At 32.0% G+C, this 72,089-nt stretch overlaps 1 protein-coding gene across 1 annotated transcript; it reads left to right on the plus strand.

Moving 5' to 3' along the window:
- Positions 1-614: 614 nt before the first annotated feature.
- LOC143042170 (solute carrier family 49 member 4-like) lies at positions 615-16,788 on the plus strand. Its single transcript, XM_076214440.1, has 11 exons — positions 615-937; positions 1,866-1,956; positions 5,284-5,447; positions 8,810-8,855; positions 9,313-9,425; positions 9,783-9,912; positions 10,772-10,880; positions 12,504-12,571; positions 14,646-14,764; positions 16,025-16,207; positions 16,541-16,788. Exons 1-11 carry the CDS (start codon positions 676-678, stop codon positions 16,681-16,683), a joined length of 1,428 nt encoding a protein of 475 aa, XP_076070555.1. The 5' UTR covers positions 615-675; the 3' UTR covers positions 16,684-16,788.
- The last annotated feature ends 55,301 nt before the right edge of the window (positions 16,789-72,089 follow it).

Raw genomic sequence — 72,089 nt, forward strand, 5'->3', positions numbered from 1 at the left:
ATAAAAACATAATAATTTCTGATTTTATGTGTCTAGTTTATGTTTATAAATACAGGAGAGTTTTATAGATAACAAGCAAACACAGAAAAAAAAATCAAATGTAAAGACAATAACACCTCTTACTATAAGGAATTGTCTTACGATTTGGGCCATATTGACATACATGTAAATTGTGTTATGCTGCTCATTTTCGCTATTCAAGTTTCTATCTATGTACACAAATATATTCTGGATTTCAAGATAAATGAATCGAAAAAAAAACAGTAAGAAAAATGTAAAGCCAGGCATTAAAGAGTAATAACTCCAATAAGGAGTAGACTAATTCTTTTCGCAATTATACTTATTTTTCAGATTACATCTTACTAATCATTATTTTTATTTAAAGATTTTATCATATGATCATAGTTTTCAAAGAGCAAAATTAAAGTCAATTTTTCATAAACGGGCAAGATCTCATGTAAGAATCAACTGATTAAGTTTAATTTCATATACAAAACTGTTTAAAACTTAAGTATTGTCTATTCTCGACTGCATAAAACTGTAGTTTAGTTACAACGGAATTGAAACATATCTATTAAGATAATAAACACATCATATAGATAATAACGAATAACTTTGAATCAGCAAATAAACTCTGACTTCTTTAGTAATCAGTAGTATCACCTTCCGTTCCAAATGGAAAATGGACATATAATAATTTCTGATCAGAAGACGAACGTCAAGCTTAAAGTGTACAAAAGACGATGGTACGTGTTGCTTTTGTTTTCATTGTTTGCCTTCACACAAGGTGGTTTATGGAATACTTGGGGTCCCATTGCAGACTCGAGTGAAGATGCATTTTCACTTAAAGATGCCGATATTGCACTTTTTGCCAACTGGGGACCGATTTCGTACATTGTCGGCGCTATTGCGGCGGCCTGGATGGTGGACAATAAAGGTAATGTACTCAAAGCTATATTCCTATTAACAATGTATATATTTGTTTTATAATACGTCGGTTGGAATACGGACGTTAAGTCCGACCAAAGATTTGTATAGTAAGAAGGATTGGAATCTCTTACGATACAAATTCTTGGTCCGACGCCTCTTGATATGAGAATGCTAACTCAACATCAGAAACCCTTGAAATTTTTTATGAGGAGTACAATTAAACTATTGCAAGGTTAATACTTCTTCCCAAGCTACCATCTTCAAATGTGACGATCCATTGTTTATGGTTGGTAAACATGGAACAAACTTACTCACTTAATAATAATAATAATAATAATAATAATACTTTATTCAGAAGCAATACAGCTTATAGAATATACAATTTTACAATATTTTTTTTTAATGCATCAGTGAAATATAAATACAATAATTACACAAAAATTACACAATACATATATGGCGGAGAATGAAAATAAATTCATATGATAAATAATTAATACAACTACATATTACGATTTTTTTCAATATTAAACAAAAATTTACCTAAATTATTAAGTTCTTTCACATTGTGAACTGATAACTGTATAAGTTTAAAAGTGGATGGATATTGCCAATAATATTTCTTAATGTATAGTTTTCTTGCATCACTATATCTATTAAATTCTAGAATAACATGGTATTCATCTTTTACAATATAATATGTGTCTTTTTTGTTGTAAGGGAGGAATAAATACCCTGTCACATTTTGTTTTGGTAGATGTCCTGATTTGTATCGATCTGATGAGTAGAGCCCTTTTCAACAGATATAACATATATGTAGGTTTATAGGAAAAAAATATTCAGAGATAAGTGCCTGTGTGCAGGTGATTTCTAAATCACATTAATACACATGCTGTACCTTACAAAACTAGTAAAGATACCCCTTTTTATTTCAGGTCTACGATTTAGCTGTCTGCTCTGTTCATTTCTGATTGTTATAGGAACTGGAATACGATGTATTACAAGTGAAATCAAATATGTCAAATGGTAAGAAATGATAAATAAATAATAGGAAGTCGTTAGATTGATTGATTGATTGTTGGTTGCTTAACGTCCAGTGGCAAATATTTCATGCATATTCAGGACGAGAACAAGTTCACAATAAATACAATAGGTACGTTTTGTCATAATAGAGGCCATTAGGGATGATGGTTGGGGAAATTTTGATCGATACTGTAAAAAGAGGGTATAATGGATAGGGACAGAAATTTTGCCTTGCAACAGGAATAAGTCGATAGATAAAATGTAAAAAATCAAAAGATATAAAATTATATTAACATGATTAAAGAAAAAATTATAGAAAATCTACAAATTGAATGTGAAACATAAAAAATTAAGGGAATACGATACAGTCTTTGTCGAGACTGCAACTTTTGTTGCAGAAAGCTCGACATAGGGATAGTGATCTGGCGTCGGCGGCGGTGTTAGCTAACTTCTTAAAAGCTTTATATTTTAGAAGGTGGAAGACCTGGATGCTTCATACTTTGTATATAGATGCCTCATGTTACGAAGTTTCCGTCAGTCACATGTCCAATGTCCTTGACCTCATTTTCATGGTTCAGTGACCACTTGAAAAAAAAGTTCAAATTTTTTGTAATGTTGAATTCTTTCTTATTGTAAGTAATAGGATAACTATATTTCATATGTGCGTACCTTGCAAGGTCCTCATGTCTGTCAGACAGTTTTCACTTGACCTCGACCTCATTTCATGGATCAGTGAACAAGGTTAAGTTTAGGTGGTCAAGTCCATATCTCAGATACTATAAGCAATAGGGCTAGTATATTCAGTGTATGGAAGGACTGTAAGGTGTACATGTCCAACTGGCAGGTGTCATCTGACCTTGACCTCATTTTCATGGTTCAATGGTTATAGTTAAATTTTTGTGTTTTGGTCTGTTTTTCTCATACTATATGCAATAGGTCTACTATATTTGTTGTATGGAATGATTGTAAGGTGTACATGTCTAGCGGGCAGATGTCATGTGACCTTGACCTCATTTTCATGGTTCAGTGGTCAATGTTAAGTTTTTGAGTTTTGGTCTTTTTATCTAATACTCTATGCTATAGTTCAACTATATTTGGTGTATGGAAATATTTTATGATCTTTATGTCAGTCGCGCATGTTTTATTTGACCGTGACCTCATTTTCACGGTTCATTGCACAGTGTTAAGTTTTTGTGTTTTGGTCTATTTTTCTTAAACTATTAGTAATAGGTCAACTATATATGTTGTATAGAAGCATTGTTAGCTGTACATGTCTGCCTGGCATGGTTCATCTGACCTTGACCTCATTTTCAAGGTTCATTGGTCTTTGTTTAGTTATCTTGGTTAATGTTAAGTTTATGTGACAGTTGTTATAAAGCTTAACTTTATACTTAGGACTATCAACATAATATCAATGATTAATATAGAAGGCGAGACATTTCAGCGTGTGCACTCTTGTGATCCTGTATTTACAAGTTGATGAAAATTTGCATATAGGCTATTTTTTATCTGATTAAATCAAATATGTAATACAAAATATACCTTCATGTGCTACTTTTTGAGTTAAATAAGGTCGAAATTTTGTATATTTGCTCAAAAATCGGATTTGTGGCGTTATTTTCCCTTTCGAATACAGTTTTGATCCTGTATTTACAAGTTGATGAAAATTTGCATATAGGCTATTTTTTTACCTGATTAAATCAAATATGTAATACAAGATATACCTTCATGTGCTACTTTTTGAGTTAAATAAGGTCGAAATTTTGTATATTTACTCAAAAATCTGATTTGGCCGTATTTTCCCTTTCGAAAGAAAGCCATAACTTTTTTTGTTTTAAAAGATAAACACAAATTGTTTTTTGTTAAATAATTTGTAATTTCTGTATTTTATAAGTATCTCATTTTTTATTTAAGAATTGAATGCTTCTTTTTGTAAATTTATTGGGGTGTAAAAGCGTTAACCGAAGTACATTTTGTATGAAGCGCGGAAGCGCTTCATTCTAAAAATGTACGCACGGTCAACGCTTTTACAACCCAATAAAGTTACAAAAAGAAGCATTCAATACTTATAATTACATTTTTTTAGCTATGATCATGAAAACACGAATTTTATATATTTTATTATTTAATTCACCTGTGCACTTAATTGTTGGAGCACATGCTATCATTAATGAAAAGTTGTATTGAGCAATGCAACTGCTTACGGAATAACACGTGCTGTGCAGTTAGCCAATCAGAATAAAATATTATATTGAAACATACATCTAATGTAATTATTCAGAAATAACAAATATTTATTTTAAAAATGGTCATGAATTGAGAAAAAACGTAATTTTTTGCTGTTTATTTATTCGAATTAAAAAAATGCACTATTTACAGTTTTTGTAAAATTTGATCCACATAATCTCCATGCAAAATGAACCAAAATGTCATGTTAAAAAATAGGGGTCCATGCACTCGTTTTCAAATTAAATCAGTTTGAATGATAAAAATCAGTCGAAAAATGAATCTTTTCCCGATATGTCACAGTTTGACGTTACGAAAATAACATTTTACGTTAGCAACGTCATTACCTCCCCTGTAACTGTATCGTATGCCCTTAAAAAAGACATAACTATAAGTAAAACCCTTCATGGGCGATTAGTTTAAAAAAAAAGAGGGAAAATAAGATGAAAATCTATAAAAGTTTAATCATGTTGGTTTTTTTAATTAAAAAAGACGAGAACAGATGTATGTTGCACTACCGTTTCCTTGAAAATATATGATCGTTCCATACGTGATTCATGCAATGTGAAGCCATAATGTTTTTCAGACGAGATAACTTTTTCTGCTTCATTACGAAGAAGTGTTTACATGAAAATCAGACCTTAATGCACTAAAAAATTATAGTGTATATCAACAAAAAATGTTGTTTTATACACGTGGTATTATATATTTATTTTTATGTGGAAAAGTAAAACACGTTATTAAATAAGGCATAATTGTACTTTTGATCTTTAAGGATGTGCTAAAAATACGAACTTGAATTGATTTGACATGTGTAATACTGCTTAGCTAGTTTTAGAAAAACGCAGATAAATTTATTGTTTTATTCTAAATCAATACACAATTTCTTTTTATTGTAAGTGCATAAAACCCCATTCTAAATCGATATCGACTCTTTCAAGTATATTGCTTTTTTTTAATAATTGAATACCAACACTAGAAATAACCGAATGTATTTTGACCTGAGTGTATTTGGTTTTTTTTGTCTCGGTCATATTGACTGCCTTTCCACATTTAATTTTATTCATACCTACCCACATTAATGTAAAATAATTTATTTTCAAGGACTATCAATATAGGCCAATGTTTAAATGGACTGGCTGGACCGATTGCTATGGGTGGGCCACCTCTTGTTTCTGCAACCTGGTTTCCACTGCACGAGAGGACTACGGCTACCAGTCTCGGATTCTGTATGAACCTCATAGGAGTTGCAGTATCATTCCTGTTAGGTATTGTGACACTAACTTGTAAATTCTATCTGCCTATCAAATTTGCTAATCTTAAGTGTCACAAATTGATTTAGTTTATGTTATGTCTTCTAACGATTTAGGTTTTCATTTGATTTAAAACAAAAGATATTAACATTTAATTTACTTCAAAAAGTTACAATGCTATAATATATTTTTATAATTAAGTATGAGAGGATGTGGTATGATTGCAAATGAGACAAGAGACCAAATGACCACAGGCACTTGTCTCAGAATTTGTTTTCCTATATACATTACTATCGTAAATAACATTTCCCTACGAAATGTGTTATCAAAAGGTCCGAAATATCGTGAGCCTAAATCCATCAATTGGAAATACAACTTTAAAATTTTGATGGATTCAGTCGAGGATTATGCCAGGCAATGGGCTTAGCGCGAGAAGGAAGACGTAGACACTCTTTTAGAATGGATTAAGGCAGTGAGGTCGTTGATAGAAATCAGAATTAAGAAACTGAATGGGTCTATCAATGTCCATGCTACGTCAATCTTTAAAGACCCAAATGTTGCAAAACACTTATCCTACCTCCATGACAAATATGTTGTTGTCCCCGCAGATAAAGCCCCAAACAACATCGTTTTTTGTGTAACAATCATTACATTAACTGCTTGATAAACGAATTAGGTATTGATAATTCACGTGGAATCTCAACATATACCCTAATGACACTTACCAAAGAGGAAATCCTGGATAATCATAGGTGTGTTCTATGTTCCTTTAGAATTTCCACCAAAGATGAAGATTTGGATCTTCCATCACTGTATTGGATACCTAAACTACATAAGTGTTCTAACAAACAACGGTATATTGCTGGGTCTTCCAAGTGCTCCACGAAACCTCTTTTTAAATTATTAGCATCTATTTTATCAGCAATCAAAGACGGACTTTAAAGTCATTGTGAAATTGACTATTCTAGAGGTGGCGTGAATCAGCACTTCTGTGTTGACTTGAGTTATCATTGATATGTTCATAATTATAAGTTAACTGTTAACAAAACTTTTAATTTTTGAAAAAACTTAGGCTTTTCTACCTCAGAAATAGATTACCTTAGCTGTATTTGGCAAAACTTTTAGGAATTTTTGGTCCTCAATTCCCTTCAACTTTGTACTTTATTTGGCTTTTTAAACATTTTTTAATTCAGGCGCTAGCGTCACTGATGAGTCTTTTTTTTTAGACGAAACGAGCGTCTGGCGTAAATATAAAATTTTGATCCTGGTATCTATGATGAGTTTATCAGATGTGGATACTTAAAAATTCCACAGATCTTTGAGAGTACAATCTAACTCTCTTTCATCTTATAATAGTATTAAAACATTTGACTGTTTTACACTTTATATAAAAAAGAAGATGTGGTATGATTGCCAATTAGACAACTGTCCACAAGAGACCAAAATGACAGACATTAACAACTATAGGTTACCTTCAACAATGAGCAAAGCCAATACCGCCTAGGGCTGTTTACACAAGTATTCCACATTCCAAACTAAAAGACAAATTGAAAGAGTTGGTATTGTTTTGTTTTATAAAAAAGAATGGCGAACGCAGAAACAAGGATCACTCTGAACCAAACAAAAAATTCTCTGAAATTGACATTATCAAGATTCTTGATTTCTTGATTGATCACATATTTGTTACGTTCGGAGAACATGTTTTCCAACAGACCGTCACTATAACAATATGATCAAATTGTGCCACTCTTCTTGCCGACTTGTTTCTTTATTATTATGAGGCTGACTTCATACAGGAACTTCGTAGGAAGAAAGATAAGAAGTTAGCAATATCTTTTAACTCTACTCTCCGCTATATAGATGATGTTCTTTCACTAAATAATTCTAAATTTGGTGACTCTGTTGAACGCATCTATCCCATCGAACTAAAGATAAAATATATTACAGATACAGTTAAGTCGGCCTCATATCTTGACTTACATCTAGAAATTGACAATGAGGGGCTGTTGAAAACAAAGCTTTACGACAAAAGATATGATTTCAGCTTTCCAATAGTAAACTTTCCATTTCTAAGTAGCAACATTCCAGCAGCACCTGCATATGGGGTGGGGTATATATCTCGCAATTACTACGATATTCCCGTTCTTGCATTTCCTATAATGATTTCTTGATAGAAGGTTGCTGCTCACAAAGAAACTATTAAAACAAGAGTTCCAATTAATGAAGATGAAATCATCCCTTCGTAAATTTTACGGACGCCATCACGAGTTGGTTGACTGTTATGGAATAACCGTTTCACAAATGATATCGGATATGTTCCTTACGTCGTAACTACAATCCCATCCCTTCATGAATTTGACCTACCAAATAAGACTATTTACCGGATTTTTTTTATCAAATAAGCAACACGACGGGTGCCACATGTGGAACAGGATCTGCTTACCCTTTCGAAACACCTACGATCACCCGTAGTTTCTGATGGAGTTCGTGTTGTTTATGCTTTAGTTTTCCATGTTGTATCAAGTGTACTATTGTATGCCTGTTTGTCTTTTCATTTTTAGCCATGACGTTGTCAGTTTATTTTCGATTTATGAGTTTGTCTGTCCCTAGGGTATATTTCGTCCCTCTTTTAAAGTATATAGAAAATTTATTTCTGAGACAAGTGCATGTCAAAATGACACAGAAATTAACAGCTATAGATGATCGTACGGCCTTTTAATTTGTTTTACATGTAATATATCTGTTAATCACTAAAAGTTGTCGAATTGCGCCTTGTACACTCCTATATTAAATGATGAAAAATGAAATATCATCAAATTGTGAGCAGGTTCCGTAAAATAAGCTATAATATAAGAAATGTGGTATGATTGGCAATGGGACAACTATCAAACAGTTTCAAATGACGCTGATTTAAACATTTTAAGCAAATTAAAGGTGACCGTTTTGTTTTAACAATGAACAAAACATAAACCTTAAAATCAGCGACAAAAGGCCCCGAAGTGACAAAATTTGAATTTAGTAAAAAGAAGAATCAAACGGTCAGATTTATAACAAAATTATAATCGATGTTATTTAGAATATTGATATTCATTGAATAATGTTATCCTCTATGCCTATTCAAATTTGATACTTGGGAAATCAATGAAATCTTATTATGAATATTTGAAAAATTCATGATGCTTAATTTCAAAATGTATTTTGAAATCACTTATTTGCGATAAGTGTATTGTAAACATAAATCTTTAACCCAATATACAAAATCGTAAATAAAGTTTTGATTTAAAAATATATTTGTGTCCATGAAAATGCTTTTCCACTTATGTGTAAGTAATCAATTTTACAGCACTAATAAGATTGTTAATAAATATCTATTTTAGGTCCATATATTGTTTCAAACACGTCTTTTAAGGAGACAGCAAACAGGTATCATTTTTTGATGCTTACAACAAAATAGCTATATTTAATTTAAGTATCGGGACAAGAAATAGAACGAAAACATTGTAATACCTTATTGTTGTAATTTTTCATATAATAAATACTGTTTAAACTAAGAAATAGACATGGTATTGTATTAATTGTTATAGTTAATGATTTGTCGATCTATCCGTTTTTACGTGGTTACAAATTTACTTCCAACGATGAAAGTCTATGCAATTTTAAAGGAAATATATTTGAAAGAATGTTCCGCATACTGTAGTCATAGACTTAGTATAGTATTACCGGTAATTGTTATGTTATCATTAAAGTAGATCATATACAGTTTTTCTAGCAATTAATTTTTTTTGCAACTTCCCTTTTTTGTTCACCCCTTCTTTTCCCGATAAAGGCGTTGTATATTTCTTTTTATTGTATGTAAGTAATCTGTTCGATATTTGTCTAGGAATTTAACAGACAATACGACAGAACTTATGAATATGACCATGCATAATTCTGATGTAATAGAAGAAAATAGAAAGACGGAACGAGGACAAATAATGCTCTTGATGTACATTGGTAAGCGGTAAATAGTACTGACGACCATTCTCATCAAATCAGACTCGTTGTTCGTGTGCTTCATGTTAAAGATTTTATATTAAAAATAGTACCTTAAAATTTTGGATATGCATGACTTTTTAGCTATATTGTAAGCATTGCTGTATATTTGTGTGTGTGTTTTTTTTTTAAATTGGTCTCGACTGCAACTGATCATTGATTTTTTTCTTTCTAGAAAACTTGAATTGTTTGAAATTTGTTTAATACGCTTAAATACTACATTTACCCTACACCTATTTCCATGAATACAATATCCAATCTTGATTAGATTTGTTTGGAATTAATATAAATGTGTGTAACGTTTATTATTCATTGCAGAATGTGGTTGGGCTGTGTTTTTATTTTTGCTGATGTTATTATATTTTCCTGCAAAACCGACATCACCCCCATCTAAGACTGCTGGTATAAAACGAATTGCCTTCAAAACAGGCATACAAGCCATTTTTAGGTAATATTTTGCATAATGAAATACTTGAGTCTTTTTTTGTCAGGTCAGTGTCTTCCCAATAAACATATAAACTGTGAATTTCTCATAGTTTAAAATCAACGTTTAGCATTACACCAAACCCACTTGAATTTAAATGGTCAACTCGACTATCTTAGCTTTCACGTCTAGATTATAAGTAAATAGTTCCCCTCAAAATACTGTTCGCGAGGGCAGAAATGCAATTTAATGCGAAATAAATCCGATCATTTGTTTAACATGTTTAATGTTTCTGTTGTTTTTAAGGGCGTTGATAAATATGAATCTTCATTTTCCAAAATAATTGCACCTACCAAAATCAGTACTGTTATTGAATGTGAATAATTATTTAACATTTATATTAGACCTATTAAAACAAGATGAGTATAATTGCCAATGTCGCAACAATCTAGTACATACAAAATGAATTAAAAGTTAACTATAGGTCACCGTACGACTTCAGCAATCAGCAAACCCAATATATTTGAGTCAGCTAGAAATGGCCCCGAAATGACGAATTAAAACAAAATCAAACGTAAAAACTAATGACTTGATTTATGTACAACCCCATGAATGAAAAACAAATATGATACATCACTAAATTACAGGCTAAAAACTTGGGAAAGACACATACAGAATGTGACGGGGTTAAACATGTTTGCGGGTGTCATGTACTTAGTATTTTGTACCATCTATTGGGGTCAGTTCCAATTCTACTGTTGAATTTCAACCGTCGATATGCCTGTTTGCGTTCACTTTGTTTTCTTCTTTTTGTCGATGTATCCCTACATTTGCTTCTTAGTTTTGTAAACACATTCTCAGTTTAACATATTTTATATTTCAGATCAAAACCGTTTTGGTTGATATCGTTGATCTATAGTATCTCTTTAGGCGTGTTCAATGTTTGGCAAGGCGTCCTTGATGTCAACTTAAAAGCACACGGGTTCAGTCAGGTAAGAACATATTATAGCATGTAGATCGTGAATTTCTAACATCCATTCCATAGAACGTAGATTATAAACTGCTTTCTACCCTGACATAACATATGTTTAAGTATTTTAGAAAAGTCGTATGTTTATCTGTAATTGTTCTGTCTATGTTGTTGTCCTGTTTTAGAATTCCCTCATGGCGTTATATCACTTCTTTAACCTGTCATTACCGTCCTGAACATGTATAACATATTTGCCACTGGGCATTAAGCTAACAAAAAACCAACCTAGTTATGAAACTAGTCGGTTTGTTTGCAGGATGTTTACACACACAACCACGTCCGCGAGGAATTTTCAGATATATAAGACAATCACTCTTATTTGACGATAATGTTGTTTTCATTAATCCTACTAAAAATGAATTCTTGGTCAACATCTTATAACGAGTGAAGGTATACTTTACAAAACTTTGAATTTTGGAAATACTAAGGCTTTTCTACCTCAGGAATAGATAGCCTTAGCTATATTTGGCAAAACTTTTAGGAATGTTTGGTCCTCAATGCTCTTGCTGGCTGGTGATACCCTTGGGGAAATAAATCTCCACTAGCAGTGGCATCGACCCAGTGGTTGCAAAAAAACTCATCATAGATACCAGGAATAAAATTTTACGCTTACGTCAGATGCGCGTTTCGTCTACAAAAGACTCATCAGTGACGCTCGAATAAAAAAATGTTTAAAAGACCAAATAAAGTACGAAGTTGAAGAGCATTGAGGACCAAAAATTCCTAAAAGTTTTGCCAAATATAGTTAAGGTAATCTATTCCTGAGGTAGAAAAGCCTTAGTATTTCAAAAATTAACAGTTAATTTATTCTTATGAACATATCAATGATAACTCAAGTCAACTACTGGGCTGGTGATACTTTCGGGGAACTTTCTCTCTCTCTCTTGGCGTGTTTACTCAAACATATGTTGCTGCGTACTTTTACATCCAAAACAGTCAAACAGATGCACTCATCAGAATGGGTTCAACTGTCGAGCAGGAGAGGTCAAGCCAACCGTGAAGCGTATTGATTTTTACTATTTTTGCAATTGAGTAGAGTATGTTTCTATTACATAATGGAACATTTTCTTTTTACATTAGATATATACATTTGATTTTATCACTTGGCATTTAGTATATGTGAAACCTTTTTTTGTCAAAATGTTTTGGGTGTGAACAGTAAAATATTGGCTAATTGTCGAAGAATTTGTTCAAACTCCGAGGTGGAATAAAAACTCAACTTTTATTACTGTACAAATAGTTCTTTTTTATATTATAAAATTACAGAGGATGAGCATATTTTCTCCAAAAAAGTGTGTGCCATATAAACCCTTGTGGATTGAATACACAAACATTTTGATATTATTATGTCGAACAGAATTTGAACGAAAGGCTTTTCGTTTCTTTTTATTTAAAGCTGACGAAAAATAAATCTTTCACATTTAGAACCATCAACCCTGATACCCGACTATCTACTTATAATGTAAGATAAAATAAGAACATTACAGTTGTAATCCAGATTGATACCTGCAAAACAATGTTTTGAATAGTAATGGCAAATAAAGTGAATAACTTTAACTTTTGTATATGTACATTGTATTTGCAGGAAGAAGCTGGGTGGTTGGGATTTTCATCTATAATAGCTGGATGTTTCTCCAGTGTTATAATATCGAGGTAAATAAAGCAATGAATTTTCGTTTTCAAATTTGTGTAGAAGAACTATTAAATCAGTATTTATTTGATATATATGTATATAGGTCCACAAACGATCTTCAAAGAATTTGTCGAAAATTCAACTTTCTTCTAAAATGTAAGGTTTAAAATTAGAAATGGGGAATGTGTCAATGAGACGACAACCTGGCCAAAGGGCAGAAAACAGTTAAGGGCATCCGATACAGTTTCAAGGGAGTTACTCTTGGCACGACGTTAAGCGTTTGAATTCCCGCAAAACGTCACTTTTTGCGGGACGTAATGCGTGTAATTTTCCGTAATAAGAAACGTAATGTGGAATTTCTATGCTCCAATTTCTGTTTCTCCCGCATGCTAACTTCTACGCCATTAATAATAGTGCATTTGATTCTAACAGGATAACAGTCTAATAACATCATAAGAAATAAAACAAATTACTGTTTCTTTGAGATCTTCAATGACATAATGTAAAGTGGGCAATTTCAAGACGACTGACCCTTTTGGTGTTACTAATATCATGCATGTCAATTCTCATTTTTATTATCATTCATCATCCATGACATTTTATTGCAGCACAGGAAATGATATTTTAAAACTAAAACCGAAAATGTAGGTACACACCGCTAATATAAAAGAATAAAGTTCTTATTTCCTCAACGTTGCACTTACTTAATCTAACAAAAGGCAATAGCTAAAATATGTTTATACACCCGTATATATTTTTACGGGACGTATTATGGTACACTAATGTCCGTCGTAAACATGGAACAGCATATAACCAAATTTCATTAAACTGAACATGGTTGTTTTTTCAGTCATGATGGTCAAACAATCTGTTTAATTTTTGGTGAACTTTTTGAGGAACAAGACTTTGTAACTATAACAGATTTTTTTCCACAGTTCGCGCTGTAACTCAAAAACGATTTATGACTATTGCTTAAAATTTTCACACGTCTTAGTTATATTAATCTGAAGATCTGTATATACTTTTTGAGGATGATTCAAAATTTGATTTTAAAGTTATTGAGTTCATGACAAAAAGTGGGGTTTTTACATGTCGCGCAGTATCTCAGAAACTATTTATAATTATAGCATAAAACTTCACATACTTTTTAGTTAAATTATTCTTAAGATCTGTATACTCTTTAATTCATTTTTGAGTTCTTGAATTTTATTGAGCTTCAATTTGGGGATCATATAAAACATGTTGTGATAAACAAACTTACTATTGAGCAAGAATAATGAATGAGTCAAGATATACTTAGCATGACTTCCTGTACAACCCCCGTGTTATTTTAAAAACATGTATAATGTTTTTTTCATTACACGACGGGCGTATCATGCGCTCGTAGCGCAGCTGTTTATTTTGTTCTTTATATTTTTGTAAATATATTAGAGAAATGACGGAATGGCAGCAAATACAATGCAATTTCCAATATAATCAATGTTTCCAAATGGCATAACTCTTTTAAAGAATATTTGATATGCACTGATTTTCGAACGTATCCATACGATATCAGTTTTATAAAAAGTTGGCAAGAATTGTTCACTTGAAAAATGTAATTAACCCGAAGGACCGGAAGGACAGACAGAGGAATTGACGTGCGATATTTTATGTACGCGCTGTGGTGAAAAAAAATATATTGTTATTTACCAATAAAATTACGCTATGAGAGATTTTGTTACGTTCTCATTGTCATGATTTATTTAGTTGCTAAACTTTCAGTGGCAATATTGTATTTATGTTCAAGAGAACTTATTAACAATGCATACAATAGGTAGGTCCTGTAATACAGGCAGTCCGGAATAAAATCTTGGAAATTTGGATTGCCACTGGCAAATCAAAATATTTCAGTTGGAACACTTTCTCTCTTAACCGGTTCAATGAAGTCGATTAGCGCAAAATTAATTAACTAGGATAACATTCAAACTTTCATGAAAGGTGAAGCCATAAGGACGTTTAAAACATTTAAAATTTCACAGATGAATATCAAATGAAAGACGAAAATCATTTATATATGTGTATTTCTGTAGTTCTAAATTTCAATTCATTTTATAGATTCGCTGATATTTTCAACAAACATTTGCGCATGTTCCTCATCTGTATTTATATTGGAAGTTTTATCGGATTTTTATGGTTCACACTTCTAGTCAACGACATCCTTCCGAATTCGACAGGTAAAAATCAAATTAATTGCATGTTTTCAACATGCTTCTTCCTTTTTAGTCAATTAAACAATTACTATATTCATCAAAAAGCCTTTCTTTTAAGTTAATACATTGGATACTTCATCGATATGCTGATGTAATGTCCGGATAACCAGAAGAATATAACAGCAATCAGATTATGTTAGGTCTAATCGATATGCGAATATTTGTGATCGAATACCTTTATCATGAATATGGCAATGAGCAGGTTTTTTTTCCCATTGTCACAAGTATTGAATTTGTTCAGAAATTACAAGAAAACCAAAAAGCCTGTTTCAGAAAGGAAAACAATTATCTAATAATAATAAATTAAAACGAATGTTTTACAAATCCCTACACACACTTGCCACAACAAAAGCTAAGTTACAGCGCTTAATTGCTCTCTTCATCTTAAAGCTACACATAGTCTTCAAAACGGAACACAAGTTGAAAATCGTACTTTACCCGTAATTACACTTGTCATTTGGTCTATCGATCATATTATAAAGATAACTAGAATGCGATTCCCCCGAGTCTATTTTATTTGGGGATGATTTTTGAAGAAAATTGATATCTGTTGATAAAAAGCATAGCGTATTGTCTATCGGTTAAGAAAGACACGACTTGATAAAATGAGAATCAATTTAAAAGTAAACTCCAACGTCCTGATTGATGACAAAACAATAAACGGATAAACAAATAAATTCAGTTTACTGATATGAATAATACATTTTAAAAGAGGTGATTTCTGTTTATATTTAAAGACGTTTGATACTATAAAAATAACAAGCTTTATATATACTGTATTGAATTGATAGCATATCAATGAAGGAACTAACATGCAGAAAAAAGGAAGGGTCCGTGTCAGTTTTTTCGAGATAAACCATTGGAAATATAACAAGAAATAATTCTCTCTAGACTTTTCTTACATTTAACATTGATACCTTTTTTCTTTAAATAAGAATTTAAAAAAAAACAACGATTGTATATCATTTTCAAATATGTTTTTTTAAACTATATGTCCTAAAATTATGAAAAGTAGGAATAAGTAGGGAAAATATTTTCATGGCACTACATGGGTAAACCAGAGGATTATGAATTTCTGCCAAAAAATTAAAAAAAACAAGAAGAACGAACATCCCTAAGACAAAATGAAAGGTCGATTTCGATCGTGGTTATGTTTATATAAAGTTGAAACTCTGATTGGAAATGTCCTTTTTCTAACAGTTTACTACCTTCTATATTTTTCAGTATCCCTGTATGTTGCCATAATTCTTGGAACAATATGCCTACAAGCAGCGTCACCATTATATTTTGAAATGGCATGTGAAGTTTGTTATCCAGTGTCAGAAGGTCTAACTAACGTGCTTCTAACAACCATGTGTAATGTTGGTAGTTTTATATTTTTGCTATTGCAGATGATTCCAAGTATAGGTAAATAATTTAAATATAATCCTTCTTTACACAGTCTTACCACGGAGACATAAACATTTAATATCTATATTTTGCTAAACGTACGTAGTTGAGTATCTATTCATCCTGCATAGCTAAACGGATAGTATCTGACTAGAGAAGTCATAGTGACTATATTTCAAAACAGTAGTTAAACCTTGTTCATATGATTGTCGACCTTTTTCTACTAGAAAACAAACAAACATATAGAAAATATCTGTAAAAGTATCCTAAAAATCGTTAATGTGAAAAATTATTCTGATACAGTTACTGTTGATTACTTTGAACTTTGATTTCTCAATTTTGTTTTTTCAGGAACAGATTGGGAGAATTGGTGCCTTTTAAGTGTAATATGTGTCTGCATACCTCTTATGTTCATGTTCAAGGATAGCTATAATCGATCAATTATTGACGAAAAACCAGAAGAAGGCATAATTACAGAAAGAAAGAAATATTAGAAATACATTCTTAAACACATCATACAGTTGTTGGAATTTTTTTAAAAAGTTCTATTATTATATATGTAAGACTCAGATCGACGTCCGGCCTCTAATCGACGTCCATTCCTCAAATCGACGTCCGTTCCTTAAATCGACGTCCAAATCTGACGTCACATTCTCAAATCAACGTCCAATATTTTTATACTGTAATCAGACGTAATGTATTGCCAAAACGTCGTCCGATTGATTGTCTTTAATTCATGTTCAATATCAATAAATAATAAATTACTGGACTTGATTTACACTTATACGTATACATGTTTTGTAGGGTTCTTATGACAACTAAGTTTTCAAACATTTATACATACTTTCCATATACATTTCTTCAAACTGTTACCTGAGAACATACATGCTCCCTTGATGAAGGCGTAACATTGAACCATAATGGTTTACTTTTATAAATTGTTATTTGGATGGAGAGTTGTCTCATTGTCACTGATACCTCATCTTCCTATATCTACATTAATGTTTATCTTGAAAAAAAAAGTTAATGCAATTGATTCACATTATAGTGTGTGATTCCTATTCATAATAATAAATTACATGCATGTGAATGTATGGCAATAAGTAAGCAACCCAACGACAAAGAAAACCAAACGAAATCTAGAATCTTTATTCAGTCTTCAACAATAGACAAGAAATTGTTAAGATGCACAGCCAATTGTTTTGAGAATATTATAATTCGGATTCTGTAAGGTTTTTTTTCAAACAGATTTCTTGAAATTTACACGGGGAATGAAACGTTAACGCAAGAAATTGGCATTATGTTTTGCTGTTACACCACTGTGTTAGATTAAATGCGGTGCTCACTCACATGTTTAACCCCGACATATTCTGTACGGGCCTGCAGTGCATTGGTTTTTGATGGTTTATGTCTGTCATACAGCCCGTAACAGAGTAGTGATCGAATTCGCGTTTCTTTACCGTCAGAATAAGTTACTGTACGTTATCGACAAACTTATTTCAAAAGTAACATAATTTAATTTTCTTCATCGACAAAATATTTCATGTCCAACGTGTAAGTTTTCATTGTTTAAGTCGAAGTTTTTTTAACACAGTCAAACATTTTTTATAATCAACCTCTGTCATTGGCATTTTCATTTTAACGGTAAAGGATCAAATACGGGATCTCCGAAATTTCTATCATTTGTTACGAGGAAATCATTATTCAATCGAACATATGTCTTTGTTCATGACACATATTATGAAATACAAAGGAGTTGAAATGATCAAATACTTTCGAACTGACGGAAACAAAAATACATAATCTAGAATGTGTGTTCTGTCATAAACAATGGCTTCGTCGTGCGAATCGACGAAATCATGTTACATGTAACTGATCTTAGCTGTAGAAACAGTTGGTGCGACCTCGATAAAATCTTTATCAATTTCATATAAGCGATAAATATTCATGACTACAATGATTATGAATTTATTGGAGTCACATCCACTGTTTCTACTGTAAGCATGAACTCGTCGGTTAGTGCAATGCAGACACTTTTAAAGATTGAGATTATTGGTTTATTCTTTACACCTTCGAGGTATTAAAATTATTTCAGTGTTTATTTAAAGTTAAATTCATTTTCAAATCTCTTCTGTTTAAAATTGTCGAAACTTCCGTTTACGATTTCTGTGGTAAACTATCTATTCTATAGTTGACCATTTGATAATAAATACCCTTTTGTACAAGAATACTTTCTTTATAGAAGTATAGATCTGCTGGTTATAGATTTTTTTTTATAACTTTCATTATGGTGACGACGCGCTATGAAATTCAGATTAATTTATAAATGAAGTTGTATATAAATTTTTGGTCATAAACACAAATCTTTTAAACAGTTCGACGAGTGCTTCAATGTTACAGTAGTCTGTTTACTGTACGTTACTAAGCTTGGCCCGATTCATCTGTCATTTATGGAAACTAATTCACCACTTTCTGAGACATTCATTTTTATTTCACCATCAGACATGGAGCTACATTTGTAACTAAAGGAAAACTCTCAAATTAAAGAAATTTGACATGATATACTGAAAATTTCTTATAATTAATGAAACGACTGCTTTTCTTAGATATGTGATTTTTCATGGTCAAACTTTTTCATTGTTAACGGAAATTTTGAGATTTTTTATTGTAAAAAAATGGTGTTTTTTAAAGAAATCAACATTCAAAATTTAGAACTTCATGAACATGTACAGGAAGCTGAATTATTGCACATCTATGTACTACTTAAAATTGTACTTCGATCTGTTGCGTCCTTAAAATGTTCTGACCGTCCTAAGATTTAATGTACGGAAATGTTTCGGTAAATTAAATTCAAATCCGAATTGAATGTTTATGACACACAAAAAGAGAAACCAGAATCTCTTGATGACCAAACGTATGTACACGTTGGGTTGATTTAGAGCTTTTCAGAAGGAGTGAGATTCCACCCTTGTTGAAAGCCTTGTGAAGACCTCTAGATTTTTAAATTCCCTCCGTTTTTGTCATGGATGGAGTGTGGTCTCTCTGTAAATTACCCCATATCTTTTCATTTCCTATTTACCGAAGGTTCCATGTGAAAATTTCCATTGGACCATATCTGTAAAACTAAATGTACAAAACAGGCTCAAGAAAAGGCGAAATTTCTTTTTCAAACCCGAACTAAAAATCCATTGTTTTTTTCTAATAGAGCACTTTTCATTATCGTCAATGAGTTCAGGCATGTGAACAATTATATAATCATACACAAGAAAGAAACCCTGAACAGGCTTTCAGCAATAATTTTTACCTATTTAATATTGAGTAAATATTAACATGTACATGTATTTGATAAAGTACAGATTTAACAAAGAAACTGCCCGGTATCCGACGTAAGAGTACACTTTTTACTGCACGCGTAGTCGGGTGCGTTCTCTACGAGTACACTTGTACCCAGCTACGCGTGAAGTATGAGTACATAATCGTCCCATACAGGACATTTTCTATGTTATCATAGTATATTATCCGACAGTTAAGAATAGAATCTGGTCAAATTTTGAAGTTGAACATGTGGGAATTTTTGATTTTTGCCACGGACCATTTAATTTTCATGGAGGAAGGGGCCTGGTAGTTTTTAGAGAACAATATTCTGACCATGATTTTGACTTAAAAAATCTGCTACCTCAATATTTTGTCATATGAAAAAAAAATTCTCAACAGAATTTTCCCGTTTAAACTGTACTAGAAAAAAGTTTGGCATGTGAAACGGACGAAGACATATTCTAACAGAAGCACAAATACCAGTCCTCCCTTTTGTGTATACATATGAGAAAACATTTCAAAGTTATTGATTGAATTCAAATCCATCACACATACGGTACACATTGTAGTCCGAAAAAATAAAGGACTTCATTCCTATCAAACACCTTTTTAATTGTTTACCAGTATATTTCTTTTAGTTTTGGGTAAAATTGTAAAGGAAATAATACTATCAAGACGTCCTTCCATAAATCTTTTTTCGTTTTGTTCTGACTTTGAAGAAATGACTACTTTTCGCCCAATCGAAATGGTGCATGAACATATTTTGTTTCATATTATTTTCAATATTATCGGTATTAAACTTGATTATCGACACATGAAAGTTTGTCAGCATTGTCAATCTTTTTAACGTTAAAGTACCAATAGTTCGGTCACTACTCAATTAAGTTTGTCGATAACGTAGCTAATTTGGACGGTAAAGAAACATCAATTCGATCAGTTCTCTGTTACGGGCTGTATTTGTTTTTCGGATTTTTTGATATATAAAAGACCGTTAATTTTCTATTTTGAATTGTTTACATTATTTATGTCGTGGCCTTTAATAGCTTTTGTTGTATGGGTTTTTATCATTGTTGAAATCCATATGGTTAATAATTGCTCACTTTCATTGTGTATAGTTTCGAAATTCTCTCTGCAAATCATACCAATCTCTAAAATTTATATAAAAATTGATATCACAACCTTTTTACATCCTTAGTCTAGTATGTATTAATTTGGAAGAAAAAAAACAACACACATTTATTTTTAAATAGATTTCATTTGTCTCACATAATTAATATGTTTAAAGGTTTGAATGTTTCAACTGCCATCGGTTCACTTCTGTTTTTAAGTTTGTGTCCAAAACGGACGTTGATTAGAGAAGCTCAAGATCGGACGTCGATTAGAGAATGCCAAAAAAAAAAAGGACGTCGATTAGATAGACATAAAATTGGCCGTAGATTTGGAATGTTATTTCATTGTGACGTCAGATTTGGACGTCGATTTGAGGAACGGACGTCGATTAGAGACCGGACGTCGATCTGAGTCTTACATATATTTCGATGCAATATTTAAAGATATATATTAATTTCACACTTATTTCCATTTTCAAGTAAACATGCCCATATACTAAATTTTTTTATATAGATAGAGAAGTCCAAGTTAAATTGAAAAATTTGAAAGTCCATAAAGTCCATAGCATCAAGTAAATCAACTATAACAACCAACGGATTGAAATAAAAACAACTGTCATAATTCTGTTAAGGCACATAATGGTGGACAAACCCAGTTTTTTGTAGCTAGCTGAGCCTCCCACTTGTATATTTTTTGTTTATAATTTTAGTTAATTGCTATAATTGCTTAATGAAAGGAAAAAAACCCAACCCAAAACAACACTATGTAAGTAAAAATCATACTCTATTTACATTACCCCTTATAACTCTAGTTATATTATCGAAACATGTGTCATTAATAGTGACAAAGCACTGTTGAAATAAAGTGAAATATATTGGACATCAATGAAATGATTGATTGCATGGTGTTTAATGCCACATTGATCACTATTATGCTATTTCGAGGCGGTGAGTTTTAAATGGTCGAGAAAGCCGAAAAGAACCACCGATCTTCGGTATGAGAATAGATAATCCTGCTGCGGGATTCGAACTCACAACCTTAAAGTTGACATGTTAGTGATACAGTAGTTCGATCACTCGGCGTCGTATTTGTCGTTTTCATTTTTAGCCATGGCGTAGTCAGTTTATTTTCGATCTATGAGTTTGACTGTCCCTCTGGTATCTTTTGCCCCTTCAATTTAACATTTCCATGACTTTGCTTCACATTGTTGTGTTCTAGTCGATCATAGTTTTATAATTAGTATTGTTACACCAATTTCCTATTTTCTAGTTAAATTGATGATGTAATTGATTATTTGACAAGTAAACGATCCATTTAATGTTTCTACAAATCCAATGCTATAGTGTCTATACATGACAATATATGTAATTTCATTTGCAATTAGCTATTACAACGTGCCATACGTAAGATTCTCTACAGAAGGGAAAGGAGTAAATAGATCATCCGCATTGATTTCGAAAGATAGATGTATAGGAATATTATTTGGGACGTCAACATCTGGATAATTTTGATACCGGCATTCCAAGATATCACTAGCAAATCAAGTTTTCAATAGGATACGTGCATCTAGAAAAATGCGAAAGTTTACCACTTGTAGGTGTTTCAGCATTAATTCACATTTAAGTAGATGTCATGATGCATTGAAAAAATCAGCAGTCGAGACGAATTTTAATTTTATTAACAGATATTAACATTGAAACAACGTTAAGGCTTTACAAAAAGCCAAAGTAAAAATTGAATATTGAATGAAGTAGGTAAAAAATGAAAAAATATATTCAAAAAAAAATCCGATCCAGTTAGCATTTAACACAACAAAACTATTATTTCTATATTATTTCGGGGAGGTCATTTGAATACTTATTCGTGAGAATTTAATATTTGTGTTGAAAATCAATTAATCCTTATGTTACTACAGCATTTTTCAATAATCTAAACCGTTATTACATAATCACAATAAAATTATCAGCTACTGAAAATAAAAGATATGATACAGGAAGGAAACACTTCCTATATCGACTTGTATGATAAAAGTAAATGTTACGTTTTAATCGTACCTAGAACATTGTGTTATGTTGTCATCAGTGAATAAAATTAATAAAAATCATTCTTCACTACTTCAGTTCTGACGAAATTCAGGCTATGCATTGCTACCGTGTTTTCTTTAGAAATATCGCTTTATCAGCTTTTGTTAACCATTTGTTCGATACGTTTTAGCTTTCGATTATGCCATTTTATTAGGGCTTTTCGTTTTGAATTTTCTCAGAGTTCAGTATTTTTTGTGATTTTACTTTTTAACTACGAAAAGTCATTAATGTAAAACACCACTTTAATTGACAGATTCGATTCCTCATCGATGTTCGTATTTCAGTTAAATCGAATTCATCCAAAAACAAATTCACGGATTGTGATGGCAACAATCTATACGTATGAGATCGGTTGCTATGTCACTTAAACCTCACGTCTGTTTTAATTGATATTTTAAAAAATGAATTATAACATTATTAATGAAAGCTGTTTATTTGCATTTCCTTCAAAATTCAATTCAAAAAAAGTAATTGATATGCAGATTATAATGAGTATATGTTTGATAGGAAATACTGTTAAAAAGAAACCGAGTGTAATGTACTCAAACTAGGTACATCATGTACATGCATCATCAATTAAAAAGAGTGTTGATAAAGAGACATTATCCAGTTCCGAGGATACTATTAAGCGATTATTATTATTAGGCATTTCTATTGCTATTTCTTAAAAAAAAATGTAAAACAAAATAGAAATTGGAGTAATCATTTTATTTTTTATCAGTTGCTTCTTTATATTGAGTGTGGGCGTTTCAAAAACTTTGCATACATATATACATATATATATATTTGCGGGACGGCTGCAGTGCAGGCGATTTGGTGTCACGATATCACAGTAGCATGGGTTCGAATCCCGGCGAGGGAAGAACCACAAATTTGCGAAAGCAAGTTTACAGATCTAACATTGTTGGGTTGATGTTTAGACGAGTTATATATATATATATATATATATGATATACCATACTTCCTTAGAACTCAGTTGCAAAAGGTAAGCAACTAACTTCCAAATTCAACACTTTAATCTATGGAAAATGTGGAAATGAGGTGATAAATTGCCAAAGAGATAATCAAATTCATAATTGGTTAACGGACTGACAATGACATGGTTACCCCCTCCCAGAAAAACGACAAAAAGACAAGTAAACTTTTAGTGACAGTGCAACAACAACAAAAACTAAAACACAGAATAAAGACAAAAAGATACCTAAAGTTTAAGTTGAATTATATATTTGAGGTTATAGCATCATTATAAGCCAAGCACGAACTGACAGTGACAAGGACAAAATCTAAAAACACCCATAAGAGTTAAAGTCAAATCTAGATTAAGTCAAACGTCGATGCTGGACTAGTCATATGTTTTTGCTATATTTATAGAAAACGCTTAAAAAGATTCATGAAATCAGATATTCTTTCATTGAGTACATCTGTTGACAAAATTTGGAGTGAAAAATCAAAAGATTCAAAGAGAACATAAAAAAGTATCCACACAAACACTCAACTTTATGGGAAAGGTAAAAATATGAAAAAACCGAACGCTCGACTTACTTGACCAAAGGTACGAATGGAAAACAATTGTCATATTCCAGACTTGGTTCAGGCCTTTTTCAAAGAAAAGGATGGGTGCAACCCTGGTTTGTCGCAAGCTTAATTTCCCACTTGAATTAGAGGTGTTTATAGTTGTTATATTGACACTATAGACTATATAGAGAAAACCACCGACTTTCTTTTCGATAGAAAAAATGACAATCCTACTCAATTAAGATTTGAATCGAAAGCACCAGGACGAGTGGGGAAAGGCGAATATGGATTTTAGGATTTGCTACAAATAACACACGCAACAAGCGGTTTTGTTTTTACGGTTTTAAATTTGATCTTTTAAGAGTTGCAAAGGCTATCTGTTAAAACGTTCAGTGGTATTGGTTCATATACATTTGATATATAGAGAATAATACATGGCAAAATCTGTATCATATGTCGTATCATCCCGAGACATCAATATCAGCCCAAGGGCCTTTAGGCCCGAGGGATGATATTGGTCGAGTATGCGATAAAGGGTGCGCATCAAAGTTGCGCGATATGGATTAAACAGCAGGCTATTTATCACATATGCAAAACTACTGTATTTACTACTAAACATATGATAAATATATGTATCCATTTCTTTTTAAATTGACCAACATTTAGTATACAATATGGAGTCATTGTCATGTCCGTTTTGAAGAAAGCCATTGTCTGTAACCATATGGCATTTCTGTAGCTGGTCGTTGTAATCAAAGCCCACACAAGAATCAGACACAATACATCTGAAAGCACACTTTAATTCCGTTAGGTTGTACACGGTAACACCTGTATTAGTGAAAGTTTTTCCTGCAGATCCGCAAAACTTTGTATCATATGCGATATCTGAAATGAAAGATTTAGTCATCTACGATGTAACCTAAGATGCTATTATTATTTAAAAAAAAATCATTGAACTTATAGTAATGTTGGTTTTTTTCCAAGATGTTTTTACTGCATTACCTAAAATATATGAAACTACCGATACTTCCGATAATACTATGTATGCTTGATACCTAGATCTGTTGCTTGATATTGCATTTGAATTGATAATAAATGACTAACTTATAAATGCATTTTTTTGTTATTGCTCCATTTTTCTTTAAGCAGTTATACAAAAACGTATGCCTTCCGCTCTGTTGTACGAATTATAATTAAATGCGGTTCCTTCAACCAACATACGTAATAAATCTCAAGACTTTACACCGTTTTTTTAAATTTCATTTAATGAAAGCTAGTTGCCTATAATTAAAATAATAACTAACAGTGTTTCGGGATTTTTTGCTTATACTATTAAAGCATGGGTTCCCTTTTCAAAAGTCTCCCAATTATTTCCTTGATTTAGCAAGGTATTCTTTGATATTTTTATTACGTTTATACGCTATGATAGGCACCTAGGTGAAGATTTCACTACATTTGTAGAATGCTCCAATGTTTTCTTATAACCTTACTAAGGTTTTTTACCATTGGATTATATTTAGTAATGAGAGTGAGTGGGACATTCTTTGTCCTATCGGCCTTCAATAAGGTTGTTTTTCTGCTTGTGCTATCTTTAACGTTTCTAATTACATTCTCTGTTTTATTTTTACAGTATCCTCTTTCAACTAACTTATCTTGTAAGTTAGTTAAATGTCTATCTAACTCATTGATGTCACTATTATTTCTAATATGACGTATAGATTCACACACTGTAATACTTGTGAATGTGTGTTTCGGATGTGCACTAGTGATTGGTAGATATTGATACGTTTCAGTATTTTTAATATGTGATTTAACATCAAGGATGTTATTATTATGGAATCTGTCACCTTTGTACACTTCGGTATCTAAATAGGTCATACTAAAACTAGACACCTCAAATGTGAATTTAAGTAGAGGGTCAATTTTGTTCGCTATGTTAAAGAAATCTTCAACCTGTTTTAATGTGCCTGTGAAGACCATAAAACCGTCATCTCTGTATTGACAGTGTAATTTTATGTTTTAAACCATTTCAGTCTTTCTGTCATGCTTTTTACTAACCCACTTCATTCAGTTTCGTACTTTTAAAGTATAAGTATGACTAGAACACACCCGTGATATCGCGGGTCCGTGACTGAATTAAAGTATATAACTATGCGCAAGCCTTATTTTATAATTGGTATTGTCATCTGATAAAGTCATGCCGATTATAAGATACACAGTTTTCTCTGCTTTCAAATCTTTCTGTTTGAACCCTCCGAACCGGAACTTATCAATTATTGATAATATTAATTATTTGGAAAACAAAAGGTCCTGGAATGGAGTACTTTTTAATTAACAGCATTGTCCTATATTAGTTATAAATAAAGTTGAATTCTTTGATTCGCTGTTTTACGTCATGCCCGCTAACAAATTGAAAACTGTACCTATATGCCTTATTTTAGTCCAGATTTTTAGTTTTCGTATTGTTATCTTAGAAAGTCTGATTAAAATACTACAATAGGTAACAATTTGACAATCAAGTAGTGTCAACCCTGTGATTATGACCCGTGTAATACTATGTAGCATATTAATCCTGAATACACCGTTTGGTGGTGCGCCTGTTAGATGCGGAACGTACAGATAAGGTAATCGGTAACAGGTGAATATACTATTGGTATCGGTATCGGACTCGACCCGGAACTTCTTAATTATTGGCAATATTAATTACGTGGAAAACAAAAGGGCCTGGAGTGGTGTAATTTTTAATCTACACCTTTGTACTTTATTAGTTATATATAAAGTTGAATTTTTTATTCGTCGTTTTAACGTGATGACGGCTGACAAATTGGACCTCGTAATTTTAGTATTATAGATTCGTATTGTTATCTTAGAAAGTTGAACTGATTAAAATACTACGATAGGTAACAATTTGGCAATTAAGTAGTGTCAACCCTGTGATTATGACCCGTGTAATACTATATAGCATATTAATCCTGAATACACCGTTTGGTGGTGCGCCTGACATATGCGGAACGTACATATAAGGTAATCGGTAACAGGTGAATATACTATTGGTATCGGTATCGGACTCGACCCGGAACTTCTTAATTATTTGCAATATTAATAACATGAAAAACAAAAGGGCCTGGAGTGGTGTAATATTTAATCTACACCTTTGTACTATATTAGATATATATAAAGTTGAATTCTTTGACTCGTCGTTTTTACGTGATGACGGCTGACAAATTGGACCTCGTAATTTTAGTATTATAGATATCACAAATAGCAGATCATAACTGCATGTGTGCGAATGTTCTGAATAGTACTGAATTATCTACAGTTGATAACATGGATAATTCTGAAAATGGACTGAGTGACTGAAAATGAAGTTTCATGGACGAAGGAAAACTTTACGTGGATATTTAATTTCATGGTTTTACAAAAAGTGTGCTTACAAGTCTATATAAATTTTTGTTATTCGTTGAATATTTAATTTCGTGGCTCACCTGTATCCATGAATATTGATATCCGAGTAACGAATAATAATGAATCCAAAGTATAAAAACTGCTTCAACAGGGATATAATGAAAAACGACTAAAATTGGTACTTCATCAAATTTACTAGCACCATCATTAATTGGTTGCCTCATCTTGAATCAGAAATTTTGTTGTGGTTATCATGTTCACGGACGCAGTAAAACTAATAATGGGAGATTTATGCGATTCCCTGAATTTATTTTCCTTTATCTTGATTTGTATGCTTTAGAGGTAATTAAGGGATTTGAGCATCGATAAATTCTGGTATCTGTTTATTTTCATATTGCTTTATATTAATTAAATCTCAATATGGATATTAGAAACATGCATTACTTTTGGTCATTGTAAAATATATACCGTTATATTATTTTCTTAATTACCTCCAGATGAAAATATCCATTCGGCATTACTTCCCCATGCAGACATGATGCCAATGCCTGCAACATCTAATGGTGAGTTCGGATCATTCCATTCCATGATTTGATTCCGTCCTAGGATCGAACCTGTTCCAGTTTTGAGTATACCATTTGCCCAGCTGATCCACAGTGTTACCATATTATTACAATCTAAAAGATTTATTGCATTGGATTGCGCAACATTGGTGCCGTAGTTACGAGATAAATATATTTTGGAATTTCCTCCTCCTCCGTAGAATATTTCGTAAAAATCGGGGGATATCAAGTCAGTCGAGGTTGACAAGAGGACTGCTGCATCTCTACATGACTTAACTTGAAACGTAAAAAAAGTTCCAGTTACGCGAAGTACTCCAAAAGTGCTCAGTCTGGTATAAAATTGATACACATTTGGAATTGTCTCGGCATCTATGTTTCCTTGATTTAAAGTTGATAGTCGTAAAGAGTTGCAAACTGAAACGATGAAAATCATCTGTAGACGAAGTAATAACCGAAACAAAATTACAAAACCTATTTTGATAAAATAAGACATCTTATATCTAAAAATGAAGACCCATGCTTATACTAAACTGTGTAAATTATATTTTAATTCACAACTTTCATTAAATGATATTTTAAAAACATTGTATAAGGTTTTCAAGTTATTTTTTCTCTCTCTTAATTTTGTGTTACTCGGTTGATATCGCTAAAGGAGGACTGATATTTCCTAAGGATATAATTAGTATGTCATCTTCACATTGCCTTAATATCCTTGATAAAATAAGAAACTGTCAAAAGGTCTAAGGTTCTAACTCAAAGGTGACATTAGGTGGATTTCTTTTTTTCCAGATTAATTAAATACAGAAAGGCGCTTCAAAGGCAATACATTTTATAATGTGTATTCTAACTATGATTATTAAACAGCGGTATACTACTCTTGCCTTTTTTTATCTTTATTTTGAAGAAAAACGCAATATTTGTTATTCTTGTTTTTATAATTTTAAGATCTTGAATACAAAATAAACGAGCACAAGATGTCAGCTAAAGTGAATGAAATGCATTTAAAATGATTATATGTTGACTTCTGATAAAATATTCATTATCAGTAATGTATTAAGGAACAGCTGTAGAGCTGCCGTCTAAACCAGGTATATATTGAAACTGATGATCAGTTTGATCAAATCACAGTTTTAAACAGTGTAACGTAACATGTCTTTAAAATCTATCAAATTATAAAATGAACGAATTTCTTTTTCACAGATACAGAATTTGTGCCATTTGCATTATCTTAGTATATGTTTATAATTTAAGAAAAACAAATACTAAATTAACTGTCAACATCATGGCTAAAAAATAAAAGAAAAAAACAACAGCTCACAAAACGACATATATAACCTAATACAAAAAACCGATCCCCAACAAAAAATGGGGGGGGGGGGGATCTTATGTGCCCCAAAAGGTAAGCTGATCCTATTATGCATATGACACCTGTCGTGCTGCTCATGTAAATACAGAGCCGGTGATATGTCTAATTCAATAGTTAAATTCGTCAGTTTCGTATTTTATGCAATGTTGATGATTTTCACATGACAGGTCTAAAAGTAACAGTCCACAGAAAAATATGTCATCAAATGTGAATACATTACTAAAATTATGAAATCAAAAACTCCTTCCTCTAAATGCAATGTGAATCGAAAAAAAGCACCATTTCCTCGCTAAGATATCAATAATAAAAGAATAGAAAAGCACTTACCATCGAATAATAAAATCATATTAACACTTAAATGCATCAGTATGATTTGGTAAAACATAACATCCATTTTATGGGTCGAATTAAGGTCAGTGTAAAACAAACTATGAAATAAAATGGGGAAACAAATCTCGATTAGCTTTCGATCTTATTGGATAATTGTGACAAGTAAACCAGAAATTCAATACTTCATATACAAATATACCTTTGAAAAACGTGCTTGTCACAAACATCTGATAAAATCGTCAGCCAATTGAGTTTTTTTCCATTTAATTTTAGCTATTTATTGTGAACCTTACATATTTATCCACTTTGGTGAATGTATGATGTACACAATGACTCATCAAAGATACCTGATTTTTATATAGAGCAATGACTTGATTCCATTTCACAAGGCCTTGCTCCACTTTCCAATATTGAATTATATCTTACCTCCTAAACATTTCAAGGAATATGATTGGCTAAAAGCGTCCGCATGGAGATCGTATATATCATATATTAGGTAACTAACAAACTATGTAACTAAGAATCTTTTTCTTCGCAGTCTCATATTATATATTTTATTTCGTAGATAAAGAAATGCTGACTATTAGACTGATTCCTATATATTATTACGTAATGCTTTTAAGGTGCTACCCAACACCTTCACTTAAATTATATTGGCTCGTTTAATTTTCATAAAATTTTGGCTAAGTATTTACTTTGACCCTTTAACAAAAATGTAAAAATTTCAAAAAATTTGAACCAACCAATTGATCAGAAAAAATACACTGGTTATATAGCAATTTGAAAAACACCAATTTTGATCATTGAGAAGCTTAAGGTGGTATGGGTGTCTTCCTCCATCTTGGATTGTAAAAAACAGAGAATCAAAGGTCCAGATTTTCCATCAAGTTAGCAAAATTTGATGCAGGAATGCAGATGTTTAATGTACATTTTCATTTAAAAGTACCAATTTATAAGAATATAACTTCTAAATATTGATATTTTTGCAAATGTTAATTATTTTTGGTTGTTTTTATTGTTTTTAAAAATTGGCATTTTAAGGGGAGGTAACTCTAAAAAAGTGCATTTTCTGAAGGATTCTGTATGGAATTTTCCTATTTTGTATTATAGCCGGAAAAAACGTACGGTGACCCTATCTTTTCTTTTGATATTCTCAAAGCAGTGTCTGAAAGCTATCTTTTCCTGAAGTATTTAACAATTCTATCATTTTGTTTAGTTTCTAATCACAAAATGGTGTTTTTTCCTGTATAATCCATACAAAATGTGTCATTTTGTCCCGTCCTGTAGCTTGAGAAAATGCGCGGTGACCTATCATTTTTATTATATTTTTCAACATGTATAAATAGATACAACGTTTTGGCAAAGTATGAACAAATTCTATCATTTTTATTTTAGACTCCCATACCACCTTAATATCCCTTTTACAACACAAAGTATAAAACGTTTAACTAACTTTACAGAGCTATCTCCCTGTAGTGTTAGGTACCACCTTAAATGCATTTTATATTGTCTAAAAATTATTTTTTTCCAAACGTACTTAATTTTCGCTATTGGTTTCTACTGGAGATTTATTTATCTCGTTTGCAATCAAATTATATCTTTTTATCTTTAAATTTGAAGAAAAACGTTGATGCTGACGGATTGTATAAACGGCGAAAGTCAAATTAAATGCATCTTCAAGACGAAGAATTAAAAAATAAAAAAAAAGTAAAATTAAAACTTTTTTGGTGAATTGAGCTTAAGAATATCAATTAATCATTCAACATCATGGAAGGATGTGTTCATTTGTTTTCCCTGCGTAAAACAGGGTGTATTACGATTTTCCTGGATTGATTATTTTTCTTCTGTTGCTACGTGTGTTTTTTTTTTGCCGCGCATTACTTTATGTTCACTTTTCGACACATTAGATACAGATCATTCATTTACAGCAAAGTTTTTAACTATAAGTTCTTATCAGGTCTATTTAATTTCAAATCATCATCCTTCCCTCCCCCTCGTGAAATAACATATGGTCATCCCCCAGGCAAAAACGCGCTAAATTAAAGGAAATGAACAATAGTATAGACAAACAAATTGCTATATAAGCTTATCATTAGATATTGATCCACTACATTATTTCAAACAAAATGTTCCTGAAATCTGACGTCATTGCGACTACACAATATGCATAGTGGATAGTATAAAATTTTGTATTATTGAATACACAAATAAGTAAGATGCATACTATAGATTAAAATAACAGTTATAGAATTTCTTAACGAGATATATTGTTACATTTTCGCTATTACATAATTGCTCTGTTAAAGAATTTCAACAGATGCCATTTTCAGTTTTGACTAATTATATATATTTTTTTTAAAAATAAACTTTATGTGTGTTTACTGACATCTAACTTTATCATTAAAATTTAGTACAAGTATTACGAGGAATAATTGCATAAAAGTAAACAACGGTAACAAGTAGTCATTATGTTAAAGAAACATGGCCCTATAGAAACATGTTTTTATCTCCCAAAGTTTAATCAAATATTGCATCACTAAAGCAAAATGATTTTAAAAGCTATCGACATTGCAAAATACATAGAAACGAGCTATTAGATAACAAATGTCATATTTCTGAGTTGGTAAATGACAAAATTGATGGTGAAGGTATTTTGTCTAGTCCCAGGTCTCGTGATCGTATAATTGTAGTTTGCGTTGTGTTGTATGAATAGAGAAAAAGACGTCTATACAAATGGACGATTTAATGCTGGAATACAATGACGTTAATACATAGCAACCATGACGTTACATATAGAGAGCGGTAACGCGTATAAGTACATGTATGAATCCCGCGTAATGTGAATGTCTCTATTATCCTCGACATACTCGGGGCCGCGAATTTGTGCAATTAAAGTCTCAATGAGCAATTTATCCAAATTAAGAAAATTATCTATAAATGAAAAAAAATGAAATATTTGAAACTTTAAAGTCTATAAATCACATTTAAAACTATCTCTGAATCAATGGTGCGATTGAAAAATGTTCTCAATTATAATTACAGTCTCTAATTGCGGTTTTGTAAACGGACACTTCTTCTAAGTATTTGTGATTCTTCATTGTGATTTGAATTTATCTCTAGTGGGTAGAGTTTGACGATTGGTCTATTCGTAAGTCCAAATTTTGTACGCACTATTGCTGATCTCACCAAACCATCTCCACCACGCACAAGGTCCTCGATGATACCAATGTTCCATACAGTTCTATGCGAGTCATCATGAATCTGTACTATGTCCCCGGTCTTTATCCTCTGTAAATTACTGCCACTGGCTCTGTGGAATTCTCGTAGTGATGTAAGGTACTCCTTCTTCCATCTCGTCCGAAAGTGTTGTAGTAAATCTTGTTGTTGTTTGTTACGTTTTAGCGCATGAGCGCAAGTTAGTGTTTTTCTAGAAGCGTTGAATTCGCTTTTGTCATTTAAAGGATACGGAAGTGTCTTTAATCTTCTGCCATACAAAAGATGAGACGGCGTAAGTGGTTCTGGATCCTTTTCATCAGTAGAGATGTACGTTAACGGTCGGTTATTCAGTGTGCACTCGATTTCTGTAATAACGGTATGTAGCATATCTAAGTCGATACAGACACGTCCTAATGTTTTCTTGAGCGAAGTTTTTGTGAGTCCAATAAGTCGCTCCCACCATCCTCCGTACCAAGGAGCTCTGCTGGGTATAAACTTCCACAATGTTCCTAACTCACTAAGTTTTCCGTGCACTTTTTCTGATTTGAATATTTTTGAAATCTCTGTCGCTGCAGATTTATACGTAGAAGCATTGTCAGATATCATAATTTTCGGTAAAGACCGACGGCTAACAAATCTGCGAAAAGCTAATAAAAATGAATGTGTCGTTAAATCCTGAACTAACTCAATGTGAACAGCTCTGGTTGATGCGCACGTAAAAAGACATATATACGCTTTTGTTTCCTTGTTACCATTTTGTCGTACATGTAACGCTCCTGTGAAATCAACTCCCGTGACGCTGAATGGCGGGTCTTCTCCAAGACGATCCTTTGGTAGTGGTGGTGGGTCAGACGCCACATACGGTCGACTAATTATCTTCCTACAGGGAATACAATTCCGTAATGCGGTTTTCACTCTTTGTCGGATTTTCGGTATCCAATACGTCTGTTGAATTAACGTAATTGTCCCATTTATTCCACTGTGATTTTGTAGTTTGTGTGCGTCCAAAATTATCAATGTTGTCAACGGGTGTTTTGTCGGAAGTAAATAAGGATATTTCACTGTTTCGCTAACGAGCGCATTGTCAATTCTTCCACCGGAACGTAGTAGTCCTTTTTCGTCGATATATAACCGTAACTGACGTACAATAGGTAGTCGATTAGTATCCTTTGAAACAATATTGCGGATTTCATTCATAAAAATAGTTTGCTGTACATTCCGTAGCAACACGAGTGAAACATTTTGAATCTCGTCTACCTCTAAATGTTGGTATTTCCTGTTTTGTGAAAGTGTTCTACAATTCGCTATAAAGCGCAATACGTAAGACATTATACGAAGCAGTTTCGGAAAACTGCTGAACTTCTCTATATTGATGACTTCCTTTACAACTGTGAATCTGTCATCATTTTGTTGAATTTGCCGGTCTATGTCTTTACTTTCATTGTCTGTAATTGTTGTCATAGCAACGTAATTGCGATCCCAATGCGGCCACTGTTCTTCATGTGCAAGCAATTTTGGTCCGTTGAACCAAGTATCATTATTCAAAAACATAGATGAAGACATGCCGCGGGTAAGATAGTCGGTGGGGTTGCAGTCAGTTGGACAATACCAATCTCGTGATCGTATAATTGTAGTTTGCGTTGTGTTGTATGAATAGAGAAAAAGACGTCTATACAAATGGACGATTTAATGCTGGAATACAATGACGTTAATACATAGCAACTATGACGTTACATATAGAGAGCGGTAACGCGTATAAGTACATGTATGAATCCCGCGTAATGTGAATGTCTCTATTATCCTCGACACAGGTGTAGTACCGTCAATACATTACAATTGTTTAATACTTCTACTCGATGAAATAGAAGTCATGGTCCCAGAAAATATATACCACCTGCTGTACACACCGCGACAATTGATAGTCTGTTAACGTCTGTTCAAAAACCTTTAGGAATTCATCATATCAGAACTAAATTATACTCCATTCCATTGTCAAAACTTTCTTTACTATTTCTAGAAGCCAAAAATACTTCCGTTACTGATTCTCGTTCTGTTTTGTATAAACTAGTTGCAATAATCATGGACATTTCTAACCATAGACTATTCAAACCTGTATCGACAATATATATATATATAGCTACATCCAATAATGAGGAACAACGTTATTTTTTAAGGTAGAATTCGCCAATAAAGGTTTAGATGCTGTAAATATTAGCAATATTTTCCTTCAAAAATCTGTACAAAAAACCATACCTGATTACTTCAAAAATAAAGCTACACCTGTTATTTCTTATACTTACACCAAGTCTATTGCATCCAAGTTTTTCAACCACAAGAGAGTTTAAGAGGCCTTTAACCTCAAAGATACGAAATCCAAAACTCCGGATTGCTGATGTGCATCGTCACAATACAATTATAGTTCAGCTGGTCATGTTACTACTGGCGACCTTGGCATCGTTACCAATGAACAACTTAGAGAGTTGTTAGCCAAGGGACCAAAATATAGAATCCCCCAGCCCATCAACTGGAATGAGAATTTTAAGTTACTGATGCATGCAGTTGAGGACGATGCAAGAAAATGGGTAAAGCGCGAACCTGACGAACCAGAACTGGACACTTTGTCTGAATGGATCAAAGCTATTCAATCATGCATTCAGAGGCGCATACAAAAACTACGATGTAATATGAGTACAAAGTTACTAACCCTTTCAAGAATCCGGATGTTGTGGATGCTTTATCCTCTTTGCATGACAAATATGTCATTGTTCCAGCAGATAAAGCCTCCAATAATATTGTCTTCATATGTAAAAAACATTATACAATGTTATATGCAATGTCTCACAACAGAGGTTGGAATAAATAAAACTACTTGTAACCCTACATATTCTTTAACATCATTTACCAAGGACGAAATGTTACAATATCATAAATCTGTCCTTCTTTCTTTTGGTATCAACATCAAAGAAAACAAAGAAAATTAACCTTCCTTATACTGGATACCTAAATTACACAAAACTCCATATAAAGAACGATACATAGCTGGTTCTTCAAAATGATCGACTAAAATCTTTCTAAAGTACTGACTACTATTCCTTCTACAGTTAAAGATGGGCTTCAAAAATATTGTGATTAGATATATTCTACCAGTGGTGTTAACCAGATGTGGATTCTCAAAAATTCGAAAGGTCTAATGCTTAATCTTCGATTACAATCTTTACAATTTTGCAGCAACATACAGACTTTGATTTTTCTACGCTATACACTTCTATTTTCCATGCTCAGTTGAAAGATCGACTTCACCATCTCATAAAACAGAGCTTTTTCCATAAAAATAGGAATTGTAGATACAAAATTCTGGTTTTGGGTGACACTAATTCATACTTTGTGAAGAATCACACCGAATCTTCCAGAAAATATACTGAAGATGATACTATCAAAATGTTAGACTTTTTGATCGACAATATATTTGTTCAGTTTGGAGGATTTTTATTTCAACAGACAGTCGGTATTCCAATGGGTACTAATTGTGCACCCCTACTGTCCGATTTTTTTTGTACTCGTATGAAGCAGAATTCATTTAGAACCTTCTAAAAGACATAAAGAAAAAGTACCTTGCGAAATTCTTTAATTTTACTTTCCGATATATTGATGATGTTCTATCATTAAATAACCCATATTTCAGCCAATACTTAATCTCATATATCCCAGTGAACTTGAAATTAAGGATACTACCGATACTAGAAGGACTGCTTCATACCTTGATTTTTTCCTCAATATTGACGCAGATGGACGACTTCACACGAAAATCTATGATAAACGGGACGATTTCAACTTCCCAATTATCAATTTCCCATTTCTCAGCAGTGACATACCCTCTGCCCCTTCGTATGGTGTTTACATACCACAATTGATACGTTATTCTCGGGCATGTTCACACTATACGGACTTCATATACAGAAGTGTGCTCCTTACACAGAAACTGCTTCAACAAAGTAATGAGGAGGACAGATTAAAATTGACACTCCGTAAATTTTATGGACTCCATCACGAATTAGTTGATCCAAACGATGTGTCTTTGACCAAACTAGCTAAGGACATTTTTACCACATGGTTGTCATTACGTCGTCTGATCTTTTAATTACCGAACGTGACTTATTCCCGATGTTGACTGTTTTGCTGAGTGTGAATTCGCATCACTATTAGACGTGTTACGGTACTTATCTATCCAAATTCATGTATTTAGTTTGATGTTATATTTGTAATTTTCATCGGATTTTTTCAAATTGGTTGACGTCTTTTTCTATTATTTTCATGTGTTATGGTAAAGAAAATTAATCATCGCCTTCATTAATTAGTTTTGATTTTGTTCAACGTAATCTGTACGATATTTTATGTTTGAAGTTAGATTCAAAACAAACCGGACATATATATAATATAGTTAATTGCTATCAATTAGTATTGCAATGTACTAATTCTGTTGCACCAGATGCGCATTTCGACAAAACATGTCTCTTCAGTGATGCTCGTGGCCAATGTAATATCAGTATTTAGTTCTATTATAATCTTAAATCAATCCTATTTTTATCTTATTTTTGAGATATAATTTTTCAAATGTGACGTCATTTTTGTGCTGTTTCAGAAATTCAAATGTCTGCGTGACGTTATTTTTGTGCCTTTTCACCACTTCGTATGTGACGTCATTTTTATGACTTTTTGCGTTGAGGCCTGGACTAAGTCGGGTGTGTCTATTTTCTGTGTTGGTCTTCAATTTATTATGTATTCGGGTTTTGTTTTCTGTAATTAGTTAAGACGTCATTTTTATCATGTAAATCTTTTATATTCATCTGCTAAAATTTACTGTTTGTAATAGCATAAATTGTTCTAAATAATAAGGATGTTCTTATCACAAGCAGAGAACCCTAGCCGTATTTGGAACAACCTTTTTAATTTTTTGATCCTCAGAGCTGTACAACTTTGTACCCTTTGTTTTGACTTTTCGAACTTTTATATCTGGGCGTCACTGGTAAATCTTGTGTGGACGAGGCGCGTTTTTAACGTATTGAATTTTAAACCCGATGCCTTTTGTTATCTATTACTTATGTGTTTCTTTGTCTAATACGTTCTCCTATTTATTAGTCCTGTATTATTATGCTTTCATTTTAATGTTATATTTAACAATGCCATTAAAGTGCGAGGTTTGGCATGCCACAAAACCAGGTTCACCATTTTTTTCATTAAAAATGTCCTGTACCAAGTCAGGAAAATGGCCATTGTTGTACCATAGTTCGTTTCTGCGTGTGTAACATTTTTACGTTGTGTTTCCGTTGTGTCGTTTGTTTTCTCCTATATTTGAGTGTGAATTCACATTACTTAAAGACGTGTCACGGTACTTTTCTATCCCAAATTCATGTATGTGGTTTTGATGTTATATTGGTTATTCTCATTGGATTGTGTCTAATGCTTAGTCCGTTGCTGTGTGTGTTACATTTAAATGTTGTGTCGTTGTTCTCCTCTTATATTTAAGGCGTTTCCCTCAGTTTTAGTTTGTTACCCCGATTTTGTTTTTTGTCCATAGATTTACAAGTTTTGAACAGCGGTATACTACTGTTGCCTTTATTTATGGCAATATCAAATAAAACGCTACAATAAAAGCATTACCTGATAGAAATACAGTAAGACATAAATACATATTATAAAAGACCATTAAGACATGTTAATCAAAGAATGAAATGTGGGTCACACGAATGTATCAACGCCACAAAAAGTGACGTCACAGATCGGGAAACTTTGACTAAATGGATCGAAGCTATTTGATCATGCATTCAGAAACTACGATGTACCACGATCACAAGAGTTACTAACCCTTTCAAGAATCCGGAGATTATTGATGCTTTATCCTCTTTGCTTGACAAATATGTCGTTGTTCCTACAGATAAAGTTTCCAATAATATTGTTTTCATATGTAAAAACCATTATTTGCAATGTCTCACATCAGAGCTTGGAATAAATAAAACAACTGGTAAGCCTACATAATCTTTAACATCATTTACCAAGGATAAACTTTTACAACATCATATCTGTCCTTCTTTCTTTAGGTATCAATATCAAAGAAAACGAATAAAACTTACTGTCATTATACTGGATACCAATCCTTCACAAAACTCCATGTAAAGAATGATACATGTCATCAAACTTCGACTAAACATCTATATACTGACTACAATTCTTTCTACAGATAAGATGGGTTTCAAACATATTGTGATGAGATATATTTTACCAGTGGTGTTAACCAGATGTTGATTCATGAATTTCGAATTTTTAAAATGAGTATTTTTCAAGTGCACTGACTATATGGATACAGAGTATTGCGAACTAGGATAGGACAGGATCGCTTGTAAACTCAACAAGGGTTTACCATTGCACACACCGATGAAGTCGATGATTCTTATAGGTCAACGTACTACATTTAAAAAGTATTTTGTATATGGGACAGTGGTGTAATATTACGACAACACAAAAACTATACACACAAAAGACACTACACAGAGCAACCACTTCTTCTATGATCGTGCTTTTTTTCTTTAACATGTTCCTTGTTATACCGAAACGTCAAACAAAAATGTTGTTGCTTCTTCAAATGCAACAAGTAGACGATTTTTAAGTTTATCAAAATGTAAAGCACGAGGTAATTTCAATCCGTCAGAATTTGTCAACAACATTCTTTTATCCTGTCCATCCGGTGATAATACTGTAATACTATTCATTTCCTCGGTAACAACGTATACAAATTCGTTGTTATCGACTGATATATTACATGGGGCTTTCAAATAAGTGTCATCTTTACATGTCCACAATAATTGACCTTGCATGTCATAGCACGTAACAGTATTTTTGTCGCGGTCAGTGTTATACAGCTTGTTGTTGTGTACAGCGATGTATCCGAACGTCAAATCAAATTTGACAATGGGCGATAAACTGTAGTTGTCTAAATTAATTTTCTGTATACCCTCTTTGTGAATACAGCAAAATAAGGAATCATCATTGAATGCCACTCCAAAGCAACCGTTTTTAGTCGGTATGCGTTTTTGTAGTTTTAATTTGGATTTACTAATATCTACAATTTCTATACCATTAACGAAACCACAAGTAATAGCTACTTTAGAATTATCACCCATACCTGTAATATCTAAACACGGTCTATCAGTTTTCATTAGGTCATCGAATAAACGTTTTCCATTTGAATCAAAAACAAGTACGCGGCCTGTCAGGGTATAATTACTAAAGAGCATGTTCCCATTTGGAAGGATTTCACAACCTCTTATAGCTCTGCATGTTGTATCAATCGTTTTAAATAATCTAAGCTTAATGTCATTGATCGACTTAATAAGTGGTCGTCCTAATCCGACAAGCTGCGCTTGTTTGTCCTTCTGTCGTATTAGTGGCACGCTGTACGTCTTTTTTTGTACCTGTACTATACCGAACTGCTGTATATTGCTTACTATTATCTTTATTTTTTTATCAAAATTCAAACTTAATGTATCTATTTCTAAACTTTCATCTTTAGCCATCGAGTTAACAAATGTTTCAGCAGAATCGACAGCAGATGATAGGTGCCTGAGGCTTAGATAGGTTTGAAAATTTGATGCGTAAGTTTCTAAATATTTCATTTGCTGCAAGTGATTTGTAATTTCAGATTTTCGATCATCAAGTTTCTGTAACAATACTTCAATGGCTGCGCGTGATTTGGCTGCTTCTTCTGAAACTTTTTTTCTGAGGTCGTTTTCGAGCTTGTCTAAATGGTCATCTATTTTCTTCCTTGTCGTGCCAATCTCTGACAAATGTATAAGTTCTTCCTCTTTTATCGATTTTAAAGACAATAGAAACCCATCCTGAATTTTATTTATGTTTTCATGTATATCAGTTAAACCATGTTGCGTTTCTTGGAAATTCGATGATGATTTCACAGTTTTGGTAATTTCAGTCAGCGGAACTATGCCCTTACACCCATCATGGTTTGCTAAACAGTTATGGCAAAGAAGCTTATCATGGGTACGACAAAAGATTTGATAAATCTCATTATGTTCAGAGCATACACTTGTTACAGAGGAAAATGATGGCTCTAGTAATAAAAAATTTGACATCGAAATTGTTGTATGGTTTTTGGATGACCTTGAATATGCGTGATATTCTTTGCATTCGTTGCAAAAAGCTTGATCACATTCTGAACACCAATGAGTTGCTTGTTTTGTAATATGTCTATCGTCACATATGTTACAACTTTTCGAATGGTTTGTCATTCTGAAATAAAACATAGAATAACAAATTAAGAGATGAATTTTTCAATTTTTAGGATAACAATTTAGTTGCGAATTCAGAAACACATTTCTTTAACGTTTTGCAAATGAAGAAAATAATATAAAATTAGTTCCATGCGTACAAGAAGCTTCAAAATTAATTTATAACAATAACTTCGTTAAAATTAGATGAATGGTCATAGAAATGGACAATGTTTATGTGCTTAGTCTCTTAGTCTTCCAATTTACTTTAGACGGACTTTATTGAATCAAATTGAAATCATCACATTCAATTAGAAAATAACACGCATAACCAATGCTGTCCTTTTCCTTCCAATACATAGGCCGTCTATTAGTTTTGTTCCCAAGGAACATGAGAAATATGTCCACATTTAAAATTACAAGTTTAGCAATTGAACATTGTCTTCGTAACAAAATTGCCATTGCCATTGTACTGGACAAATATCGAACATGAGAATTGGTACATAGTTTATTATTTTTACACCAACCGACCTTAACATAGTATCCACAAGAAGTAATATTTACTAAAATATACTGCTATTTTACTCTTTTAAAACTTTATAATTGAGTATACCAAATTTAATATTCCTATATCATAAATGTATTCAAATGTCCAGGCTAGTCTGTTAAAGGGGTTTTGTCCAATTAAATTGCTGGAAAAGTAATCAGAATTTGTTTTTGCACATACCTTGAACAGCAAAACAATATAATATTCCTTTCGGGTCCAATTAAAAATGACAAGTGTTTGGTCTTACCATGAATACATTATCAGTTAAGGTGGTACCCAACACTTTCACTAAAATTATTTTGGCTCGTTTGATTTTCATAAAATTTTGTCAAAGTATTTACCATGAGACTTTAATTAAAATATAAAAATTTCAAAATTTTTGAACCAACTGTTTTGTCAGAAAAATTACACTGGTTATATAGCAATTTGACAAACACCAATTTTGATCATTGAGAAGCTTAATATTCCTTTTACTACACAACGTAATTAAAACGTTTAGCTGACTTTACAGAGTTATCTCCCTGTAGTGTTAGGTACCACCTTAAATAACAGTCATAAAAAAATAAAAATTATCATACGAAGGGTTAGAAGATACGAAATAGACAAAAAATATATCGAAGAAAAACCACGGCAATACAAATAAAAGAAAATACTGTAAATTCAGAAATTATTGCGATATATTTATCATTGCGAAATATGCGACAGGGTTGTTATCGCAAAAATCTAAACTCGCATTTTGAAATTATTTATATGAATTACTCTATATTTTCTCCCTATCGCAAAACTTTAAATTGAATTTAAGTCTAAAATAACAAATTCGTAAAAATAAATGCACTTAATAATTTCTGAATTTACAGTAAAGAAAGACAAACTAACTTCTACAGAATACTAGATTGAAAACATAAAACAAAGCAACACAAGCCCACGCAGTCGAACGAGAAAGCAGATCCTTGTCTTTACTGCATGTTGAACCCCGTCATTTTGTTCATAGCGCATACAAAGCGGTGGTGTAAACATTCGAAAAAAAAAAAACCTGCAGCAAAGGAATGTTTTTAAGACAACAACAAGATATGGACAGTCATCTGGGACACAGATATGCAATACAATTCAATTAATTTATGAAAGCGTCCGTTGAACTTTCAAAGGCATCTTTTCAGTTTAAAATTTCCTATTATTCCTTAAGTCGGCATGAACATGAGCACAGTAAATTCTCAAATGAATGCCATTTTTATTGGTGAAAAACACGTTTTCCTAACGTGACATCTATATGCGAAGAAGATACCTTATGTCATGTACTCCCTTCTGAAAATAAACCATAACACTTGGGTTCTAAATTCTATCAAATGAGCTAGGGTTAAACTGACCCAGGTGATTTTTGTATGACGTTTACTTATCTTTTTAAAAATCAATCTTCGATATGAAATCGAATGTGCAATAAAAAAGATCAATAAATGGCCTTTTCCAAATCGGCCGAGGTATCATCTCTTGATTACGTCTCGGGCTTTTCTAGCCGAATAAGGAAAAGAACATATTTGTATCTATTTATCATATACTGCAGACTCACGAATGCTTCCAGGCTTATAACCAAATATCAACCTGATCACGTGACGTCCAACAGGACTGATTTTGGTTATCAGCCTTGGTGTGAATTGTTGGTTAGTCTACTTATCCTCGTTACACATTCGCGGAAAATATCATATTAGTTATAAGTATTTGCTATAAAAGGATATCAATTGTTTTTTTTAATATCAAGTTTGTATTTACCCGAGAAACTAATAAACTTTGATCGGTAAATTAGATAGGTTGAGATAGATACGATGAATCAGATGAAAAAATATCCATGTCATTTACTCTCTATTTTACACTTCAACTTCAAGTAAATGTTATTAGTGTGATGTAGCGTTTGACAAGAAATTTGCAACCTTGACTGATATCGATTCCATGACGTCGTACAGATTACGGTTTTGATATATCCTTTGACACCGTGTGTAATACTGGTTGAATAAGTCTTACCTTTTACAGTTTTGATAAAGCTTTTTCAACCTTGACTGATATCAATATTGCATGACGTCGTACAGACTAGAGTTTTGATATATCCTTTGCCACCGTGTGTGATACTGTTTGAATAAGTCATACATGTTACAGTTTAGATAAAACCTTTTCAACCTTGACTAATGAGGCCCCTCATGGGGGGGGGGGGTCCTAGTAATCACATAATCACCATTTTTTTGCCAATATAATCACATAATCATTAAATATTTGCTTATCTTTAGTAATCAAATAATCATAAACTAAAAATACAGTCCTAGGTTATCAAATAATCATGAAATATTTGGCTTAATAATCAAATAATCATTAAAAAAACGGCCAAGTAATCACATAATCAAAAACCCCATGAGGGCCCTCACTAATATCGATTGCATGACGTCGTACAGATTAGGGTTTTGAAATATCCTTTGCCACCGTGTGTGATACTGGTTGAATAAGTCATACATGTTACAGTTTAGATAAAACCTTTTCAACTTTGACTAATATCGATTGCATGACGTCGTACAGATTAGGGTTTTGAAATATCCTTTGCCACCGTGTGTGATACTGGTTGAATAAGTCATACATGTTACAGTTTAGATAAAGCCTTTTCAACCTTGACTGATATCGATAACATCATGAATATCTGAAACAGCACGATTGCTGTTGTATACACGTACGATGTACTTATAAGTTTACTTCCAACAAAGTAGACATAGTGTTGGTTGGGATTTTTTTTAGATAACATATGTCAACTTTTTTGTTAATTGTTTGTTCTTTTCCAAATGAAATAGCATACATTATTATACTTATCATATATATTTCAAACAATTCTATTGGGTAAAACCTTAACACGTGACATGGAATAATTCAGTTAATTTCCATTTAATTACAAGGAAGCACCAATTACCCTAAAAATTTACACCAGCGTTGAATAACCCTATTATTCTCCGGCAAATAAACGTTTGAGTTTCTTGATTTGTACATGAAAATGACGTCACAGACGTATTAAAATAAACAAAATTGCAACGTTCACGTTGCAGGACGCTCATCAAGTGACGAAGAAACAAGCCCACACAAGCATTAGGAATTCATCTAGTGTCGATGATATCTCTTGTACACAGACTTTTCAGGGCCACCTATATATATAGAATAACCATACATTGTCTCGAAATATCAATGTTATTTGTACAAGGCTTTGAAACAGGTAGAAAGCGAGGCTGTGCCGAGCATTTCTACCTGTTTCGAGCCGAGTATAAATAATATTGATATTTCGAGGCAATGTATGGTTATTCTTTATATACTGCAACTCTTATAACTGTTCTAAATGAAGTATTTAGGGTAAAAACCATCATTTTTTAATTTTGAGCGAAAGACGTAAAATTTCCGCGAACTTGTATGTTTTATTGACGTCATAAATATAACTCTACGGAAACGCATTGTCAACGTCATAAACAAGGCGATATACGGTCAGTAACCGTATATGACATATGAATATACGGTCAATGCAATTTGACTGCTCAAATAGCACAGCTGCAAAATATATTACAGAAAGAGTCTACCTTTGTTGTACATATGCGAAATATCAATCGACACAAAATAGTTTTCTAACAATATTTTACATTCAATTGAAACTGTTCGTTCGGTATAATAAAACAATTATGGCCAATTGAGTCGTTGATTATTATCATACCTCTATCTGGTATATGACGTCATAAAGACTCGCATAATTGACGAGTTTTTTCCGAGTGGTCTATTGTATAATATATCTTCATCAGGGATGCTGAAAACCAAATATTTGTATGTTTTATACAAGTATTCTACTACCCTAAAAACTATACTTGGATTGGGAGATCTTAACCATGCGTAAGAAGTTTAAACCAGAAAGGTGTTTCCAATGCACTAACACTACAAACTGCTCAGAGTCTGAATTGACCATTTTTTGTGCTCGACCAGTAAAATCGAGCACACACTTTACACGACTAGTCTCGACATTGTCTCGACTGTACTTAACTGTACTTGAGTGTACTCGACCAGGTCTCGACTTTACTTAATTAGTCTGATTCAGTACTTGATGATCTTTGTGTAGTCTGAAATGATCTTGACCAAGGCTCGACCTGTCACGACCTGTCTTGACTAGTCTCGACCTGTCTCGACTAGTCATGACCTTTAAATTTAGTTTTGACTGGTGTAAATCAGCCCATTTAACTAAATCAAATATTGATCTTACAAAATTTAAACTTATTAGGTAGTTTGATTTATTGCTGTGATATGAAAGAATTTAATTTTACAATATGTAAAAAAAAAAATTATTATATAAAAATTCAGATAGGCATCTTTAATTTTTTTTATAACTTTTTCAAATCAACTTGGATTTTTATCAAACTATGCAGATATCTTACATATATATCAAGCTTACTGAATCCCATTACATTTAGTTTTTTGTTGTATTGCTGTAAAATTTAAGAATTAAAGTAATTTTGGTAAAAAAAGCTAGGATTTCCAATTCGGACAAAATAGAGATGGTACACTTTAATTTGTTTAATAACTTTTTCAAATCAACTTGGATTTTCATCAAACTATGCAGCTATCTTACATATATATCAAGCTTACTAAATCCCATTTCATTTAGTTTTTTGTTGTATTGCTGTAAAATTTAAGAATTAAAGTAATCTTGGTAAAAAAAGCTAGGATTTGCAATTCAGACAAAATAGAGATAGTACACTTTAATTTTTTTAATAACTTTTTCAAATCAACTTGGATTTTCATCAAACTATGCAGCTATCTTACATATATATCAAGCTTACTGAATCCCATTTCATTTAGTTTTTTGTTGTATTGCTGTAAAATTTTAGAATTAAAGTAATCTTGGTAAAAATAAAGCTAGGATTTGCAATTCGGACAAAATAGAGATAGTACACTTTAATTTTTGTAATAGCTTTTTCAAATCAACTTGGATTTTTATCAAACTATGCAGGTATCTTACATATATATCAAGCTTACAGAATCCCATTTCATTAATTTTTTGTTGTATTGCTGTAAAATTCAAGAATTGAAGTAATCTTGGTAAAAAAAGCTAGGATTTGCAATTCAGACAAAATAGAGATAGTACACTTTATTTTTTTTTTAACTATTTCAAATCAAGTTGGATTTTCATCAAACTATGCAGCGATCTTACATGTATATCAAGCTGACTGAATCCCATTTAATTTAGTTTTTTGTTGTATTGCTGTAAAATTTAAGAATTAAAGTAATCTTGGTAAAAAAGCTTTTTTTATAACTTTTTCAAATCAACTTGGATTTTCATCAAACTATGCAGCTATCTTAGATATATATCAAGCTTACTGAATCCCATTTCCTTTAGTTTTTTGTTGTATTGCTGTAAAATTTAAGAATTAAAATAATTTTGGTAAAAAAAGCTAGGATTTGCAATTCAGACAAAATAGAGATAGTACACTTTAATTTTTTTTTATAACTTTTTCAAATCAACTTGGATTTTCATCAAACTATGCAGCTATCTTAGATATATATCAAGCTTACTGAATCCCATTTCATTTAGTCTTTTGTTGTATTGCTGTAAATTTAAGAATTAAATTAAACTAGGTCAAAAAAGCTAGAATTTGCAGTTCGAACAAAATAGAGATAGTACACTTTAAGTTTTTAATAACTTTTTCAAATCAATTTGGATTTTATTAAAACTATATAGCTACCTTGGTGATCTTACTAAATCTCAGGTTGTTATGAAGTTTTAAAATATTTTTTGTCAAATTTAATGACATGGCACTATACATGATTTAATTACTTCAGTACACGTGAGTTTTACAGGTAAAAAGAAAGCCCTACTTTTCTTAAACTCGTGTATTACTTATCTAGTGAATTAAAAAAGCCTTGCTATTTAGATTTAACAGGATGTTGCAACTTTGAATAAATGTTATTTAGAATTTAAAACTCTCTGGTAGATGTGATCTTTTTAATAACTTTGCCCCAAGCAGAAGGTATTGCTTTATAAATCACCATAAATCAGAAGAACTATTTCAATAATTTCTTTAATTTTTCATCCCTTTTTGATATATTTATATAGTATATATCAAAAGGAATAAAACATTAAAGGAATTATATAACTATTGTATATATACTTTTTCCCAAATTATGAGAAAAGATATATTTTTAATATCGTAGCTTTTTGTCCGAATTGCAAATCCTAGCTTTTTTTACCAAAATTACTTTAATTCTTAAATTTTACAGCAATACAACAAAAAACTAAAGGAAATGGGATTCAGTAAGCTTGATATATATCTAAGATATCTGCATAGTTTGATAAAAATCCAAGTTGATTTGAAAAAGTTATAAAAAAAATTAAAGTGTACTATCTCTATTTTGTCCGAAATTGCAGATCCTAGCTTTTTTTTTACCAAGATTACTTTAATTCTTAAATTTTACAGCAATACAACAAAAAACTAAATGAAATGGGATTCAGTAAGCTTGATATATATGTAAGATAGCTGCATAGTTTGATGAAAATCCAAGTTGATTTGAAAAAGTTATTAAAAAAATTAAAGTGTACTATCTCTATTTTGTCTGAATTGCAAATCCTAGCTTTTTTTACCATGATTACTTTAATTCTTAAATTTTACAGCAATACAACAAAAAACTAAATGAAATGGGATTTACTAAGCTTGATATATATGTAAGATAGCTGCATAGTTTGATGAAAATCCAAGTTGATTTGAAAAAGTTTTTAAACAAATTAAAGTGTACTATCTCTATTTTGTCCGAATTGCAAATCCTAGCTTTTTTTATCAAAATTACTTTAATTCTTAAATTTTACAGCAATACAACAAAAAACTAAATGAAATGGGATTTACTAAGCTTGATATATATCTAAGATATCTGCATAGTTTGATAAAAATCCAAGTTGATTTGAAAAAGTTATAAAAAAAATTAAAGTGTATTATCTCTATTTTGTCCGAATTGCAAATCCTAGCTTTTTTTACCAAGATTATTTTAATTCTTAAATTTTACAGCAATACAACAAAAAACTAAATGAAATGGGATTCAGTAAGCTTGATATATATCTAAGATAGCTGCATAGTTTGATGAAAATCCAAGTTGATTTGAAAAAGTTATAAAAAAATTTAAAGATGCCTATCTGAATTTTTATATAATAATTTATTTTTTTACATATTGTAAAATTAAATTCTTTCATATCACAGCAATAAATCAAACTACCTAATAAGCTTGAATTTTGTAAGATCAATATTTAATTTAGTTAAATGGGCTGATTTACACCAGTCAAAACTAAATTTGAAGGTCAAGACTAGTCGAGACAGGTCGAGACTGGTTGAGACAGGTCGAGACTAGTCAAGACAGGTCGAGACAGGTCGAGCCTTGGTCAAGACCATTTCAGACTACACAAAGATTATCAAGTACTAAATCAGACTAATCAAGTAAAGTCAAGACCTGGTCGAGTACACTTAAGTACAGTTAAGTACAGTCGAGACAATGTCGAGACTAGTCGAGTAAAATGTGTGCTCGATTTTACTGGTCGAGCACAAAAACTGGTCTATTCAGACTCTGAGCAGTTTGTAGTGTAAATTCATGAAATGTACAAAATGTTGATCAAATCTGTTTCAAACGCATATGGAAATATCAAATCATAAATTATTACGATACGATACGATGATGAATGTATTACATGTAGCAGCAAAACTAGTAAGCCATATAAGGTTCGTAAGAAGAATTGAAATATATGACCGTGTTTACACCACAAAATTTTACTTTTGTGTACAAACAAAATGTGACAGTGCATAGTTTGTCTATAAGTTCTCCTTTTTCTGTTACTTTGGGTACCTTACCCTTGAAATAAACAAAGTAATATATCAGCTTAGCATACAGTTTAGATTGTTATATGTTATAAAATTAGTCATAAGAATAAGTTATTCGTTGAAAAAGTGTATACGTGTACCTGTAGATCTGTTTAATCAGGAAGTTAGCTATCATGTGATTTCACAATGTGACCTGATAACATTCGGGAGTTTTATCTAGAATTGATTAATATAAATTTATCAGGATTTTGTCTTCGGATAAAAGGCATTTTCTAACTATTTGCTTTTTGTAATATATATATATATGTATCTGTGTACATAAACTCTAATAGTTTCACTATTCACAAAACGTCTACAAGTATATTTATTTAAATGGTAAAAACATTTTCACAAGTGAAAGAGAGGTAACTCTTCCTAGTAATGTCGTATGATAAACAATATTTAAAAGTACTTAAATACATATATATATATATATATATATATATATATATATATATGCAATCTTAAATTGTGTAACTTCATTGAAACAACTATATATTATTATATCATTAGTTATGCACTTTATTTTGATTTAATATACGCATGCTTTCCTGATAACTTTAATTATTTTCCAGGTCATTGTTTTTATTTTAATTACTTTGATCCATTTTTGGTTATCTTCTTATTATGCACCGTGCAGTGAGTAAAAAATTATATAATAGAGAATAATGGACAATTGTAACAGAAAAATGGGCCCAATAAAAGAAAGAAATAGACATAAAAAAAAAGACAAAACAATAAAGAATAAAGAAGAGTCGTTTTTCATAATATATAGAAAAATGTAAAATCGGCAACAATAGCAATCGAGACAATTTACCGTAAAAAGGGACAAAAATAATGGACTAACCCCCTTATCCAATTCTTCTTATGAACTTCAAGTTTTATAATTCTTCTTTATAATATCTGTTAATATGTTTATTTAACTGTAATAGTGCAGTTAAATCTGCGTTAAAACGGTAAATATGTATTCGGTCCATTGACTGTATTACCGAACTATCGGTTAACTATGGTTAAACGCATTATGAACTATTGAGCAATCAAATACAACAGCTAAACCACTGATTTGTTTGAGTATTGATGGCGCTTTCAGAATTGATTTAATCGATACTTGCATAAACTAATACAGACTTTTTCAAAATGTAATTTATTAACATAAGAAATAAGAAGATGGGGTACGATTGTTTATTTTTGTTTAAAAAATAAAAAAAATTAATTATGATAGACAAACAACAACATAGCTCATTTTCCTAAAAGAAACACGTAAATTTCATGTTGTTGTAAAACTAAAAGCTAAGGTAAAAAATGAGGCAAATTGTAGGTTTATTTGGGCAAATGCAATACCATTTCTTTGCACAAACGTAGAGCGCCCATTTATAAATTTCAGTTTTACACGGGAAACTCTACACACCTTTTTCTCCAATCTTATTATTTCTTTTTTTGTATGGAGATGTTATTTTCGTCCCATCTTAAAGATAGGCTGTACTTGTAGAAACTAATTATAAACGAGATAGCAAATACTAACTTTTACAAAGATGTTATTTATCGAGCCCGTAAATCAACGTATTTCAAAAGGTTACCAATTCAACACTTCAATTCGATTTTTTGATATTGTATTTATCGGTATAACTATTGAATTCGTTATCAACATATTAAAAAGCGAATTATTATTGTTCCTATGAATATTTAAGTGCATCAATTCATAATTAATTCTTCAGACTTCCAACATGTATGTAACTCAGCACTGGGTTAACTAGTTTGATATTAATAACAAGTTATTATCCATACACAAAAATTAAATAACAACAAGGGTATGAACATCCCGAAATAAATACACCACACTTATCAAGGCTTATCTAATTTTCGATATACATTTTATGTTACCTTTAAATAGAAAAGAAAGAAGATTCAAGGGGAATCCCCGTTTTGACGGTATATTCATTTAAAGTTAACAACCAGAATGGCAGGTAATAATTATTTTATAACATATATATTTAATTTTATCTAAACAAATCAAACAAATGCCATCGTATGTTAATCAGGCAAACATCAATCGTTTATCACACAAATTTGTTTGATCAAATTCATCAAACAAATTCTTCTTTTAAACAATGTAAGAGATAAAATCTCTGGAATTGACATTTTCTGGCAGACAAAAGGATCAGGACCCGTTTGAAGCTTGATGTTTTCTAATTCAAATGCAAATTATCAAAATAATGTATAAGTACTTTATTGCGTGGTACACGACATGACGCTGTATCTGGATGGCTGTTGTTATCCTCTTTTTCTTCTTCTATAAAACAAAAGAATATAAAATTGCTGTATATATTATTCAGTAATTATTTGTCTTTTAATATGCACACCGGAAAAAAATTACAAAGGCAAGAAATTTTTCATTTTTATTTGAGGAGATGACTATTGTTCAGTTGTTGAAGTTTCTTTATGTTGATTCTGTTTTCTTCAAACTGTGTGCTAGTACCAGATGAAATAAGAATTGAAGGAAAAGACAATGATCGCTTTATTACCGCATGGTTTTTTGCCTATTTCCTACGTTTCCTTTGCCAATATAATCATCACAATACCAAACAATGCCTGAATTATCTCCGAAAACTCCAATTGACTATATAAGAAAAATATTTGATGGCTACTGCTAATTCATGTGATGAAGCTATTTCTTACAACATGTTAGGTATATCTTTTCATTTAATAGGAGACACAGAATCAGCGAGACAGGCATTTTGGCAATCATTAGAAATATATCCATATCCAAATGATGCGTCAAGAAGATTAGAATTGATTGGTTAAACAGAAATAGCATAATTGAAAAAAGTTGTATTTCTTGATAATCAGTGACTGTAGAATATAATCACATATTTGAATTGTTTGATAACCTTTTCAATAATCATTATAAACATTGTGGTTTTTATTTGATGTCTCTTACAAACTGATGATGCTAGAGGGTAAGGATGGGGATTTCAAAAAAGAAAATAATTTACCAATACAAGAGAAAAAGGGGTCAAAGAATAAAACAAACAGAAACAGTTCTGCAAAAAAATGGGAATTATTGGGATGCTTAACTATAAAGAATAGCGAATAATAGGCAAGATTTGTTAAAAAAAAGAGAAAAAATCTTAAAAAATAAAGAGTACAGAATTGAAATTTTTTTGCATGTGTTTTATTTCTCGCAACAAAATTTCAGTAGTTTTGATACCTTAGGTTGCCTTGTATATCAAAATTATTTGAACGTATCAACCAAAACTGACCATATTTGCACTTTATCATGTTAATTTATATATCTGCATAATAATTTTGTAATATTTTATGCCAGGATGTATTGTATAAAACAAATGACAGCAATATTGGAACACAATATTAAACTACAAAATTTTGTCCGCATGAATTTAGAGTGCCAACATGTCCTCAATTTGTTCAATATATTGATACATATAAAACAAAATCGGTAGTTTTGATACCACAGGCTGACTCGTACGACAAAACTATTTGACCGCATCAACTAAAACTTACCATATTTTTCTTATCATTTAATTCGTTATAGCTGCATTATAAATCAGTAATATTTATGTCAAATTGTATTGTATAAAACAACTGACAGCTATATTTGACCACAATGACGTTTTTGTCCGCATCATTTTATATTGCCAGCATGTCCCCTTTTTTTAAATTTTGTCTCGCAACAAAATTTCAGTAGTTTTGAAACCTCAGGCTGCCTTGTATAGCAAAAAATATTTTAACGCATCAACCAAAACTGACCATGCATGTATTTGCACTTTATCATATTAATCTATATATCTGCATAATATTTCAGTAATATTTTATGTCTGGATGTATTGTATAAAACAAATGACAGCAATATTGGAACACAATAACGGCAAAAATTTGTCCGCATAAATTTAGAGTGCCAGCAAGCATGTCATCGTTTTTTTCAATATATTGATACGTAACAAAATTTAAGTAGTTCTCCTCTGGTTGACTCTTATAACAAGACTATTTGACCTCATCAACATTCATCAATCAAAAGTGACCATATTTGCACTTTATTTTGTAAATCTATTTAGACCGATAGTAAATCAGCATTTTTCTACTTTACAAATGACAGCAATATTGGAACACAATAACTACAAATTTTTTTATTCAAGATATTGATACATAACGACATTTCAGTATGTTTGATACCACAGGCTGACTACTATATAACAAAAATAAATGACCGCATCAACCAAAAGTGAGCATTTTTGCACTTTATTTTGTAATAATTTATATATATAGCCGCATAAGAAATCAGCAATATTTTTATGATAGGATTAATGTATGATACAAATACAGCAATATTGGAACACAATAACTACAAAAACTTGTCCGTATAAATTCAAAGTGCCAGGATGTCATTTTTTTATTCACCATATTGTCTCGCAACAAAATTTCAGTAGTTTTGATACACCAGACTGACTTCTACAACAAGAATATTTGACTGCATCAACATTCATCAATCAAATGTGACCATATTTGCACTTTATTTTGTAAATCTATTTAGACCGATAGTAAATCAGCATTTTTCTACTATACAAATTACGGCAAAATTGGCACACAATAACTACAAAATTTTGTCCGCATAAATTTAGGGTACCAGCATGTCCTACTTTAATTCAATATACTGATACGTAACAAAATTTCAATAGTTGTAATACCTTTTGTTTATCTGTTTGTCTTTTTCATTTGTAGTCATGGCGTTGTCAGTTGACTGTCCCTCTGGTATCTTTCGTCCCTCTTTTGTATGACAGTCAATTAGAATTTCATTATATTCATTACAAAACAAAACAGACACAATATAAAAAAAGGCAAAAATTGGGATACAGCAGTCAACATTGTATAATGATCTTAATCCCTATAAAACAAAAAATTATGTCAGAAAGAAACACGAAAAAGCATATAAACAAAGCACATTCTCAAAAATGAAAAAAAAAACACGACAAAAAACATAAAATAAAGACGGGATGAATTAGTACAGAGCCACGTCATATTCAAATAGTTGATTGACTATAAGATAAAAAAAGTCAAAAGGCCAAAAAAGTACAAAATTGAAGAGCAATGCGGACCGAGAATTCCAAAAACAAATGCCAAATACGGATAAGGTAATCAAGGTCTGGGACAAGAAAATCCTTAGTATTTCGAATATAGCATACTTTTGCAAACAGTAAAATTATAAATTGACCATATAATTCATTTTCATGTCAACACCAATGTGCTGACTACTGGGCTGGTGATACCCTAGCTCTGTGACGAAACTTCCATCAGCAGTGACATCGACCTAGTGGAGCCAGGCTAATAAATCGATATGTCAGACGCAGGTTTCGTCTATAACACCGACGTACGTCTAAAAATAATTTATGTTGTTAATACGCTAGTAATTGTGGACGCAGTCAACTTGTCAATCATATCTGTATCGTAAGCACATCGAGCATTAAACGTTTATGGACGTACATATGCGTTTATCAGACGTTGAGGGAACGTATGTTGGCGTATGTTTGACAATTATCTAACGCAGATGAAATGCACGATACGAAGGAATGTGAGACGTGAGACGCCTCCTGGTCGTACCTGGTCGATTATCCGTGCTTCTCTCATGTCTGAGACAAGGCCTCCAAGCTGTACAATAGCACAATAAAAGGTTGTATAAGTTCAGAACACGTCAAATAAATATCTCCAAATAGTTATCAAAAGTACCAGGATTATAATTTTATACGCCAGACGCGCGTTTCGTCTACATAAGACTCACCAGTGACGCTCAGATCAAAATAGTTAAAAAACCAAACAAATACAAAGTTGAAAAGCATTTAGGACCCAAAATTCCAAAAAGTTGTGCCAAATACGGCTAAGGTAATCTACTCCTGGGGTAAGAAAATCCTTAGTTTTTCGAAAAATTCAAAGTTTTGTAAACAGAAAATTTATAAAATGACCATATGATTGATATTCATGTCAACACCGAAGTGCTGACTACTGGGCTGGTGATACCCTCGGGGACGAAACGTCCACAACTAGACTAAACAGTGAAGAGATATTCAAAACAACAAATGAACACTATAACACATTATTAAGATGATAAACAATGTCACTACACATACTATATACTTCAAGACTATCCTGTGATATTTGTGAAGTCGAAACGAAATACTTATCAACACAATCTTGTAACACTTTCTATAGGTGTTTTTTTAAATATTTGTTGCCAATTACATTAAATATAAAATTGTCCGATTGTTTATAAGGCAAATTTAAAATCATCAATGCAAAAATTTCAAAGTCAAATTCTATGACTAATTTAGACTTTAGGAATATCCCCGATAAACACAAATGAGACATGAAGATTGAATTTACATGTATGTTTATATTGACTTTTCAATGACGTCAATGTTCCGTGAATGTACACTATTCTTTCAGTTAAAATTATAATTTAACGGAAACATTTCCGAACATATCAGGTCAGAGACTGATTATTACAAGTCTTCACAATGTAAATATGGTTTTCCTTAACAAGAGTTGCATGTTTAAAACTTCCTTTACCGAGTAATGTTATGCAAAAGCTTCGAGGATTCTAATAAAATAAAGTACATAATCTAGTATTGTAATTGTTTTGCACGTAAAGAAGACATGAAATTTAAATAAAATCAATAATATGTGCAATGGTTTATTTCATAAACATATTCATTTAACCGAAAAACATATTTATTATACGGTATATTCATAAATGCTCACCATGCATAACAATGAACAAAATATAATTTCCAGAAACACAGGAAACCGTAAGACGTGTAGTAATAAGTTTTGGGTGAAATACGTGTTAAGGTTTATGCCCTCTTCTGTAGCCATGTGAACTACAAATTTTTCAAAAAGCAATTATTCATTGTTTTATACCATTTAATAGAACAAGGGGACTTTGTGGCAAATAAATATTGCGGTGCTCGTCTCGGGAAAGACTTTTTTACATGAAGGGACTAGACCTGGACTTATGATGTACAAAGATGTAAGGCGATCTTACTATAATGACCACTATTATTCGGGCGTTGAAACTGTCTCTTCTATCTCGCAGAGGGTCAATCACAAGAGGACTGTACAGGCGTGCAGACTCCGTCCTCAGTGTCATTCATCAAGATGACCACTGATGCACGGAAATGAACAAAATTAGGTCACTGAACGGCCTTCAACTATGAATAAAAGCCATACCTCATAGTCAGCTATAAAAGACCCCGAAATGATAAATGTAAAACTATTAAAACGAAAAAACTTATGGCCTAATTTATTCACAAAAATGTACAAAAAACAAATATGTAACACATAAACAGACGACAACCATTGGATTACAGGCTCTTGGCTTGGGACAGGCAGACAGAATGTGGCGGGGTTCAATTTGTTCGCGGGATCCTTCTTACGCCTTGAACATTGGTGGAAGCAGCGAATTGTCAAATATTACATTGGAATGCTGTGGATTTTTGAAACAATGTCCACATGTTTAGCATAGAATCAATACAAGGGTACACAATCCTTTAGCAGTACATTCATTGACACAAAAAATGTTAACCAATAAATAAATATGTAAAACTGTGTGATCAGTTAAAAATTAGTGGTGACAATCATAGTTTTGTAATGACAAAAATTTATTTGTTTTCATGTTAATGACGTACATGTGGAAGTACTAGGGGTCCCCGAAATTAAGTATTATTTTTATATCAGTTTATCTCGATTTTAAGTTAGAGAGAAGAGGGAAAAAGAGTTTAATTGACAAAATAAGACTTACCTTGGCAAGACATCACTTAGAAAAGGATTTGCTTTCAAACAAGTCTCAGCATTGAATGATCGATTTAACTGAAACAAGTTCGGGTCACAAACCAAAACTAAGAAAAACACATCAACTGTTCGAGGAAAACTACAAAACAACAGAAACACTGAACTACAATGTACTACAAAACAAAACACGCAAAAAAAAAAACAACTCAAAAATGCTTAAGTATATAGAAACGGGCTATTAGATAACAATTGCATATTTCTTACTAGGAACAGGACATTTTTAGAAATAATGTTAGTTGAACCAAACCGCCCCCTAATATGGCAAAAAGTAAAATCACAAAAATACTGAACTTAGAGGAAGATCAATTGGGAAAATCCATAATCACATGGCAAAATCAAATAACAAAACGCATCAAAAACGAATGGACAAGAACTGTCATATTCCTGACTTGGTACAGGCATTGCAAGGTTGTAAATACCGCTAAAATGACAACATTACGTGACAAGAATGCAGTTCCGATAAATACAAGAACACTCACGAGAGAGAAATATATGAATTATGAACTGTGCGCCACACTAATGCATCAACGCAACAAAAAAGTAAAATTTCTGAAAATAGTATCTAAATTATGATTTAATTTTGAATGGTGTTATTTAATGTATATTCTAACCGTTACATGAATATTAATAAAGAATTGTGTGAGAAATTGTGTATTTATTCGTATTTCTTAACCAAATGTGTTTATTTTAAAATCAAATACACATAAAAGCCATAGGTGATGAATTATCTTACTTTTACATACATATAGAAAATAAAAATAGTATTAAAAAAATAAACAATAAGACATTAAACTATATCCAATAAGAGAACGCCAGTGGTTTTAGAAATTAAAACTATGAAATTATGTCATATTATGGGAAAGTCACTTTGTTTGAAGTTTGCTTGATTATGGTGTCATAACGAGAAAGGGTGAGCGTGATGTTGTATAACATTTTCCTGGGTCAAAAACTGAATGCCTTGTGCGTTCCAATAATTAATAGTGTATTACATTAAATAATCATACTCTTTTCAATTGATTATCTTATAGACATTTTAAAGTTAGATCGTAATAAATAGGCTGTCTTTATTTCAAAAATCTTGAAATCATAAATTGGTTTTTGCCTAAATTGATAAACATTTAGTATACATAACGGAGTCAATGTCATTTGCGCTCGCAAGAAATTCGTTTTCATCTACAATATGGCATTTCTGAAGCTTAATGTTGTAATCAAAACTAGCGCATCCATTAGAAGTAATACATGTTAAGGCACAACTTAAATGTGATAGGTCGTATGTTGTAGCACCTGCATTGGTTAGAGATTGTCCTGCGGATCCACAAAATCTTCCGTTTTCTTGGATATCTGAAAATACAAAACATTGGAATAGAAGTTTATTACACTTTTAAAGTGAGAGGCTATATGATCTATTGTATTTGTTCCTTGTTTTGTAACTTTCTTTTGAAACAGCCAACATTGAATAATTCTGTGAATTTTCTTTCATCATAAATTTTCTATAAAAAATAGACACTGATAAAACATTATCTTATTAAGGTAAACTGCATTTGTTGAAAACACTTTACTGTATTCCTGACGGTATACGAATAAAGAATACAAAACTTTATAGTCATTTCTATATACAGTCGTGGGACAAAGGTGGGTTCCCAAAATGGCCGATGCGTAGTTGGGCAAATTTTAACTGAGTTTTACCGATACTTTTACTAGAGTTATCCCTCTTTATATACTAAAAGTCGGTACTGACAATGCCCCTAGTGTCAACTAGTTGGTTGATTACGTCATTTATGTTTCACTGAATTATGAACAAATAATTTATCTGCTTTCAAGATGGCACCGCACGGGAAAGAGATGACACAAGAGGAGAAAAAAATGGTTATAGGTTTGTCAGAACAAGGCAATTCTGGACATAAGATAGGAAAGTTAATTGGAAAGATTAGCAGAACCATAAACAAGTTTTTAAAGAACTTTCGCAGCCGTGGATCAGAAGAAATTGGGAGAAGTGGCCGAAGAAAAAATATCGATCTCAGCGATGATCGGAAGCTTCAAAGACTGTTGCGTACGGACCGGCGTCAAACTCTAGGTGAAATACTGATACATTTAGTTGTCAGGCATTTATCCCGGTGTGTTCAGGACAGTCTGGATGCAGTTAAAGTATAATATCTTCAAGAGGCACCAGTAACAAAGAAAACCACGATTTCTCCAGTAAATCACGAGAAAAGATTTTGTCGTGAAAAACTTCATTGGAAAGTACGAGAAAACTGGAAAAAAAACTGTTTTTTTTAGTGATGAGACAAAAATAGACATTGGAAACAACAACAAACTTTATGTGTGGCGTACAATTGATGAACGATTAAGGCCAGAATGCCATGGGCTGTACCAAGGACGAACTAACAAAGCGATATTTTCTATCATGTTTTGGGGATGTATTTCATACCATGGAGTGGGAACTCTTACAATAAGTAAAGGAAACTTAAACAGTGAGGGATATATAAATATTTTAGATAAAAACTTGTGGCCTGTGATAGCTAGACATTTCTCTGTCGACCCTTTCATCTTCCAGGAAGACAATGCGCATTGTCATGTGTCTAGACGGTCAAATCAATGGAAGACAGAAAATGACATTCCTACATTACCGTGGCCGCCTCAAAGTCCAGACGTTAAATAAAGGCAACAGTAGTATACCGCTTTTCAAACTCATAAATCCATGGACAAAAAACAAGATCGGGGTAACAAACTAAAACTGAGGGAAACGCATTAAATAAAAAGAGGAGAACATTATTGAAAACGTGATGAAAGTGATAAAAGTATGTGTCCATCAAAGAATAAATGATATTTCCAAAGCTGGTGACTTGACAACTGTTGTACAAGAAATCTGGACATCTCTTACTCTCCATTACATTAAAATATTGTACAATACCCTAACAAACTGAATAAGGACTGTTTTAAGAGCTAAGGGATTTATAACAAAGTATTAGTCAACAAAGGAAAGTTTTCTTTATTCATTACATGATTAATTGCGAACATCTTTCGATTACAATAGTTTTGCCAAACATATTTAAGGTGGCTAGGGCCTATTCGTAGTTTCTATCAGAAGTGCCGTATGTTTTGTGATTTTATTCTTCAAAGACAGTGAATCAAGTTGATCGAAAAAAATAGGGGGTCACGGACCATTTAAGCTCAAAAGTTTACTTTTAAACAGGCATGTGAAAGGGACCATTTTTCAATCAAATGATAGTGAAAATAGAGGTGTTGACATATTTTTATCGTAATATCAAAAAAGTTCTATGACACTTGGTCCAAAACTGTAATATAAAAAGCTGAAATATAGCTTCAAAGAATGAGCAAATAAAAAACATAAGTGACCGATAAGGAAAAAAACAATATTTGCCTTAAAACAAAAATTTTGGCGGGAAAATGGTGAAAATGGGTGAAATGTCATTGAGCCTTTACCAGATACATATAAATAACGAAAACATTCTTTTAGTGACATAACTACAATGATTTAAAATTTCTAATCAATCAAAATATTTAAAAAATGATATCGAATTTACGACAAATACTTTTCGTCTGCATTGTAATTCATGCGTGAAATAATGCGCAGTCGAATAATCCCGATCCTCCTTAGATAAGACAATTTGTCCAACTGTCAATGAATAAAAATACTAAACTCAACTAAATTATTCTTACTTGTCTTGTAAATAAACGTTCTGTAAATACAAGAGTTATGTTTATTTTATGCAGAAAATTGAATGGTAGTATTTTACTTGCTAGAAATTCGATATTTCAAATACAATATACTATTTCTGTTCAAACCTCTGTATCTGAGACATTTTGGCAATTCCGCAACACTGTGTCCAGTGCAAAAAAACAAGTAGGCTATATAATAATAAAGCTTTCGCTAGTCGAGTAATAACGTTCCTCGTAAATAAGCTGTTTAAATCGATATAGCGCTGAGGAAAAAAAAACGAAATTTACAGATCTTACATTATTGGGTTAATTTAAAACGAGTTTCGGTACTTCTTCATCTTCGGATTTCAAATGTTTGCCTTTGTGCGTTCCTGATGAAGGTAAATCCAGAAAAGCGCTTCGGACGCAAGAAATAATTAAACGTGTTGTTTTCAATATTTAACAAATTATGTACCTAAATTATGATTGTAGTCCTGTATAATAAGCGATTATCTGATAGAGAATAAAATTGAGAATGGAAATGGGGAATGTGTCAAAGAGACAACAACCCGCCCAAATAAAAAACAACAGCAGAGGGTCACCAACAGGTCTTCAATGTAGCGAGAAATTTCCGCACCCGGAGGCGTCCTTCAGCTGGCCCCTAAACAAATATATACTAGTCCAGTGATAATGAACGCCATACTAATTTCCAAATTGTACACAAGAAACTAAAATTAAAATAATACAAGACTAACAAAGGCCAGAGGCTCCAGACTTGGGACAGGCGCAAAAATGCGGCGGGGTTAAACATGTTTGTGAGATCTCAACCCTCCCCCTATACCTCTAACCAATGTAGTAAAGTAAACGCATAACAATACGCACATTAAAATTCAGTTCAAGAGAAATCCGAGTCTGATGTCAGAAGATGTAACCAAAGAAAATAAACAAAATGACAATAATACATAAATAACAACAGACTACTAGCAGTTAACTGACATGTCAGCTCCAGACTTCAACTAAACTGACTGAAAGATTATGATTTCATCATATGAACATCAGGCACAATCCTTCCCGTTAGGGGTTTAGTATCATACCATCATAACACATATGAGAAGAACATAACCCGTGTCATGCCAACAACTGTTTTTAGAATAAATGTGTTTAGTTCCGATGCAAAGACCTTATCAGTGACTCAATATTAACGCCAAAATATGCAATCTTTAATGACTTGACAACAGTATCGTAATTATATCCCTTCTTAATAAGTCTATTCAAAGGTTTTGTAAGTTTCTGAGGTGAATACTGACACCTTTGTGCTTTATAAAGAATATTACCATAAAAAATTGGATGTGAAATACCTGAACGTATTAAAAGTCTGCATGTTGAGCTATATTTACGAATAATGTCTTTATACCGATGATAAAATTTAGTAAATGTTTTGACTAGTTTGTGATATCGAAAACCCTATTTACTAGTTTGTGATATCGAAATGTCTATCATAAAGTCGACACATGTTTGACTTATCTTATATATGATTTCGTTTTGGATATATATCGTTTAATTACCTTTAGATGGAATTATCCATGTAGCATTATGTCCATATGCCGACATGACTCCTATGCCTTTAATGGGTAAGGGATATGGATCATTCCAATTCATCATTCTATTCTGTCCAAGGATCGAACCAATTCCACTTTGGAGTTGACCATTTTCCCAGCTCAGCCACAGTGATACCATATTATTACAATCTAATAGATTTGGTGTATTGAATGCTGCCTCGTTGCTGCCATAGTTTCGAGATAAATATGTCCAGCGATTCCCTCCTCCTCCATAGAATATTTCGTAGAAGTCGGGAGACATTAAATCACTTTCAACTGACAAGAGAACGACTGCAGCCCTACATGACTTAACTTGAAATTTAAAAAAAGTTTCAGATATACGAGAAACCCCAAAATAGCTAAGTTTTGTATAGTATTTATACACATCACGGTTTGTTTCTGCATCTCTTCTTCCTTGATTCAGAGTTGATAGTTGTAAAGTGTTACAATCTGGAACGAGTAAAATAATTGGCCATACAAAAAATAAAAACACAAACACATACTACGGATTCGGATTTATTAATATTGCTGTTATAACAGTTTACGTGGATTTCGTGGGTGAATATAGACCACGAATTTAAATGTTCAACAAATTACATATTCATTGAAAGTTTTTATGAAGACAATGGTTTACAAAGTGTGACGTGGGTGGAGAGTTGTCCCATTGGCACTCATAGGACATCTTCTAATGTGTAATATAAAAACGAAAAAATCTGGTATCCAAGAACAGTAGTGATTCAATAATAATAAGAAAACGAATTGAAAATGCAATAAGGTAATATAAAGTTGCGAAGGTGGAATCTTTTCAATTAAAATATTATTAAATAAATAAAAGAAAGGCAAACAGTGTTATTATATAACTTGTATGCTTTTGATGTAGACCACAATAGTTTTGTACAGCACAAGATTACATGTTACATACAGTGACATACATGAATGAATTTAAATGGAACTGCATTGAACACTTGTCGAAGAAAGATAACAGAAGTGACAATGAACGGATAAAATGACTGCTTGAATAGGAATTTTAACTTTAATTTTAAAATCTGAGGTTTGAGTGTACATCTGTCTCTGTATGGTTTGAAGACAAGCAATCATTCATTTGAGGGGAAGAGCGGGTCGGTCAGTGAACTGTGGAACATAACCATTTCATGATATTTTTAGCTATATATTCGAACACCCAGAATAATCATGCATTTATTACAATGAAAGTTAACTGAATATTTCATCAGATTTTTCCACATAATATCATTGTTTACAATAGGATTAAATGTTATTTTAGTGACCAGACGATTCATTTCCCAATTACTTTTTGAAGGAGGACTACACATGTATATTTGGTATACTATTATTGGCATAACTTATAATCGAATACGAAACATTACTGAACATAGAAAATAATGTCTAAACAACTTGAATCCTACTAAATACCGCTGCTTATCTCATGAGCTCCTAACGATTACTAGATCCTTTTCCACATCTGAGACCTGTGTGTTTTTCCTATCAAATAAGGTGAAACAAGAATTTAGGTAGCTCGCACAAACGTATTGGTAATTGACTCTGATCAAACACTTAGTGAACGTTAAATTTGTAAAGAATCAGTTATGAAAAGACTTTGCCGAATACACGTCAAATACTAATAATAAACGTCATTAATAAAATTATATAAATATATATAATTTTGTTCTGCTTAAAAAAACAGATATGTTACACTATCTGAATGTGTTGTAATAAAGGATCACAGACCTTTTATAAACAGTAGTTTTTTTACAACCAGAAAGTTATGTAATTGTAATTAAAAAAGTAAATTTTAAAATGTGTTCTTTTCATCTTTATAGATTTAATAAACTCGTTGATAGATATCATGATTAAAGTCTTGCATTTGTTCTTTGTTATTTGTATTACAATTAAACAGATTAAGATACATCAGGAAATGAATTACTTCGAACGTGTTAATTGAAACATGAAAATATTCTTTTCAATTTTGTTGTGCTAAGGTCCTCTGTCATTCGAATGCTTTTATCCTATAATTATCCATGAAGTTCAATTATTTAAATATCACGTTCACAAATGAATGTGGACGTCATTTGCACTGGTCTCCTGTTAGATATACTCTGCTTACATATGGAGCGAACTGTAATTTGGAAATTTCTTTTTGTGTGACAGTTCAATCTTGGTCCTGTTTGCAATCTGCGCTCAAGCTAAATCGATTTCATTGATTTAAACAACCTAAACATAAAGTCCTGCATATGAGTTACCGGATAAAACATGTTTTGTTATTCTGACTCGATTTATCTCTTTCCTGAACTGTTGATTATTTTTCTTTAATCGACGTATGGTTCGTTTTATATCAGTTCTTCTTTGGTCAAAATGCTTTTCTCAGAAACATTTCTTTTTGCAGATCGATAGAAAAAATGGTTAAAATGTTCTGCATATCGGCAAAAATTCATTACCAAAACACATTCCACCAATAAATGTCATGCAAAACGATATTTAACACTATCGGCAGTTCAATTCTAAATATCCTTCTAAACGCATTTGACTAACAGGTCGAACAACTGATGTTCTTAAACTCTGATGACTGCCATTGACGATTGCCAAAAATAAATTGATCACAAGATGTAACAAAATGGATCTTTATATTAATCTTTTATATCAATCTGATATCATACAGAAAACCATACGCTAGCGGGAATGATTGTATATCAAAAACATGAGGTGCAAAAATTTGTACAACATATACGGATTTCGACAAGTAATGCCTCTTCAGTCATATAAGGGATAGTAACGGTATTTGGAAGCCCATATAATTTACCTCAATATTTATGATAGACTTGCATTTTCAAGGGTCGAAATACGCTGAACGGATAATATAAACCCGAGGGAAAATATATTACAAGCTAAACGAAAAAAAATAAACAAGTCTAAATTGGAAACAATGTTCTAACATATGATTGCGTTGGATAAAAACCGCAATTTGTATACATGTGCATGTAAAACAAATTTGGTTGTTAAGGGTATCTATATACAGCACAAACAGTATTTCCAAAAGAATATATACTACTGGAAATATGAAATATATTAATACTCACTACGAAACAGGAGAAAAAAGTTTGGCGACTATCTCTTTTTGTTATTTCTAAAGCTCGTACAAATACTTTTCAAAATTTCGGACAATGCACATACATTGTGTATATATTTGTTATGTGCTTTCCTTTATATTTACTGATATCAATTCAAGTTAATCTAGTATTATGCCTTCTGTGTCATTGATACCAAATACAGTAAACTTTTTTTTTTACATTTTGTCTTCTTTTAATCAAACATGTTTTATTATTGGCATAGTTTCTTGTGTTTACATCTAACACGCCGGACAAATACATCGACATATCGGTACACTCTCACAATAGTTCTTACAATTTATAAAACAATTAGGAATTTTGCTACTCTGTTTTAAGATAACAAGCTTTTCAAAGATTGTTATAAATTGATAGCATATACATAAATGACAAATGAAGCAGAAACAAATTATAGGTCCGTGTGCTTGTTTACAAGATGTAAGCCTTTGAAAATTAAGCCGGAAATAATTATCTCTAGACTTTTCCTCTATTTAACACTTTCAAAATTGATAGAAAATAATAAGTAACATTTCATAGCATTTTTAAATATGGATTTAAAAAAAATATATATTTAATAAAATAGTGAAAAAACCAGGGTTAGTAGGGAAATGTTTTTAGTGTAACTACATGAATATCCAAATATCTGTCAAAAATTCCAAAATAGAAAAGCAAACATCCTTTATTGTACTATATAAGGGCTATATTGGCAATGTGAATTCGGTTATAAAAAATGTATTATTTAAAAATAAAATAAAAGTATATGACTCTTACCTTTGAAGTTAATAATGATAATTATTAAATTCGCAATGAACGGTATCATAATGTTTTTGTTATTAATTAGGTCCATTCTATGACTGTGATTGAGCAGAACTTTAACGTAAAGAATGATTGAACTCGATTGCAGATTTCGATATTTATTAGACGCCTGCTGAAAATCAATACTTTCAATTAAAGCATTATATAGTAGAATTAATATTAATGAGTGTAACAATCCAACCATACGTATAACTAATAGGAATCTAGTGGAAAACACAAACCAGGCGTCATTGTTTCCTGTCAAAATCTTAATTGTTTCCAAAACATGATACCAAACTCCCCGGCAGTTCCAGTTCCGATCCGCATACGGGCCCGAATACTACTCTACACTAATTGATGGAGTAAAGGAAAATAGTTCCGGAACGGAAACGATCACTGTCCGGAGTTAGACATGATACTTGAATAATACTAATAACTGATGACGGACACGGACATGACTTTGCTCAGGGAAATTAACATGTATAAACTGAAAATGTCCATAAAAATATGATTTCGTTTGAAAAGTTATGGAAACCCGTTTGAACCCTATCAAGATAACAAATACATTTTGTGCGAACAAGATAATATACATCATGGACTTGTACTCGCAGGATGAATTATTTTTCTTTTTCACGGTAGTGCACGAATGGGGCCCTTGAAGAAGAAAATTGAAAAGGAAAAAATCAGAAAAGTATCATGCAAGTCCAGCTGTAACACGTATATCGGCTTTTCAAACGCCTGTATGACCGAGAAAGTAAAGTCAGAACTCTTATTATGTTGTAGAATACCGATATTCAAAACTTGTTAATTTTTTTTGGATACAAAAATAAAAAAAAAATTGGATTCGCATTGACTCAGAATTATGGGTATTAAATGCCCTTCAAATTCGTACGTGACCTATCCTTTTCAACTTTTTTGGTGTCAGTGGTGAATCTTTTGAAGACGAATTGCGCGTCTGGCATACAATATTTTAATCTTGATCTATGATGAGTTTATAAAAAGTCTTATCATAATCATGACGGAAAAAAATAAAATTACTAGACAATATAGTATGTGTTTTAGATAAAAATTAATTTGTATGTAAGTATTGTGTGTTGTTTTAATTTAAGTTAATCTATATGTTTTGGAGTTTTATGACCATTATCATTGCACTGGTACATTTTTGGTCAGGTGTCAACTGAATCCCGCATCCGGGTCGATTTTATTGCTGTGTTGAAGACTTATTGGTGGCCTTGCGCTATTTTATGGCCGGGTTGTTATCTTTTTGACACATTCACAAGATCATTCTCAAATTTATTCTATATAAAGTCATTTACTTTACTTTATGATATCTACAGGTCACAGTTGCAATGCATCCAATGAACAGCTGGGTATCCTGGTTCATTTACTTTGAGTCCCAAATCATTGCAGTCCTCTTGTTGCATATTATCTCAGTAATGACAAAAAGGTGTAAGAAAGTATTTACAGGTGCAAGTAAACATAGTCTGATGGTGCATTAAATTAAGCTGCAATCATTAAAATAACTAATGATATCAAGTTAACATTTTTACCAGATGGAGTACACTCAAGAAACTACCATCTTTAACGGACAGAAAAAATGAATTCACAAAAATACCGAACTCCGTGTGAGGCACCTTCGAAAATGACATAATATAAATCTAATAACACATCACACAAATGGATTACAACTCTCGTATTCCTGACTAAGTACATAATTTTCTGCTGTAGAAAAATGTGGATTTAAACTGGTTTTATACCTTGATTAACCTCTCACCTGTATTTCAATTTGCATTAAAGTTCGTGATATTGACAACGATGTGTGAATAAATCACACATAAAAGGTAAACATTTCATGATAGATGATTTTTTATTTTAATTTTTTGGTGTTTTGACGCCACTTTTACAAATTACTCACCGCAGTTAGACTATTTCGTGGCGGTCAGTTTGTTTTCATTGGTGGAGGAACCCGGAGTGCCCTTGGAAAACCAGCGACCTTCGATAGGAAAACTGACAATCCTAGTCATAATAGGAGTACAACAGTCAACATTCTGTAATATTCCAACAAAGACAAATACAAAGGATATGGACAAGTCACATTAGCGAAATAGACAGAGAAAATACACAATTTACTATAGCACAATAGAGGGACGAAAGATACCAGAGGAACAGTCAAACTCATAAATCTAAAACAAACTGACAACGCCATGGCTAAAAATGAAAAAGACAACCAAAAAAAAAATAATAAAACCAGCACACATGACACAACATAGAAAACTAAAGAATAAACAACACGAACCCCCTAAAAACTAGGGGTGATCTCCAGTGCTCCAGAATCGTAAGCAGATCTTGCTTGTACCTGTGTTGGTAAAAATGCTCTGTTGTTATTGTGTTGTTTTCTTTTTTTCGTTACTTTATTTTCTTTTATTTAGCATGGGGATTATAAATTAGCATGTTGACTATTATTATATGCGATTCTTTGGTATACATCTTCTCTCGTAAAATCGAACAATACACAAATTTAAAATTAAAACGTGCAAATCGAGGTACAAAATTAAGTTTCACAGAACTTTTTTGATATATATTTCAGTTTTACTTTAGCACAAAAATATTTGCTCATTTTATTTATACTATGATGCTCTCGACACTTTTTTTTAGGGGGTTGGGGGTAACTCTAAGTAAAAAATTGAAACATTGGGAAAACATTTTTACATATAGATGCACATGTGTATGGTTTGTTCATACTGCTTGGATATATTGGGCTTATAGATATTTATATTTATTATTATTTAAGCTATTCTTGTTTAACCACTTGATAATATTATGTCGACTATAACTATTGGTAGTGTAAACTGCAGGGGTTTATCAGAAACAGTCAAAAGAATTGATATATTTACAAAATATAAGGACTTATATGATATAATTATATTAGTAGACACCCATAGCACATCTGAAAAAGAAAAACAATGGCTGCATGAATGGGGATATGTGGGGAAATTTAGTTCTTTTTCTAGTAAAAGCAGAGGGGTAGCTGTTCTTTTCAGAAATACTTTTGAATTTAAAATCCATGGGGAAACTATAGACTTGTCCGGTAATTTTGTTATATTAGATATCACCATTCAGGACTATCGTATAACTTTGGCAGCAATATATGGACCGAATAATGATGAACCAACCTTTTTTGACAACATAAAAAACAAAATATCCCACTTTGGCAACTCGTCAATTGTAGTGGTGGGTGATTGGAACGTTGTTCAAGATTATGAGATGGACACATTATATTATAGAAATGAAAATAACCCCCAGTCAAAAGCTAAGATACATGAGGTTATGCATGACCTTGATTTATTAGATATATGGCGCCTGCAACACCCTTTTGAAAAGAGGTACTCATGGCGGGGTCCAAATCGCAAACAAAGTCGTTTGGACTACTTCATGATTACCTCTGATATAGAAGCATTTGTAATTTCATCAGATATAGGAATAAGTTATAGATCGGATTATTCTCCAGTACTTATTAATTTAAAATTTTCAAGCCAGATTAGAGGGAAGGGTACATGGAAATTTAATAACAGTCTATTGAAGGAAACTGAGTTTATTGAAAAAGTTAAAGGGGATATCAAAACTGTCATTGAAGAATATGAGTCTGATCCATCTATTGATATTGAGACAGAGGATGAACAGTTTAATATAAGCTATCAGCTTCTATGGGATATGATTAAGATGAAAGTTCGTGGATCTGCATTCTCATTTTCGTCTTTCCGGAAGAAGGAACAAAATAATAAAGAAAAAGAATTATTATACAAGATATCATTATTAGATAAAAAAAACTCGTAGAGAATAACTTGTCATCAGTACACCAAGAAAGGGAAGGGTTGGAACTAGAATTAAAAGTAATAAGAGAAAAAAATGTTAAAGGAATAATTACAAGAGCAAAGGCAAGATGGCAAGTAGAGGGGGAAAAGGGAAGTAACTATTTTTGTAATTTGGAAAAAAAAACATTATACAGAAAAAATTATTCCCAAACTTATTCTGGAGGACGAATCTGAGATAATGGATCCATGTATTATTAGAAATGAACAAAAACAATTTTATAAAAAATTGTATACTAGTTCTAACCTATTGTTACTTGAGACTCACAGGAGCACATTTCTTCAGCATGACAATCCTTTTATTACAAAAACTATTGAGGAAGAGGTGGAATCATGTGAAGGACCTTTATCAGTACAGGAATGTCTGTCTTCTCTTAAACATATGAAGAACTCTAAATCACCTGGTATAGATGGATTCACTGTTGAGTTTTATAAATTTTTTTGGAATGATATTAAATTACCACTAGTAAGATGTTTAAATGAGGCTTTAGAGTATGGAAAGTTCTCTATCACTCAAAGACAGGGACTCAGTACCTGTATACCAAAGGAAGGTAAGTCAAAGTTTTATCTTAAGAACTGGCGACCTATCACACTGCTGTGTGTAGACTATAAGATAGCTACAGCCAGTCTAGCAAATAGATTTAAAAAGGTCTTGGTAAACATAATTAGTCAAACACAAAAAGGTTTTCTGAAAGGTAGGTATATTGGCGAATGCACTAGATTTATTTATGATTTGATGGAAAAGATAGAAGTAGACGACATTCCTGGACTTTTACTTTTAGTTGATTTTGAAAAAGCTTTCGACACAGTCGAATGGTCCTTTATATATGAGGCTTTGCAGTTTTATGGCTTTGACTATACATTTATAAATTGGATTAAGGCTTGCTACTGTGATGCTTCTAGTGCAGTGTTAAATAATGGTTATATTTCAGAATTTTTTTCATTAAAAAGGGGGGTCCGTCAAGGGGATCCTCTGTCTCCTTACCTATTTATTTTAGTGCTAGAATTACTAAGTGCAGCTATTAAAAATGACCCTGATGTTGCGGGTGTAACAATTAATGACTCTGAATTTCTGTTGAGTCAATACGCTGATGATTCTTCCGTAGTCCTGGATGGTGACCAAAAATCCCTAAATCAGTGTTTATACTTGTTTGATAAATTTTCAGAATGTGCTGGACTTAGGTGTAATGTTGACAAAACCGAAGCCGTATGGATTGGGTCAAAAAAGGGTAGTATGGAAAAACTTTTGCCAGAAAAAAATCTTGTATGGAACCATTCTGGGAGGTTTAAACTACTAGGTATATGGTTTGAGCTTGCTAAAATGGATAAAACTCTATGTAATTTTACAGCCAAGATAAACAGTATCAAGTCATTACTCAATAC

This window comes from Mytilus galloprovincialis, chromosome 8, assembly GCF_965363235.1.
Source record: "Mytilus galloprovincialis chromosome 8, xbMytGall1.hap1.1, whole genome shotgun sequence".
Lineage (NCBI taxonomy): Eukaryota > Metazoa > Mollusca > Bivalvia > Mytilida > Mytilidae > Mytilus > Mytilus galloprovincialis.

Bases quoted from the DNA above. Each gene is read 5' to 3' on its own strand.
- LOC143042170 (XM_076214440.1), top strand. From the start codon at position 676: ATGGAAAATGGACATATAATAATTTCTGATCAGAAGACGAACGTCAAG. The intron at 1,957-5,283 runs GTAAGAAATGAT...TTTATTTTCAAG, and splicing joins GAAATCAAATATGTCAAATG to GACTATCAATATAGGCCAAT. The intron at 8,856-9,312 runs GTATCATTTTTT...ATATTTGTCTAG, and splicing joins TTTAAGGAGACAGCAAACAG to GAATTTAACAGACAATACGA.